This window comes from Triticum dicoccoides, chromosome 5A, assembly GCF_002162155.2.
Source record: "Triticum dicoccoides isolate Atlit2015 ecotype Zavitan chromosome 5A, WEW_v2.0, whole genome shotgun sequence".
Lineage (NCBI taxonomy): Eukaryota > Viridiplantae > Streptophyta > Magnoliopsida > Poales > Poaceae > Triticum > Triticum dicoccoides.
In genome coordinates this window covers 629,059,490-629,128,213 of record NC_041388.1, presented here as the reverse complement: position 1 = coordinate 629,128,213, position 68,724 = coordinate 629,059,490, and the positions used below count along the sequence as shown (strand labels likewise).

Below are 68,724 nucleotides of genomic sequence, written 5' to 3'. Positions count from 1 at the left end.
GTCGGGGGCGGTCCAGCGGGATCCGGCGAGGCAGCAGGGTGACGGTGGTGGTGCTCCGGTGAGGGGCGTCGAGGCGATGGGGTCGGGGTTCGGCTCCCCTCCTCGTTCCAGATCGGATCGGGGGGGTGGGGGCTGACGAGGGGGAGTGGGGGGGAGTGAGGTGGATCGTGGGTTAGGGTTTCCCCCTGGTGGGGATATGGAGAGAGTGGAGGGGCCAGCTGGGCCAAATGGGTCAGCCAGCTGGGCCTTCTGGCCCAGTTGGCCAGGGGGCCTTTTCTTCTTTCTTTTTTTTGTTCTGTTTTCTTTTCCTTCTTTTTTTCTATTACTTTTCTGTTTTCTTTTATTTTAGTTTTATAAAATATATTATTAGTTTTACTAATTACACCATGACCACAAAAGTTAAACCCCAATTAAAATAGTTTATTATTTATAACTAATGAAGGGCATTTATTTAATTGTTCAAGTTGTTGTTTACAATTTTATCCTAGCCTCTGATTTATCTACTATTTATTGAACATTTTAGTTTAATATTTTGAAAACTTTTGTCGTTTAACTTATTTAGGATTTAAATTTGAAACGGTTTCGAATTAACCCAAGATTAACTACAGTGACAGAGGTGACGTGTCACCATTAACGTGAGATTACTCTAGCGTGATTATCCGGGCGTTACAGAGCATGTGCTCAGAATGTCTGGGTACTTCCATCACTTGAATCAAGTGGGAGTTAATCTTCCAGATAAGAGAGTGATTGACAAAAGTTCTCCAGTCACTATCACCAAGCTACTAGAGTTTCCTGATGAACTATAACATGCAAGGGAAAATAATCCCAGAGCTGTTCATCATGCTTAAGACCGTAAAGGTAGAAATCAAGAAGGGGCATCAAGTGTTGATGGTTAACAAGAGCACTAGTTTCAAAGAAGGGCAAGGACAAGAAGGGAAACTTCTTGAATGGCAAGCCAGTTGCCGCTCCAGTGAAGAAACCCAAGAACCCAAACCCGAGACAAAGTGCTTCTATTAGGGGAACGGTCACTGGTAGCGGAACTGCCTCAAATACTTGGTAGATAAGAAGGCTGTCAACTTCAACAAAAGTATATTTGATATATGTGTGTTATTGATGTGTACCTTACTAGTACTCCTAGTAGCACCTGGGTATTAGATACCTGTTCAGTTGCTAATATTGGTAACTCGAAACAAAAGCTACGGAATTAATGGAGACTAGCTAAGGGCGATGTCGGTGTCAAAACCGGCGGATCTCAGGTAGGGGGTCCCGAACTATGCGTCTAGGATCGATGGTAACAGGAGGCAGGGACACGATGTTTTACCCAGGTTCGGGCCCTCTTGATGGAGGTAAAACCCTACGTCCTGCTTGATTTATTCTTGATGATATGAGTATTACAAGAGTTGATCTACCACGAGATCGGAGAGGCTAAACCCTAGAAGCTAGCCTATGGTATGATGTATGTATCTTATCTATTGACTAGCCTGGCCTCGGTTTATATAATGCACCAGAGGCCTAGGATAACAAGATTCCTAGCCGAATACGCCGGTGGGGGAGGAGTCCTTGTCTTGATCACCAAGTCTTGTGGAATCTTCCTTGTATGCGGCAGCTGTCCGAACCGGCCCATGAGTATACGGCCATGGGGGTCCTCGGCCCAATCTAACAGATTGGGAGATGACGTGGTGAGTACCCCCTAGTCCAGGACACCGTCGGTAGCCCCCTGAACCAGTCTTCAAGTTAGGGACGCTCCTCGATTCTTCCAAACTATTCTTCATCTTCGGTTGTCGGTCTTGAAAACTGGTTCAACAAATCTTCTCATCTTCGATCTTGAGGATCGCCGAAATGCATTCGACAAGTTTATACGTCGGGTATCTGAGGAGCCCCTTTAAGTTTTCGGCCTTTATCAATGCCTTGTTATTTTTATGCCACACCTTGGGTAGGAAGTTGTTCCCGGGAGGCAGTGTCCTCTTGCGTCCGAGCTCCAATGCCGGACTGCATTCGAGGTATCTTTTGCAGCCGAGCACCAATGTCGGACTGCTTCTGAGCTCCAACGCCGGACTGTGTCCAAGCTCCAACGCCGGACTATATCCAAGATGTCATAGATCATCTTGGTCCAAAAAAGTTGAAGGAGTTTAGCCGAGCTTAATGCCGGAAATGCCCTCTATGGAGCCAACCACTAGCGCCCGAGCTTTATGCCGGACTGCTTCCGAAGTGGTGCACCACCCCGACTGTGGGCCGATTTTTTGTCAATATTTTTTATTGGTGCAAGTTATTCTCTGCCGAGATATACAACCAGTAGCCCTCAAGGTGTGTATCGTTCTAAAACCCGAGATGCACCTGAAGGATGACATAAGACCACTGATCCCAGTAGCCGCTGAGACTCAGGTTGATTTGCAAAATCGGCCTGAGGATCAAGTCCTAGCTCGGCAGAATACTTCGGGACACAAAAGCGGCGTGCTCAGTCCTCGAGACTCAGGTTGGGTGCGGCCGACCAACCTGAGGATCAAAATCTCCTCGGAAACTATATTGCACATAAAATTTTCTGCATTGGACAAGCAATGCAGTAGCCCCCGAGACACTGGTCGGGTGGCAACACCAGATCAGGGGATCGATGTGCCCCTTTAATATTTGTAAATAATAAGCCCAAAGCCCAGTAGCCCCCGAGCCTTAATGCAGGCACGGGTGGCCGAATTAAGGATCGATATCCATAGTAAAATCACAAATTATGTGTAATGACTATGTATCCAGGTACTTTACATCATTAATGCTCGGATCCGCATTGCACAAAACTTTGTTGACCGACCATCGGCTTCCACCTCCTCGGCTAGTAGCCGAGGAGTGTTTGTCCTACTTTATAAAGCCTTTATGAGGGCAAAGACTTATGACAAACAAGGCAATCTGGCCATACAGTTTTATAAACAAAGGTACGCAGAGAGATATGTTATATTACTGTTTAACATAAGAAATGTCTTCCAAAGAAAATAGTCCCGCTACCAGTTCCTTTCTTTGGGTTGTCATGCTAAGCATGATCATGAAACCTCAGCTCTAATGTAAGAGCAAAATATTGAGGATTTAGTTTGGGAGGCCAGTTAATAGCCGCCGGTAGTGTTCGGCGACACTCGAGGTCAAGCCGTAAGCACTTCAGCCATTGTTATGAATGGCCCGTCATTTAACACAATCATCGGATCACTGACCAGTTTACGCTTATTGTGACAGTCAGTTTTCGGCTTTCTCCACTAAGGTGCTTAACCATGTGAGCTGGAAGCACAATCGCAGTGGTTCTCCCTTTGTACGCCTAGCCGAACAAAGCGGAACGTAGGAAGCAAGTGCAGGAGCCGGGCAACCCAACTATTAACTGAAGACACAATTCGAAACCGATGCATATATAGCAATATCTGAGAATGTTTTTGCCGAATCTCTAAAGGTCTCCGGCGTTGCACTGCGAGACTTGTGCTGAAAACACACAAATAGTTTAAAAGTGCCAAAAGCTTGGAAAACCAAAAAACGTCAGTAAAAACTAGACGTCTGAACAAGATCAAGTGTTCGGTGCAAATCCGAAAATTGGTCTTTAGAAAAAAAGTGCTTCTGTCGTGCTTTAACATGACACATCCTATCTCAAGACTTCAAGCGGGTCAGCCTAGGGCTTCAACCTCCTATCCCGAAGGCGGAGTACTTCTCATTAAGCCAGTTTAGCAAACTAAACTCTAGCGGCTTTGAGAGAGAAATTAGGCTCCCCGGCTAGTGACCACACACTCGTGTCGAAAAAAAGGAGTGATGAATAATAATAGTAATAAAAACTTTGCAACAACTAAGAAGAAGAACACTTATTATAAAACGGCTCATATAAATTTAAGAGCCCCCAAGTGACTTGGGTACAAGAATTTTATGTATAATGACTGTATGTACCAAAGTACTAATATCATATCTTTGTTCACCCGAACTTTAAACACGTCTTAACCGACTGTTGGCTTCTCCCTCTTCGGTCAAGGACCGAAAAGTGTTATGTACTCCACCTATCAAGAATATTGATAGTGTTTCTGATAACTAGGCAACCAAGCCATAAGGCTGTAACAGACAAAGCACGCTCAGGGAACTTATGCTATATTACAGACGAAGTGTAAGAAGCATATTCGAAGAAAATAGTTCCCCCACCGATACCTTTCTTCGGTGCTCATTATTACTATGAGACTTGTGCAATACATTTTTTGTACTCATGAGTTCCGTTGTGTGCCGACCATGATTGAAAACAATAAGAGCGCTAGCTTTCGGCTTCACCCAGTCTGAGGTCAGAGCTCGGAGGCCCCGGTCGTGACAATCGCAGAGGTGCTCCCTTTACTCCCTAGCCGAACAATCGGGAACGTAGGGGTAAGCACAGGAGCCAGGCAACCCAGCCTGCAAATCGCTTAAGTCAATATAGTGCATATTGTGACGTAATACACGAACAAGGAACGAAGCCGTACAAGTGTAATCATATGCAAGAGGAAAACTTCATAAAGGAAGCCCCCAAATAAACGGGGTATTTGAATTTGTGCGTCACAAACAAAGTTTGGACAAGGAAAATTTTTACAAGCAACTTTTTTCCAAAAAAGTATAATGCTTGGTCGAACCGAACACAAGTTAAAAATTTAAAACTTTGAGCATGAAGGCAACTTAGCTGGTTAATGTGTTCGGTATTGATGACGCGGTCCGAGCTTGATGCGGGACAAGGTTCCATCCCCCAAGCTGGTCCCGAGGTGGCGGAGCAAAGGGCTCGGCACTCCGAAGTGGTGACATAGCACGGTCAATGCAGGCCGGCACAGTGATGCCTAAGTCCCTGGCATGGGGTAATGAAGTGTTGACGAAGCCCCCCGTCTAGCCGAGGTGTCGTGGTATGTCAGTACGCCGAGTTGACGATACTGCTCAACTCGGATCATTTTCCTATGCACAAAAAATAGTGCAAACCGGAGATAATAGTAATGATAAAAAATGTTGCATAATAAATAATTTATGCAAAGTGAGTAATAAAAGAAATATGGCCTAGCGCGGAAGTCAATGTCGATGCAGGGCATCGGCATGATGCAGTAAAGGTGTGGCAAAGCCTGAATTCACAGGTCGGTCCGAGTTCCGGATGCGGTGTTCGCTGGACTATGTACGGAAACTGACCGAACCACCATGTGATCGTCGTTAGTGCGGACATCATTCGATAGACCTGTGTACAGGAACAAACCAGAGTAATAATTTCTTGGGAAAAATAAACCCCAACAAGCAAAAATTACTAGGATTAATAGCACCTGATTTATTTGTTGTAGCAATCCGAAGAAAGGTGACTCCCAAAATTGGGACTCGATCCGCACACCCATTGCCTGATGGGCGATAAAGCGACGGTATGGCGATGCTGGCAAAGGTTGGCTCGCCAAGGCAAAGCCCTCGGTCCAGCTAACGTGACGGAGCTGGTCGGCTAGTGACGCCGAAGTCTCTGGAGTAGGTTGATGAGGAGATGGCGAAGCCCCCGGTCTAGCCGAGATGTCGAAGCCTCGATGTCAGCCGATGAGTCGAAGTAGGTCGGCGTGATGGACACCAGCTTGAAGAAGCAATAGTGCGGCCCTGCCGATGAAGATCGTGACATGGTCGATGCCGGCTTGATGAAGTGACCGTGCGGCGATGCCGGTATGCCCGCTCCGTGTAATCCGTGGAGCGGCGATGTTGGTGATGATTTATCCTTCGCGATGTCGGACTCTTGTTCGGCTTGCCGAGATGATGATCCGAAGAAGTTGAGCTCGGCTCAACAAAGTGACGACATGTCTAGCGCAGGTCGGCAGCCTTGGAGCAACATTGCCGGACTGGTTTGACACCAGCATGATGATGAAGATGACCTCAGGGGAGGCTTAAAACTTTACGGTCACGTGTTTGAAAACAACGTACAATACCCTAGAAGAGAATTCCTCTAAAAAGGCTGTCCAATATCACGTTCATAAAGAAACATGAATTCGGGTCGGATTCGTATTAGCGCAGAAAACGGATCCGAAAATTGGTCCACTCATCGGAAGGTTCCCGGAGTTTGAACGGTCGGATTGAGCTGAAATTTTTAGGGGTGGTAGATATAGGAATTCCGCAGCAGATCAGCGGTTGGATCTTCCAAAGGACGTCCGAGCTAGAAGCCGAACACCACGCCCGAAACTCGTCCAGATTTGACAAGGCTCCGGTATATTGTAGATTGTCAGAGATTCCTCCATCAGAACTCGATGAAATTTTGCGTGGTTGTTGTAGACTTAATTCCACACAATTTCATCAAAGGGATCGTCAAAGTGATGCTCAAAGAGGTGGTGGCAACGAATACAAGTTCGCTGTTCGGAAAAACAGCACGGTCGCCCAAGGGCAATGTTGACGTTGAGCCCCTGAGCTCCATGGATGATTCCTCCATGATCTTGATAGAGATTGGAGTTGATGTTCATGAAGGCCCCCATCCAAACATGATGATCGGAGATGAAGCACGGTCCTCGGTCGAGCCAAGGTAACCAATCGAGCCGGCGACGAAGATGTCGGCGTCGCAGTTGACCTGCGGGCGAGCCATTGATCCTTTTGTCGATCACACAGCGGAACTCTCAATGAAAGCACCAATGTCGGTGTCAAAACCGGCGGATCTCGGGTAGGGGGTCCCGAACTGTGCTTCTAGGATCGATGGTAACAGGAGGCAGGGGACACGATGTTTTACCCAGGTTTGGGGCCTCTTGATGGAGGTAAAACCCTACGTCCTGCTTGATTTATTCTTGATGATATGAGTATTACAAGAGTTGATCTACCACGAGATCGGAGAGGCTAACCCCTAGAAGCTAGCCTATAGTATGATGTATGTATCTTATATATCGACTAGCATGGCCTCGGTTTATATAATGCACCAGAGGCCTAGGATAACAAGAGTCCTAGCCGAATACGCCGGTGGGCGAGGAGTCCTTGTCTTGATCACCAAGTCTTGTGGAATCTTCCTTGTATGCGGCAGTTGTCCGAACTGGCCCATGAGTATACGACCATGGGGGTCCTCGGCCCAATCTAACAGATCGGGAGATGACGTGGTGAGTACCCCCTAGTTCAGGACACCGTCAGGCGAGGTGACGATGTGTGTTGGAAGTGTTTCCAAGGTTGATGTGATCACCATCGCACGCTCCCTCTACCTTCGGGATTAGTGTTGAACCTACATAAATGTTGTTTGCATTGGTGTCTGCGTTGAGCATGAACATGATTAGATCATGTTTATTTCAATAGGGTTATTCATTTAAGTCAGGGAATAATGGTTATTTTGTTTACATGAATAATACCTTCTATGGTCATTCACCCAATGTGAATGGTTTATTGAATCCCGGTCGTAGTTATACACATGTTCATAACATTGATGCCAAAAGATGTAAAGCTGATAATGATAATACCACTTTCATGTGGCACTGCCGCTTAGGTCATATTGGTGTAAAGCGCATGAAAGAACCTCCATGCTAATGGACTTTTGAAGTCACTTAATTTTGAATCACTTACACATGCGAACCATGCCTCTGTGGCAAGATGACTAAAACCCCGTTCTTTGGAACAATGGAACAGGCAAGTGACTTGTTGGAAATCATACATGCTGATGTGTGCGGTCCGATGAGTGTTAACGCATGCGGTGGATATTGTTATTTTCTCACCTTCACCGGTGAATTGAGTAGATATGGGTATATTTACTCAATGAAGCATAAGTCTGAATGTTTGAAAAGTTCAAGCAATTTCATAGTTAAGTTGAGAATCATCGTAACAAGAAGATCAAGGTCCTTCTATCTGATCAAAGGGAAAGTATCTGAGTTACGAGTTTGGCAATCACTAAAGACAAGGTGGAATCGTTTCATAGTTGACGCCGCCTGGAACATCATAGCATGATGGTGTGTCCGAACGTCGTAATTGAACCTTATTAGATATGGTGTATGATGTCTCTTACCAATCTACCGCTATTTTTGGGGGTTGTGCATTAAAGACAATTACATTCACTTTAAATAGGGCACCATATAAGTCTGTGGAGACGACACCGCATGAACTATGGTTTGGCAAGAAACCAAAGTTGTTGTTTCTTAAGGTTTGGGGCTACGATGCTTATGTCGATAGGCTTCGGTCAGAAAAGCTCAAACCCAAAGCGGAAAATTGTATCTTCATAGAATACCCAAAAAAGACGATTGGGTATACCTTCTATCTCAGATCTGAGGGTAAAGCTTTGTCGCTAAGAACAGGTCCTTTCTCGAGAAAGAGTTTCTCTCGAAAGAATTGAGTGGGAGGAAGATAGAACTTGATGAGGTTGTTGAACCTTCACTTCAACCAGAGAGTAGCGCAACACAGAAATATGTTTCTGTGGCAACTACGTCAGTTGAAGAGAAAGCTAATGATGCTGATCATGAAGCTTCAGATCAAATTACTATCGAACCTCGTAGGTCGACAAGGGTGTGTACAACTTCTCAGTGGTAACCCTGTCTTAAAGGTCATGTTGTTGGACAACGATGAACCTATGAGCTATGAAGAAGCGATGGTGGGCCCGGATTCCAACAAATGGCTAGAAGCCATGAAATCCGAGATAGGATCCATGTATGAGAACAAAGTATGGACTTTGGTGGACTTGCCCGATGAACGACAAGCCATTGAGAATAAATGGATCTTTAAGAAGAAGACAGACGCTGATGGTAATGTCACCATTTGTGAAGCTCGACTTGTCTCAAAGAAGTTTCTGACAAGTTCAAGGAGTTGACTATGATGAGACTCACTCAATCATAGCGATGCTAAAGTCTGTTAGAACTATGTTAGCAGTTGTTGCACTTTCATTTACGAAATCAGGCAGATGGATGTCAAAAAACAAAGTTTCCTTGACGGTTTCCGTGATGAAAGGTTGTATGTGATACAACCAAAAGGTTTTTGTCAATCCTAAGGATGCTAAAAGGTATGCAAACTCCAGCGATCCTTCTATGGACTGGAGCAAGCATCTCGGAGTTGGAACATACGCTTTGATGAGGCTATCAAAGCATTTGGGTTTATACAAAGTTTGCAAGAAACTTGTATTTGCAAGAAAGTGAGTGGGAGCACTACAACATTTCTGATAGGTATATATGGATGACATATTGTTGATCGAAAATGATGTAGAATTTCTAGAAAGCATAAAGGGTTCAAGATGGATCCTTCAAAGAAGGGGTTCTTTCTTGAGTTATGAGGTGTGAAGTTAAGACTTGAAGCTCGACCACGGCAGAAGAAAGAGAAAGGACGAAAGTCATCCCCCATGCCCTAGCCATAGGCTCTATACGATATGCCATGCTGTGTACCGCGATGTGCCTTGCCACATGTCTGGCAATGGGGTACAAGGGTGATCCAGGAGTGGATCATTGGACAGCGGTCAAAATTGTCCTTAGGAATAAGGAAATGTTTCTCGAGGTGATAAAGAGTTCGGCGTAAAGGGTTACATCGATGCAATCTTTAACACCTATCCGGATGACTCTGAGTACCAAACCGGATACGTATAGTGGAGCAACCATTTGGAATAGCTCCAAGTGGAGCATAGTAGCAACATCTACAATATGAAATCGAGATTTGCGAAGAACACACGGATCTGAATGTTGCAGACCCGTTGACTAAAACTTCTCTCGTAAGCATAACATGATCAAACCCTAGAACTCATTGAGTGTTAATCACATGGTGATGTGAACTAGATTATTGACTCTAGTAAACTCTTGGGTGTTAATCACATGGCGATGTGAACTAGATTATTGTCTCTAGTAAACTCTTCGGGTGTTAGTCACATGGCGATGTGAACTATGAGTGTTAATCACATAACGATGTGAACTAGATTATTGACTCTAGTGCAAGTGGGAGACTGTTGGAAATATGCCCTAGAGGCAATAATAAAATGGTTATTATTATATTTCCTTGTTCATGATAATTGTCTATTGTTCATGCTATAATTGTATTAACCGGAAACCGTAATACATGTGTGAATACATAGAGCACAACATGTCCCTAGTAAGCCTCTAGTTGACTAGCTCGTTGATCAATAGATGGTTATGGTTTCCTGACCATGGACATTGGATGTCATTGATAACGGGATCACATCATTAGGAGAATGATGTGATGGACAAGACCCAATCTTAAGCGTAGCACGAGATCGTGAAGTTCGTTCACTAAAGATTTTCTAATGTCAAGTATCATTTCCTTAGACCATGAGATTGTGCAACTCCCGGATACCGTAGGAATGCTTTGGGTGTACCAAACATCACAACGTAACTGGATGGCTATAAAGGTGCGTTATAGGTATCTCCGAAAATGTCTATTGGGTTGGCACGAATCGAGACTGGGATTTGTCACTCCGTATGACGGAGAGGTATCTCTAGGCCCACTCGGTAATGCATCATCATAATGAGCTCAATGTGACTAAGGAGTTGGTCACGGGATCATGTGTTATGGAACGAGTAAAGAGACTTGTCGGTAACGAGATTGAACGAGGTATGGGGATACCGACGATCGAATCTCGGGCAAGTAACATACCGATTGACAAAGGGAATTGTATACGGGATTGATTGAATCCCCGACATCGTGGTTCATCCGATGAGATCATCGTGGAACATGTGGGAGCCAATATGGGTATCCTGATCCCGCTATTGGTTATTGGCCGGAGAGATGTCTCGGTCATGTCTGCATGGTTCCCGAACCCATAGGGTCTACACACTTAAGGTTCGGTGACGCTAGAGTTGTTATGGGAAATAGTATGTGGTTACCGAAGGTTGTTCGGAGTCCCGGATGAGATCCCGGACATGACAAGGAGTTCCGGAATGGTCCGGAGGTGAAGATCGATATATTGGACGAAGGGTATTGGAGTCCGGAATTGTTCCGGGGGTACCGGGTGACGAACAACGTGTCCGAAAGGGGTTTCGGAGGCCCCGGCAAGCGTTGGGGGGCCTTATGGGCCAAGGGGAGGGGGCAGATCAGCCCACTAAGGGGCTGAGCGCCCCTCCCACCCCATCTCACGTAACTTGGAGAGGTGGGGGCGCCTCCCCTAGGGCAGCCACCCTTCCTGGCTTGGGGGCCAAGTTTCCTAGGGGTGGGGGCGCCCAAACCCATCTAGGGTTTCCCCTGTGGCCGCCGCCCCTCCCCTAGGGAACCCTAGGGCACCTCCTCCACCCCCTTTCCCCTATATATAGTGAGGGAGAGAGAGAGGGCAGCTGCACCCTTCCCCTGGTGCAGCCCCTCCCCTCTCCTACACTTCCTCCTCCTCCTCTATAGCGCTTGGCGAAGTCCTGCCGGAGAACCACGAGCTCCATCACCACCACGTTGTCGTGCTGTCGGAGTTCTCCCTCAACTTCTCCTCTCCCCTTGCTGGATCAAGAAGGAGGAGACGTCCCCGGGCTGTACGTGTGTTGAACGTGGAGGCGCCGTTGTTCGGCACTTAAATCGGAATCGACCGCGATCTAAATCGCTGCGTGTACGACTCCACCAACCGCGTTCTTGCAACGCTTCCGCTTAGAGATCTTCAAGGGTATGAAGATGCACTCCCTCTCTCTTGTTGCTAGCATCTCCTAGATTGATCTTGGTGACACGTAGGAATTTTTTTTGAATTATTGCTACGTTCCCCAACACTGAGTCTGGCCACTGGCCTATACGCACTAACCAACTACGCGGGAACAGTTATGGGCACTCGACATCGTGGTATCAGCCGAAGCCTTCGTGACGTCAGCGACTGAGCGGCGCGCGCCGGGTTGGACCGCCTAACGCAACTTCCTTTGTAATGGAGGTTGCTAGGTCTGCTCACTGGCCACGTACGCTACGTGCAGGTGTGCAATGGGCGATGGGCCCAGACCCTTGCGCGCATAGGAGTTAGACCGGCGTGTTGACCTCTCTGTTGTGCCCAGGTAGGGCTGCGACGTGTTGATCTTCCGAGGCCGGACATGACCCAGAAAAGTGTGTCCGGCCAAATGGGATCGAGCATGTTGGGAAATGTGGTGCACCCCTGCAGGGAAGTTTATCTATTCGAATAGTTTTGTCCCTCGGTAAAAGGACGACCCGGAGTTGTACCTTGACCTTATGACAACTAGAACCGGATACTTAATAAAATACACCCTTCCAAGTGCCAGATACAACCCGATGATCGCGCTCTCACAGGGCGACGAGGGGAGGATCCCCGGGTAGGATTATGCTATGCGATGATACTTGGTGAACTTACCATCTACTCTCTTCTACATGCTTCAAGATGGAGGCTGCCAGAAGCGTAGTCTTTGACAGGACTAGCTATCCCCCTCTTATTCTGGCATTCTGCAGTTCAGTCCACAGATACTACCCATTTCATTGATACCAATGCATAAGTAGTGTAGATCCTTGCTTGCGAGTACTTTGGATGAGTACTCATGGTTGCTTTGCTCCCCCCTTTTCCCCTTTCTATACCCGGTTGTTGCGACCAAAGTTGGAGTCCAGGAGCCAGACGCCATCGTCGACGACGACTCCTACTACACTGGAGGTGCCTACTACTACGTGCAGGCCGCTGACGACGACCAGGAGTAGTTTAGGAGGATCCCAGGCAGGAGGCCTGCGCCTCTTTCGATATGTATCCCAGTTTGTGCTAGCCATCTTATGGCAACTTGTTTACTTATGTCTGTACTCAGATATTATTGCTTCCACTGACTCTTGTGTATTTGAGCTTATGTATTCGAGCCCTCGAGGCCCCTGGCTTGTAATATAAAGCTTGTATTATTTTAATTTGTGTCTAGAGTTGTGTTGTGATATCTTCTCGTGAGTCCTTGATCTTGATCGTACACATTTGCGTGTATGACTAGTGTACGGTCAAATCGGGGGCGTCACACCTGGTTGGCAGGGCCCATTTGGCCAGCTATAATACGAGCCTTGTTGCGAAGGCCGACGATGCGTCACCCAATTTTAGAGTGAAAAAGGGAGCGAACTTCGTTGCGATAGAACAGGGAGCGAACCACCTCCTTTTTGCTGACGATAGCCTGTTGCTTTTCAAGTCAAGTGCTGAGGGGGCTGCGAGGGTTTCAGTTTTATTGGAGACATATTGTAATGCTTCAGGTCAGAGGATAAACAATGAAAAATCTTCAATATTTTTCAGTAAGAGATGCCCACAAACGGTGAAAGATGAGGTCAAACAGATTTTGAATGTGACAAACGAGTCTTCGAGTGAAAGGTACTTGGGGATGCCCAGGGAAGTTGGTCAATCTAAAATGGGTACCTTCAAATACTTGAGGGACAGAATTTGGGATAAGGTAAGAGGATGGATGGAGAAACTTCTTTCAGTTGGAGGAAAAGAAGTGCTCATCAAATCAGTGGCGCAAGCCATTCCGGTTTACTCAATGGCATGCTTCCGATTACCAAGAGGTCTGTGTGAAAACACCGCTTCCATAATCCGGCAGTTCTGGTGGGGGAGTAAACAAGGAAAGAGGAAGCTAGCCTAGGTATCTTGGGATGTTATGACAAAGCCAAAGTTTCTTGGTGGCATGGGCTTTAGGGTCATGGAGATATTTAATCTTGCGTTGTTGGCTCGCCAGGCATGGAGGTTGTTGAACGAACCAAGCTCTCTCAGTGCAAGAATCTTAAAATCGGCATACTTCCTAGATACAGACTTCCTCGAAGCAGAACTAGGCAATCATCCATCACAAATATGGAGGGTTGTTCTAGATGGGAGACATTTTAAGACAAGGCATTGTTAGACGGATTGGCAACGGGCAAACAACAGATATTTGGAGAGACAACTGGTTGCAGAGGCAAGGACCTTTAAGACCGATAACTTCTCTCACCCCCAATCCACCCCAGTTCGTGTCTGAGCTCATAGACACGACCACAACACCATGGCAGGAGGAGCTAATCCGTACTACCTTTGTGCCGTTTGATGCTGAAGCCATTCTGTCCATACCTATATGCACTAGGGTTGTGGAAGATTTTTGGGCCTGGTCAGCCGAGAGGAATGACAGGTTTTCAGTGAGCTCTGCATACCAGATGATTATGACCAAAAAGGAGGACCGAGGGAACTGGCACAACCTTGGGGGCTCGACACTGAGTTCGAACCGCGGGGATTGGACGATGCTATGGCATATCAAGGTACCTTCTAAACTCAGGGTTTTTCTATGGCGGTTGGCGAGGCACTCCATGCCGATGGCGGACCTATTACACTATCGGCACATGTCAGAATCTCATCTGTGCTCGTTGTGCGGGAGGGAAGACTCATGGAGGCATGCTCTCCTAGAATGTATTATGTCAAGATGCATATGGGCGCTCTCGGAAGATGAGGTGGTACAACAGTTAAGTATGAACACGAATCCTAACGCAAAAAACTGGCTAATGGAGATGCATGACCAACTATCCCAAGAGCATTTTGTCCGGATGGTGGTGACACTTTGGGCTACATGGAGAGCTCGGCGCAAGGCTACCTACGAGGGAGTTTTTCAGAGCCCCCAAGGAACGAATCAATTCATTGAAGCCTATATAGCAGACCTGCAGATCATTGCAGGTGTGGGGAGCTGCCAGGTAAAACAGCAACCAGTGAGACCTCATCACTGGATAGCGCCACCCAACCGATGTGCTAAGATCAACGTAGATGCGGCGGTCAGAGCCAACCAAGGACGTGGAGTTGCTGCTGCAATATGTCGTGATCAAGCTGGCACTTTTCAGGGAGCTTCTGCTCTTGTTGTCGGGGGAATTAAGGAACCAGCAATGCTCGAAGCATTAGCAGTCAGGGAGGCTTTAGCGCTTGCTGAAGATCTCAACATACGCAGGATTCACGTTGCCTCTGACTGTAAAGTTGTAGTGGACGACATCAAAAGCAAAATGCCAGCTACATATGGAGCTATTCTACATGAAATCATAGAGCACAGTTCCTCGTCTATTTCTTGCATTTTTGTGCATGAGTTTAGGAGCTCGAATGTCGAGGCTCACAATCTAGCGAAGCATAGTTTAAAATTGGGGGTTGGCCGCCATGTGTGGTTAAGCAACCCTGGTAATCTCTCTTTTGTACCTTTGAACATTGGCACAAGTTAATAAAGCTTCGCGTGATTGTCTAAAAAAAAGGTAGGGTGAATGTGTGATGAAGCTTGAAACCGGAGGTTAAGGTGTCAACTGAACTCAAATGAAGCGCGATCGTGAAATATTTGTTTAAGCTGATCTGAGCTGCCCGAGCACAGTCATTAAGTTAAGCTCCATCCATAAACAAATGCATTACAATGTCGCCTTCGGCCTTGCTCTTCCTGCTCGCCGCCCACCTCGCCGCCGGCGAGGCCACGGCCACCTCCACCACGACCCTCACAGCCACCCCGGCGACGCTGACCAAACCAGACCACCACGCAGTGACCCTGCAATGGTCCAACCTCCCCAACCCGGGCCCGCTCGACTACGTGGCCGTCTACTCCCCGCCGACCTCCGGCGACCTCGATTACCTCGGCTTCCTCCTCCTCAACTCCTCCGCCTCCTGGGCCACGGGCGCCGGCAGCCTTGCGCTCCCGCGCCTGCCCGACCTGCGCGCCCCCTACCAGTTCCGCCTCTTCCGGGGCTCGCCGGGCCAGAACCCGCGCGTTGACCAGGACGGCGACCCGCTCCCGGACGCCAGCCGCCGCGCCGCCGTCTCGGGCGACGTGGCCCGCGAGGGATCCGGTGCCCGGCCCGCCCAGCTGCACCTGGCGTTCACCGACGAGGCGGACGAGATGAGGGTGCTGTTCGTGTGCGGCGACGGCGGGAGGAGGTCCGTCAGGTACGGGCCCGCCGGCCGGCGCGAGGAGGAGTGGGAGGAGGCGCCGGCGGTGGCGAGCACGTACGAGCGGCGCCACATGTGCGGCCACCCGGCGAACCACAGCGTCGGGTGGCGCCACCCCGGGTTCGTCTTCGACGGCGTCATGAAGGCGCTGCGGCCTGGGACACGGTACTCCTACAAGGTAGTGACATGGTGAACTGTGCCTACTCATACTAATTTTGTGCTGACATTGTTATCTAAGAGTTTGATTTCCGGATAAACAGGGCTCATTGTCAGAAATCCAAGTTTATGATGCGCAAAATCATTTTCCATTTTAGATGGGATCATCTCAAAGTTGTGTAAAGTTTAGTCTTAGAACACTAACTTCAGTTTGATATACAGTCTAGTTTTTGTGATGCAATCATGGAATAGATATCTTTCATAGCTCATGGTTTCAAGTTCCAACAACACAATGAGCATCCAACATCATCAGCATTTAGTATAATTAAACACTCATTCTACGCCACATTCACCTAATCTTTTGAAGTTTGGACTGTCATTTGATAGGTTGGCAACGATTCAGGGGGTTGGAGTGAGACACACAGCTTCATCTCACGCGACGCCGAGGCCAACGAGACCATCGCATTCCTCTTCGGCGATCTGGGCACCTACGTCCCTTACAACACCTACTTCCGAACACCTCAAGAAAGTCTGTCAACCGTGAAATGGATCCTCCGCGATCTCCAAGTTCTCAACGACAAACCGGCAATCATTTCCCACATCGGCGACATCAGCTACGCCAAAGGTTACGCATGGTTATGGGATCATTTCTTCGAGCAGATCGAGCCCATCGCTGCCAGCACACCATACCATGTCTGCATTGGAAACCACGAGTATGACTGGCCTTCCCAGCCCTGGAAACCCTCCTGGGCAGCAAACGTGTACAACGGGAAGGACGGCGGCGGCGAATGCGGAGTGCCATACAGCATCAAGTTCAGAATGCCCGGGAATTCATCCCTCCCTACCGGCACCGGCGCCCCCGACACCCGGAACCTCTACTACTCCATTGATGCAGGTGTTGTGCATTTCGTCTACATGTCTACCGAAACAGATTTTACCCGTGGCAGTGATCAGTACAACTACATAAAGGCTGACCTCGAGCGCGTGAACCGGAGCCGAACGCCGTTCGTCGTGTTCCAGGGCCACCGGCCGATGTACACCTCGAGCAATGAGACGAAGGACACGGTTCACAGGGAGCAGATGATCCAGCACCTGGAGCCCCTCTTTGTGGATCACGGCGTGACGCTCGCTCTGTGGGGGCACATTCACAGGTATGAGAGGTTCTGCCCCATGAAGAAGTATCAGTGCCTCAACACGTCGTCGAGCTTCGTGTACCCTGGTGCCCCTGTGCATGTCGTGATCGGGATGGCCGGGCAGGACTTCCAGCCGAGCTGGGAGCCGAGGCCTGACCACCCTGACGTCCCCATATTCCCTCAGCCGCAGCGGTCCATGTACCGTGGCAGCGAGTTCGGGTACGCGAAGCTTGTGGCCACAAGGGAGAGGTTGACACTGATGTACGTTGGGAACCATGATGGGCAAGTCCATGATATGGTCGAAATACTGTCGCCGCAAGTCGGTACCCCCGGCGGTGCGCCTGGTAAGTTGGTCGGTGCGATGCCGGAGAAGATGAGGTACTTGGGAGTTGCCGGCGGCGTGGTGCTTGCGATGCTGCTCGGTTTCATGGCTGGCTTTGCTGTTAGAAAGAAGAAGAAGGCGGAGTCTGCAGGATGGAGTCGTGTCCAAGAAGAGGAGTCCTAGTTACTTCACTCTGCTTGCTCGTTTGTGTTGGTAATTGCTCTTCCTTTTTCACTGTAACATATCTAGACACCAATTGAATGTCTAGACACGACAGCAACTAAATACAGTACTTGGTCTTCAGATTCACTGGCATCAGTGTGTCTGAATGAAGTAATACGATCTCGACACGCGGTTGATGTATTACCGATGAGTGGTTCCCAGCGCTTACTGATGTACAGTACTACGATGGTTGATGTATTGCTGATGAATTCATCCATGTAATATTTGTTCATCTTGTTCATTGTGGTGTGTTGATTGTCGATGTGATTCTTCTAGTCCAGTGCTCATGTGTCTTGAGCTGAATACAAGCCAGTAGGTTTCCCTACCTTTCTTGTCGAAGCACGTTGTTGGTGCGTACCATGCTTGTAAAAGAATATATTTGGTGTGAGAATCATTTGAACATTTGATTATTACCATGTCAATATATTACTGCTGCCCAAAGGCACAAAGGTTGGAGATTTTCTTCGCATTCAGAGAAATTTATGACAATTGGATCAATCTCATAATAAATCCATAGTACTGTACTTCATATAGTCTCCGAAAAATAATAATAACAACAAACTCACACCAAGAGCAGGAGTCGACAAAGTGGCTATAACTGCTATACCACACACAACACGGTGAACAATTTAACCAGAATGTAGTATTCTGTGGCAAATGTATGCATCAGTTGGGGTTTGCACCAACCTGTCCACTTGTGTTGTCGCCAGTTGCTTGTTTCCGGTACCTCTGCCGTGGTCGCACAGCGGGCACAAGAGCAGCGTATCATGCTATGATGGTCAGCTGCTCTGGTACTCAGACGCACTCAGGTACTCGCCGTTCTCCTCAAAGTACTCCACCAAGCGTTTCAGGAATCTGTCGCTGCTTACGGTCTCGGCATCGCACACTATGCAGCACTGCCGCCTGGCTCGTGTCACGGCGACGTTCATCCGCCTATGGTCGCTCAAGAACCCGACCTGAGGAAGCAAATGAATATAGGTTTTAGTTTTACAACTAGACAAGAGCTCGCTCGAGCATCCAAGCTGCCCGCATAGTGGACATGAATCTCCACCTTTTATGTCCAAACATAATCAAGAACAAAACAGATTTTCTGTTCATCGCACATACTTAGGGCCGCAGACACCCAATATTTGCAGATCAGTCATGCCATATATAAAATGCTCACTCTTTTTTTTTATTAGATAGACATTTAATCGTATGGAACTTCCCCTCTCCTTTTTTCTATCAACTATGCAATGCAAAATCAACATCAATGCCTAGAGGATAATTTTCAACCTAGGAAGATCACACAAGGAAGCTTACCTCTTTCTTTGGGTTGGATCTGACCATTGTAATGATTATGGCCTCTTTCTCCCTACCCTGAAATCCATCAACCGTTGATATTTCCAAGTCCTTCAATTTAGCATCTTTATTTCTCAGCATTTTCAGGCAGGTTACCTGTTGCACCATCCAAGGAACCAAAAATCAATTTCTAACAGATAAATGAATTGCAAGCCAAAAGCTATAACGATGAAATGTAACAGAAAGAGAAGAACAGAGTCTTTCAAACAACGCACAACCAACCAATATGTGCAGACTCGAGCAGAACAGCAAAAAGAACATGCAGCAACGTGATACTCCCTCCATTCCTAAATATAAGTCTTTTTAGAGATTTCAATATGGACTATATACGGATGTATATAGACATATTTTGGAGTGTAGATTCACTCACTTTGCTCCGTATGTAGTCCATATTGAAATCTCTAAAAAGACTTATACTCCCTCCGTCCCATAATATAAGAGCGTTTTTGACAGTAGTGAGTATTTAGGAACAGAGGGAGTACTAAACATGATACTACTGAATACATACGTATGAAGACAACTAGCGAGTGTAAACAACTAAACATGATACTACTGAATACATAGGCATGAAGAACGCATGGCTAATAATTATCTACTACCTATAAATTTTGATGAATACAGAGAGCATATGATAAAAAAAAACCTGTGCAGAATATGGAGTAATAATGCCAATATCAATTGCACGGACACCACTCTCAACAAGTAACTTGGCATGGGCAATGGATACTGCAGCCTCGCCCTCATTCATGGTGCTCTCCTCTTCATCTTTCACTTCTTCCATATCACACCTAAAAAGTACTTCAGACATGTTAGAAGTACTTTACATATCATTTTAAGAACATTATTATAAAAGACACATTTAAAAAACATTCATATTGTTCATCATTCAGAAAATATAAATGTTTTTAGTATCAGTCAAAGGATGGTCTACACTTGAAATAATAATCGAACCTGTCAAATTATTGTATTAGCATATGGAATATCTCTCTTCAGTCAAGCCACCAGCTAGTGCTACTTTTGTACAAGAGTATCTTAACTACAACTCGAGGCAGAGAGTGGGAAAACATAAAAATAGCCAAGGTTTCACTGCATGCACACAGTTTGCTACTCCCTGCGACCCAAATTCTTGTCTTAGATTTGTCTACATACAGATGTATCTAGTTGGGACGAAAATATGTGTGAGTACTCCAACAAGCCACTGAGGGGGAAGCACCAGAGAATACAGACCCTGTAGTGTCAACAAGTATAATAGTTGGTTCTGTTGAAGAAGATTTATTCACTCCTTCAAGATCATAGAGCATATGCCCAGCAACACTAGAATGCGCTTTGATCTGAGAATACAAAAGGAAAAACAACATGAGAAAATAGTAGCGTAAAGAGAAAGAGAGATTGAAATACAAGTAGCACAATAATGTAAGAGAAAGCACACCTTATTATTGTAAAGTTCTTTTGATGACCAGTTCATAATTAGCTCGTGCATCCTGTACTGGATAGTGAGCATGCATGTGATTTCCTCTCCATAACCTTCAGTAAGGCGTTCAAAGAGTGTCTTTCCCATACCCTTCTTCTCAGCCTCAACACTTTGGATCGTTGGAGGAAGTTGAAGATGGTCTCCAGCAAGCACGCACCTTTGACCCTGAATACGACAAGAATATAGAACTGATAAACACATAAATGAGAAGCTCCATAACACAAATGCTACCTTAACAAGAACATAAGAGTAACCATTTATCCAAATCATTATGCATGCCAATCATGTCAAACAGAGAAACAACTGCATTGCTAATGGCATAGTCAGCTAAGACCATTTGAAAATCCCGAAACTAATCAACCACCAGAAGCAGGGTGCCTTGACTGTAAAGCCAAAAACTATATTCCCAACGATCTGTCTACCGGTGACACTTATGCAAATTACAGCAGATTAACATTACATCCTTACAGAGTTTTATCATATATTCATACCGATGTGCCACAATTTACACCAATACAAAAACCAGCCTCAAACATACACAGACCTATTTAACTGTTAACAATTTATCCTCTTTTGGAAGACAAGTTGCTATCTCAACTTGTATTGTAACTGTAAGTTACAACTTACCTTCAGTAAGGCTATCCAACAGGCCACCTCGAGTGCCTGAGCAGCCTCATCAATAATTACCAGATCAAATGTAATGCCAGCTATCTTTTTGGAAGATGCACCTGTCAAAGTTGACAGCACAACATCTGCATTTTTTATGACATCAGCGACTGCAAGCTGCTGCCGTTTTCGCTCCTCTTTGGCAAGGGTTTTAAGCTCTTTCCTGATGTCCCTTTTCGTGTTTCTATCTTTAGCTTTCAGCAATTTGCTATTAAGCACCTGACAGAAGAACAGAACATATCAACAAATATCAAACTACGTCAGCCAAAGAGGACTGAGAAGGTATGCCATACTAATAGACTGGGCAAGAAAAGCAAGGCACACGAATGAAAATGCAACCATTGGTACTATCTAAATAGGACATCTTCCACACTAGACCGCTCCTTAATAGTTGTGGATAGACATGCTGTCCTAGAATTACAAAAAAGTTAGGAATTTGGAAATTAATGGTTACCTTCATTTCCTTGCGAATGTCTCCGGCCAAGCTGCTATTATCTGCTCGCAGTACCTGGTCCCAGAAGGTTAATCAGGCCAACTATCATCAGGTTAACAGGGACACATTAAGGCATCACAGATAATACATCTGCCAAATATAGCCCACCCATTTTAAATTGAATGGGACATACAAACTAATCAATTAAGTTGCTTAAGTCAATAAGTAATAACAAAAACATAGTAGAATTTCTTATGTTAGAAAAAAAGGCATAAGCAAATAGGAAAAACTATCCAACCAAAATCTTTATTTGAATCATAAGTTGCATGTATGGTAGAGTGAAATAAAACATAACATGAATTCCCATAAAATCTCATATGAAGGCAAAGGTGGGTACACTTAACCATGTAGTGGATGCGTATTGAAGTTAAATGTGATCGAAAGCATAACTTATGAGCTAAAAAGGAATGTATCTTCATGGTTCCCCAGTACAAAAGCAAATTTTACAACTTAAACAGGGGTTTCACCTGTGCATCAAGAGCACTGTCCAACACTTGCGGTAGTAAACGGGCAGGATGCCCTAACCTCACCAATTTTGTTCTACAGAAAGAAATAATAAGGATATTTAAGTAACTTAGGGTTCAGATGATTAGGTCACTAGAATCCACTTTTTGTAAGGGCTACATATATGATTATAACATTTTCCCCACAGAAACTATGGGAAGAATGATGGAAGCAAAAAATATATGTTACACTTTTTTTTAGCAACCTGTACTGTGAGAGTCGCTCAACAATGTTATCGACAGCAATGTTGGAAGCAGCACAAGCAAGAATTTTCGCTCCACGCTTGACCTCCTGCAATATTATCTCAATGATGGTTGTTGTCTTCCCAGTTCCAGGAGGTCCATGAAGCAAAAAAGCATCCCTTGATCTGAGGGCCTTCAAGATAGCATCTTTCTACACAAGAAATATGTTACATTTCTCTATATTTCATAGAACAATTGACTTTGCATGCCTACAGTTGTAAATTTATAACAGATGTTTAATTTTATAATGCTTGCTGACACTGGTACATGAAGACAAGTGTAAAAAAATCAAAGGCATGTCATAAAAAGCAAAAAACATTCATTGCAATATTTTTGATTTAGTGTTAAACAAACGTGCCTACCCCAACTTGTTTGGGACTAAAGGCCCTGTTGTTGTTGTAGTGTTAAACAAATGTAACTACAGATCCAAACAAGGATGTTGAAAAAATTATATACTAGAACTAGATTGACCTGTGCGCTGCTTCAAGAGCACAAACAAACTATGTAAGAGAACCTATCAAGATGAGTTATCCAGTTTGCCCATCAGGAGGCATCAGCTACTTTAGTTCTCAAGTATAGCATAGATGTACAATAGTATTTCAATACTCCAACAATCAATTCACTAAAAGCTTTCTCTCTGGCACTCCTACAAGGCAGGTACCAAAGCCTAACAGCATTCTTTGTGGTGTTATGATGTGGAACATTACGAAATGCATCCCAGAGTTGCAAGTTGGGTCCCATTTGGGTGTGGGTCAGTTTGCAGCTTTCACCACAAGATTGATTATACAAAAAAACAGATTCCCTTCTTTATAATGATAAGGAACCAAATCATTGCCTCATATATGATTTACTTCATGTAATGCAATTAAGCATATGATAGCAACATTAGCAAATTAGATGTTAAACCTAACTGTTCTAGACTTCTCATGAACACCAGTAGGTCCTAATAGCATATTCTTTTTTATCTACTCAAATTGGGTGGACCAGAACTGAAATGGAACATAGGCAGCAACACAGAAGATTTTTTTTTTAAAGTCTAACCTGCGAGTCGTCCAAATTCTTATTAAATGGACTGAACTTCACGGCATCCTTGGAACGCATAGGTGAGTTCTCTCCAAATAACACAGGAACAAGGTTTGCGGAAGGTCCTGCTTGGATGCCCTTGCTAAGTTGAATTAATGCATCCTTCATCCTGCGGTAAGTAACCTACAAGAGGGATTAATAAACGGTATGATAATGCTGGTGTGCAAGTAAAAAATAATGGATCATGGATTAAAAAACAAAGAGGTGCTAGGTGAAAAATATGCTGTGCTTGTGAAATTCTAGACAGAAACCATGCGGATTTTTTTTTGGAGTACCTCATCCGCAAGCTTCTCAAGACGGAGAGGGCTATTTAATCCATCTTCAGGAATATCATCAAAAACGACGGTAATGGAAGAATCCTGTTTGTTCAGACACAACACTGCAATCAGTATGCCTACTACAATGCAAAGACTTAGATAGCCAACAACCCTTGGTTCAGAGCAAGATACCTTCAAGCGATAAACTACACCTTGCCCAAGTGCAGGGGATCCAGCATCTGCTTTGTTTGGCTTGAGGGCAACCACGTCGTGCGTCCCAAACTAGAACAGCGGAGGGGAGGGGACATAAACAAGCAAGATCAGTGCAGCTAGCAAAAGAAACAGAGTGCTAACCCCAAAAAAGTCCCGGAGATGTGATTCGTAATGAACTTGACAAGTGCAACTATGCAAGTATTTGATTAGACATTTCAGCGATTAATAACATTGCATGCTCATGCATAGATAGATTACACTACTCAAGTGGCATAATAAAGGCATATAAGAGACGATTTGCACAGCATATGTACGACGGTAAGCGATCCAGACCACATTTTCAGCAATAGTTTCTAACCAGAGTTGCAGAAATCGTACCCTCGCAAGCAGCCAAACTGAGAAGAGGGGAAAGTACAAGCAAGCTCACCTTGTGAGGTGGAAGCACGTCGCCCTTGTTGGGCTGGAACTCCAGGAGCGTCTTCCCCATCAGCCCCGTCTACTCTACCCACGAAAGGTAACACAGAGCAAGCAAGATTAGCGCCAACCAAACCTGCGCACCACTCGAGTCAGCAATGGAGCCAGCCAAATTAACCTCCGACCTACCTGGGCGTCGGTGCACTTGAGGTTGGGCATGACGGACCCCCGCCTCTCCTTCCTCTTGGAGCTCGCCTCCGACTCCGCCGATATCTCCGCCGCCTGCGCACCAAGCCGCAGCAGCAGCTCATCATCGCAGCCCATTCCAACATCGAAACAACATGGAGGGGAAGGGCCGGAGCCGGGGAGCAAACCTTCTCCAGGTCGATGAGGGGCGCCATGGAGGAGACGAACTCGTTGAGCGACATCATCTTCCCCGCCGCCGGCCCCTTGCCGGAGCCCCGGCCCCCGCCGCCTCCTCCTCTCCGCTCCTCCATGGCCGCCGCTCCTCGGATGACTTCGCCCAGGCCTAGCCGCCTCCGGTCCCACAGCAGGAGGAAAAGAGAGAGAAGCGACGGCACGTGGGCTCGGCCCACTTACACCAGCCCGGCCCGTCAGAAAAACTTACGCGCACCAGGCCCATGCGGGCCCACCGCAGCAGCAGCGCAGGAGCCAAGCAACAACCCTAGCTAAAACCCCCTCGGCCCCCTCCGCCGCGCCTCCGCTTTGCTCTGCACTCCGCAATCCCATCCGTGTCTCCCCCTCCCCCTCGGCGAAACCCTAGCACCCGGCGCGGCATGGCGGACGGCGAGGGCGGCGCCGACGGCCTGGCGGAGAGGCTCGCGGGGGCGGAGATCGCCGCGGACGGTGGCGGCGGCGAGGAGCCGAGGGTCTCGAAGAAGTGCGCCCCCTTCCTCGCTTCTTCTTATTATCCTCCGTTTCGCGCGCGTCGTCGTCTGCTCTTGCTTGCTTGTTTGTTGTGCTCCGGCTCTTGATTGTTGGCTGTTGTTGTTGGCTTGCAGCGCCCAGAAGAAAGAGGAGAAGAGGAGGAAGCAGGAGGAGCAGCGCCGGCTCAAGGAGGAAGAGAAGAAGAACAAGGTGTGATGCTGACCCTTTTTTCTCTCGTGCTACTTTTCTGATGCAGTTCTGCGGCTGGGCTCTGAGAGAGAGCTCCCTTCTTGTTTGCTGAAACACTAATATCTCCGTGTGTTGTGTCTTTTAATTGTTGTAGGCGGCTGCTGCGGCGGCGGCCGGTGGAGCGCCCCAGCAGGCGGCTGCGGCAGCCGATGATGAGGACATGGATCCTACTGTATGTCATACCGGTGCCGCTTTCTTGCTGGCGTACTATTAGCTGAATTGCGTTCTTTCCCTTTGCGGGAAGTTCTGACCAATGTGTTTCTTGCTGCAGCAATATTACGAGAACAGGCTCAGGACCCTTGATGCACTCAAGGCCGGGGGTGCCAACCCCTATCCGCATAAGTTCCTAGCTAGCATCTCTGTGCCTGGATATATTGAGAAATACAAGGGCCTTAATGAGGGGGAGAAGCTTGCTGATGTTACAGAGTGTCTAGCAGGTATATATTGTTCCATTGCCCTGGGGAGTATTATTTGAGATTAGACATGGTTTTGATCTGTGGCTTTTGTTTTTCAAAGGGAGGATCATGAACAAGAGAACATCATCTTCTAAGCTCTTATTTTATGATCTTTATGGTGATGGCGTGAAGGTTCAAGTAATGGCTGATGCCAGGTAAACTTTATGGTGTCTGTTTGGACGGCTTGCCACTTTTCAGCCTGTCTATTTTGCTATCAGTACCGATCTCATGAAATGTATAGACTTCCATTCTCACATTTTTACCCATTAATAGGACCTCGGAGTTGGAAGATACTGAATTCTCTAGTTTCCATTCTGGTGTGAAGCGAGGGGATATTGTTGGTATATGTGGAATTCCAGGTATGTTAGCTTTGCTTGCAACTTAATTGATTATAACATCCACATCCAAATTTTAACTTTGAAAGAACCATACCAGTTCTTGGCTTTTGAGTTTTCATGGTTGCTACTTAATCAGCTACTTAAACACGTTGCTGCATCGCCAGTTCAGTCATTTGTGTTTGCAGTCCGATTTCATACTTGGTTGGACAAACCTTGTTTTATCAGACAGAGTGGTTTTAATTTATTTTTCTTTATAAAATAGTAAATAAGTGTGTATTTTTTATGATTGATAGTTTTTTTTTGTAATTTGTATATATAGCTTATATCTATAGCTGGTTTGTTTAACTTTTTCTTTAACAAAATTATACATGTAGGTTGTTTCTTTTTGCTGTTGAACTGTGTCTGATGACTTGGAATTCTCACTTGTTAATCATCAGGAAAAAGCAATAGAGGGGAGCTCAGTGTATTCCCACGGAAATTTGTTGTGCTCTCTCCTTGTCTTCATATGATGCCCCGGCAGGTACAAAGCAGAATCTGTTCCAAAGTTGGTTCTTGAAATTACTGTTTTTCCATCCATGCATTACTTATTTTTCAGTCTGCAGTCTTTCCTCTGGTTTCTTAAGTCTTAGTTGGGTTGTTAGCTTAATTGAACTATTTACATAAGTAGTATATATTTTACAGAAGAGTGAAGGAAGTGCGGTGCCTACGCAATGGGCCCCAGGAATGTGTAGGAATATCGAAAAGTATGTTTTGAGGGACCAGGTTTGTTCTCATTCTGACTCTTACTTTTCTTGCACTAAATTCTTTCTGCGATGTGGAGTAGCGGTCAAGCAAGTAGTAACTGTTAGGGATATTGCATACGGTGTTATATGCATATTTTCCTTCTTATTTACATGTAGGGAACTTGGCCTTTTGGCCCATGGAATAGATTAAGGTCCATTTCTAACTTGGTGTCATAAGCTTAGGCTTTCGTCTCCCAACTCAAGAGACCCTGGGAAACCCAACATCGACCAACCATCACCATAGATTAAGGCCCATTCCCAATAGTAACATTGTTTTTTGTAGCATAGAATTTTGTATATTTAATCTTCCTTGTTGGTTTATCTCCTTCTGTGCGTGGTCTGTAATCAGTTTTAGCACATTTTTGCAGTTTACTTTCACATGTAACATAATCTTAGGCAGTAAAATGCTTGCCATTGAGGACATAAATATATAACAAATCACTAGGCAGGTCTTTGAAGGCTTTATGAGCACCCTTAGGCATGTGATATTATAAGGAATAGATCTTATGTCCACTTCCTCTTTGCTAAATCTCACCCATTTGTTTGCATTGTTGTGGGTGTGGAGGATAGTACAATGCCAGTTTCTTTACCAACTTAATTTGCTGAGTCGCTCCTGGTATTTCTAATTTGCATGACCAAGTTATAGTGTTGATGGATGTGACTTTCAGTTATCTCTTTGTGTCAACGGGCTGTCAATTCTGCAAAATCCAGCATGCCACCTTTGGCCACATGTTCAAATGTTAATCATTTCCATTGGTGGTGCTTTGATTCTTGAACTGCTTGTTTTGTGATACCAGGAAACTCGTTATCGTCAACGATACCTTGATCTTATGGTAAACCATGAAGTGAGACATATCTTCAAGACCCGATCCAAGATTGTCTCGTTTATTCGAAGGTTTCTTGATGGACTTGATTTTTTGGAGGTAGGATTCTTCAAATATATTTTCTTGTACTTCTGATGATGCTCGGATGTTTGAACTATCTACATGTCTCTAGGTGGAGACTCCAATGATGAACATGATTGCCGGTGGAGCCGCTGCAAGGCCTTTTGTCACACACCATAATGATCTAAACATGAAGCTTTATATGCGTATTGCACCTGAGCTTTATCTGAAGGAATTGGTTGTTGGTGGATTGGACCGTGTCTATGAAATTGGGAAGCAGTTCAGGAATGAAGGGATTGATTTAACACATAATCCTGAATTCACAACAGTCGAGTTTTATATGGCGTATGCAGATTACAATGACTTGATGGAGCTTACTGAAGCCATGATATCTGGTGAGAATCTATGTCATCCATATTTTCCTTCTTCCTTTGTAACTTTCTTCTTTTTCTGTCAATAATTTTTATTTTGATGTTGACAGGTATGGTTAAGGAGCTGACAGGTGGGTATAAGATAAAATATCATGCCAATGGAGTTGATAATCCACCGATAGAGATTGATTTCACGCCTCCCTTTAGGTAATAAGTAGGCATAATTAAGATGTACTCCCTCTGTCCCAAAAAAGCTTGTCTTACACTTGTCTAGATATAGATGTATCTAGACACGTTTTATTGTTAGATACATCCCTATCTAGATAAATCTAAGACAAGCCTTTTGGGACGGAGGTAATATTTGGTTAGTAGCATTTAAATTGCTTTTTGTGCTTTTTAACTGATCACCCAATTTATTGCCTTATTGCAGAAGGATAGACATGATTGAAGGACTGGAGGCTATGGCCAAACTGGAGATACCAAAAGATATATCCAGTGATGAAACAAACAAGTATCTGATAGATGCATGTGCCAAGTATGATGTTAAATGTCCACCTCCCCAGACAACAACACGGCTGCTTGACAAGGTTTTACTTTTGACTTTTGGGGACTGCATCTGATGCTGTGTCTTCATTCTTTTTGTTGGGTAGTTTTGGCCATACTTTTTAGCTTATATGACAAGTGCTTGGTGAAGAAAGTTGCATTCCCATAGAACCTCTTATTTGCGGTCATATTTTGCAACTTGCATTGTGTTATGAAAACTAAACTCACAATCTCAGTGGTATTATTTGTTGTCATGATCTAAATTACCGTTGGGTTTGTGCCTTTGTGCTTAAGTTTCTTGATGATTTGTTAGCTAATTTTACAAGCCATGTTCTTTTAACAGCTAGTGGGCCATTTCTTGGAGGAAACATGTGTGAACCCAACATTTATTATCAACCACCCAGAGATAATGAGTCCATTGGCAAAGTGGCATAGGTCCCGACCTGGGTTGACAGAAAGGTTTGAGCTCTTTGTTAACAAACACGAGGTATGTCCTATTCTTCATATAGGTTCTTTGATACCTGATCTCATTTATTCTGGCTTACACTCTGATCTGCAAATGTCTTCTAGGTGTGCAATGCCTACACTGAGTTGAACGATCCTGTTGTGCAAAGGCAACGGTTTGAGGAACAATTAAAGGTACGTGTTTGAATCTGCCTGAGAGCTAAATATAACCTTGTGAATTGTAATTCTTGCTGTAACCACCTCAGTCTGTATGCTTTGAACTTGGCGAACGCCCAAGTAACCTCATTATATTTTTTCATGTTGATAATTAGACTATGTATGCTGGGAAACTTGAATGTTGTGCATATATTTTGTGTGAACTTATAAGAACAGTGAAGCTATGGAAGGGGGTACACTTATGGGATACTAATGGAGCCCGCATTGCTCTACTTCCATGAGTTGCTTGTTGAGAAGTTAAATATTTTTATGGTCTTACAATATTCCAGGATCGTCAATCTGGTGATGATGAAGCTATGGCTTTGGACGAAACATTCTGCACTGCCCTCGAGTATGGACTGCCTCCGACTGGTGGTTGGGGTTTGGGAATTGATCGCCTTACAATGATGCTGACAGATTCCCAGAACATCAAGGTTAGGTTATTTCCATTATTTGTGTTCTTTCATGCAGTGCAACACTTTTTGACTTGCATTACGGAACTCATCTTTCTGATGCATTTTCAGGAAGTTCTCCTGTTCCCGGCCATGAAGCCCCAAGAGTAGCTGTTTGCAAACCCATCAACAGGTCTGTGAACACACTACTTTATCTAGTACTTCCTCTTTAAAAAAATATATAAGAGCGTTTAGATCACTCTTTAGTGATCTAAACGCTCTTATATTTCTTTACAGAGGGGATAACTCTTTGTGTGCGACATCAAAATGCAAACCCGCTGGGTTTATGAAAGATGGGAAGTTGGCTTTATCTCCATCTTAGTTACTTGTCTAATCTTGCATAACCTAGTCTTGCGGATCATGAAGTGTCTTGGGTGTTGACAAAACGAAAGAGAAATAGTGCTCAGATTTCTTGTTGCACCTGAAAAATGCAATAGCAGTATTTTGATCTGTTATACCATGGATCAGTTTGTCGATCTGACTTGGTGCGTCTATGCTGTTTCTGCAGAAGTAATTTTGTTTGCTGTGCTGAGGTTGGAGGATTATGACATGACAATACAAGGAGGTTTAGGTATAAGCTACTTTTGCGTGGAAGGGTTGTTGAAAATTTGAACTCCGGTTAGGAGGAGCAGTGAGGCATATGAAGCAAGAGTCAGGAGGAGCCAAAGCGTGCTACATGTTTGCTTGTTTTCTTTTTGATGAAAAATCAAAATTTAGTGCTTGGTATTGTTATACACTTTGTTGGATCTCCGTGTAACACTTGCCTTGCGTCTTATTTGTATGGACCGCTAGAGCTAGAGGTGCCCTTTCCTCTTATGCTTGTAGCCAGGGTATTTGTTTTGAAAGATGGGTAGGGTGAAAGGTCCCGGAAGTTGGCATTCGAATCAAATTTTCTACAATACCGACTAGAGGACCCTAAAGAAAACTAAAATTAACTAAATACAAGATGCCATGGCCCATACAAGTGATGATGGAGAAGCCAGCTTGCTTTTACCTCTCTCTCCCGATAAAAGGATGCCCTTCCCAGTCCCCGCCGACGTGGCTACGTGTGGGGCCCAACGTTACGCGCCGTCCACACGTGACGTCTTCTCGGCCGTCGCCGCGCGGTCTGCTGCCCTCCGCCTGCGGCTAACTTTGGCGTCGGCCCTCTGGCAGCCTCCACCGGTCGCGTCGAAGAAGGCGGCCCGGCCCAGATCTGGGTTTTCATCTTCTTCTCTTCCTTTTTGCATTCTCCTTCTCCGTATGCTACTAAAGTTGAAATTTGGGGAGTCCGGAGTCGAAAGCAGATCGGTTCTAACTTTCTTAGATCAAATATTTCAGTTGAAAGCTGGGTTCTCGGTCGATTCTTCATCCGAATCTGGCTGAAAGTTGACAAAGCATTAATCTTCTTGGGAGTAGCAATAAGTGGGCGTGCGGACTTTTGTGTGCAGACTCCACATCACCAAAAGCTTGTGTCCAATCAGTTGAATCCCATAGCTCTATCTACCGTTAGCCCAAAACTACGGACTAGTCAGTAGTACCAGACTGAAGAAAGAGCAGAGTATCTGGACGAGGATCACTAGCACGAGCACTAGCAAGCACACACACTCACCTACTAGCCAGGAGACACGGTGGCACCACTAGTGGAAGCTGAATGATTTGCTTCTCAACTGGCTTGTTACAATCCAAGGACCTGGGGTCCTTTCATAGGGCTGGATGTGCACAGCTCACACACACACAATGCACAGCACCTTCCAAGAAACTGCTGCTTACTTGCATGCTTGCACTGGTCTACTTCCGGTCAACTTGCTTACCACCTAAGCTTTCCTTCCATTGCTTGGAGACAGGGGTGAAGCCCACATCTGCCACTCCAACCAAAACGGCTGCTCTGCTTGCAGGAGAGAAAGAGAGAGAGAGGATGAAGATGAAATGGCCTGTCAAAACGGCTGATCTGAGCTACAACGTGGCTGAGATCAGTGGCGTGCTGTCGACGGAACATTTTGCAAACCTAGTGAGCTTAGAATATCTTGACCTTTCACACAACTCTCTGACATTGGATCTAAACGGTAACTGGGTTCCACCGTTTAGACTGGATACAGGATACTTCAGATCATGTAACTTGGGCCCTCGATTCCCGACGTGGCTGAGATGGCAAGCTGGCATAACTCAGCTTGATATTTCCAACGCAAGCATAAGTGATGTCTTGCCTGAATGGTTCTGGACTGTTTCTTCTCATGCTTCAGTGTTGTACTTACTTGTCAAGGAATGAACTGAGTGGGGCCTTTCCAGCACAGTTGGATCTACCATCGATTCAATTAATGGATCTCTCAAAACATTCCCTGTCAGGGAAGCTCCCAGCAAATCTCACAGCTCCGGTACTCGTTCAGTTGCATCTTTCGAGCAATCATATCGAAGGTACCATCCCACCATATGTGTGTCAATTGAATCATTTGTTGGAACTGGATCTGTCGAGCAATCAACTGACAGGGGATTTTCCAAGATGCCCAGAAAATATTACATGGAGTCCCGATTTCACATATTGTGTTCAATTCGGTTGTTCCTTGTCGATTCTAGACTTGAAGAATAACAAGTTGTCAGGCAAATTCCCAGACTTCCTCCAAAATGCCTCATGGTTAAGTTTTCTTGACCTTTCGCGCAATGTATTCGCTGGTAGTTTGCCAACATGGATAGATGAGAAAATGCCAAGCCTAGAAGTGTTGGTTCTACGATCAAACATGTTCTCTGGACACCTTCCTAGGCAGTTTGCAAATCTGCCCAGTCTTCACTACTTGGATGTGGCACATAACAACATATCAGGAAGGATGCCTTCTTCTCTTGGGAGACTGAAAGCTATGACAGGTGAATCCGAAGGAAGCAAAAATAATTACAGCCACGACAGCATAATGACTGTCACGAAAGACCAGGAGCGTCAATACACCCTTGATTTCGCAAACCCCATTGTGCTGATTGACCTGTCATGTAACAGTCTAACTGGACATATTCCGGAGGAACTATCTTTTCTCAAGGGACTTCAGACGCTGAATCTCTCCGGCAACCAACTAGATGGAAGAATCGTGGATGGTATCGGCGCCTTAAGGAAATTGGAATCTCTGGACCTATCCTACAACAGTTTGGCCGGCGAAATCCCGTCAGGTTTATCTGACCTCACATTTCTGAGCTGGCTAAACTTGTCCTACAATGATCTATCAGGAAGAATCCCCTCGGGGAGGCAGCTACAGACACTCAATGATCCATGTATATACGTCGGCAACCATGGGCTCTGTGGGCCTCCTCTCGCCAACAATTGTTCAAATGGAGCAAACCCAAGTGCCCATGAAGAACATGAAGGTGCACCTAATGATACAACATATTTGTTCCTTGGCATAAGCACCTAATGATACATATTTGGTAAGAAACATCGAACACCAGGCATTGTGTCAAGGTTTTCTTACACTGCACAACCCCTGGATACATGGTCTTGTGTTCTTAAGTGTTCTCTTGTGTGTACTAATATGATCAATAGAGAAGTTGTTTAATGCGCATGTATCTTTCAACATGGTTTATTCCACAGTCAATTACTTGAGCATTCCATGGCTGCATTCACCAGCTGTATATAATCTCATACAGAGCCGAGCAGAGCACTGGTAGGGGTTCTTCCTCTGCCAGTATCACTCTTACAGAAAAGAGGACTCAAATTCTGTTGTCGCCGCCTGTCCTGCCCGATCCAGCAGGTAGCATAGCATAGACCGCACCGTTTGCCTGGATAGCTATATGGTACTCGATCTCATGATGACAAGAAAAGCCATGGCTGAAGCTATCACCGTGGCCCCATCATCTCCATCACGCACGCACGCACGCACTCACACCCGGCGTCCCAGCCGCAGTTTCTCATCGCGTGTTGTCGCCAAGCTCTGGCAAGAGGATTCGAGGCCTGGCCTGGCTAGAGCGCGCCAGCGCGGCCGAGCAGGGACGCATGCAGCGCCGGCAGACGATCCACCGTGCACTGTTACCAATGTAATTACGCGCTCGCCACGGAGCTCTGTCATGGGGGGCCGTTGGCCGACACGGGAGCACACGCACGCACGCGCGGACGTATCCCACGGACAGAAATGGGGGGCAAGGCACGGCACTGTTTGCCGGTGCCTTGGCTCTGTCAAGGCACTGGATCTCAATCCGACGTGGTCGCCGTACGTGCGCCCGCGAGGCTGATGGTGCGCGGTGGGTGCCGGCAACGTCGCGGCCCGACAAGGCCAGTAAAGACGACGTACGTGGGCATGCATGCACACGCCCCAACTAGCCAGAGCTGTACGCCCGTGCGATCGACGTGAATGTCTGGCCACCTGCGTGCTATACTACTCCCAGCGCCGGTCCTGGAGTTTCGGAGGCCTCGGGGCGAACTCAAATGAATTGGCCCAGCGAAGACATTGGAGGAAAATTTTGATTCCATATATTGATAAAAATCGTGAAAAGCTATAATAAAATCATTGATAGCACCCTTCTGCAGTCCAACGAACTCATCTGTTCGTTTCCTCTTTCTTCTTTTTTGGGAACCAGATAAATGTTTTTTGGGCAACATGTTTGCAAGAAAAGGAACAAAGGTACCTGAAGGTTGCTGTTCAAATTAGTGAGAATCTGTGTTCTTCGGCTATCAAAATCTAATCATCAAAGAAACTAGAAGTCGAGAAGCAAGTCGGCAAACACATGAACTCCACTCCAAATCTCCAACGCCGCTGTACTGTTGTAAATGGAAGAATATTATTAATCACTAGCTAGATTAAGATTGAGGTCAAAGAAAAGAGAAATTTCTCTAGATACTTACCTTTCTTTCCTGCAAGCATCCGGCGGTGGCCCGATCTGCGAGGCGAACGAGAAAACAAACCAGCGTGGAGACACGAGGAATCGCCGCCTCGCCCCTGTGCGCACGTACCTTCTTCAGGCCTCTTGGCAATTGGACTTCTGTTGGAAGTTGGATGATGGGCCTCTCAGGCTACAGACTTTTTCTTTTTTATTTTCATTTTACGAATTCATCAGGGCCTATATCATCTACTATACACACATTGCAGCACAGGTCGGGGCCCCTAGTTTGGCTGGGCCCCGGGCCGTCGCCCCTGCTGCCCTGGCCCATGGCCGGCCGTGACTGCTCCCACCGTTCCGAAATACTACTATTTGTCTAGAGATTTCAATAAATGACTACATACGAAACAAAATAAATGAATTTACACTCTAAAATATATCTATATACATGCATATATGGTAGTCCAAATCATCCCTAACCCTGTTGACTGCTTGTATAGGATCGACGTGAATATCTGCCCACCTGCATAGTACGTGTACGTGTACGTATGTAACTATAAGCATGTCCGAGAATAGATTGTTTTCCTCCTGGTAGCAAAACCTAGCCGCCACCATCATGAGAGCCGTTCCTTCCCGCGCCGTCTTTCGGCGGCTCTCCTCCGCTGGCAACCTTCTGGTCGTCGATGATGAGAGGGGTCGCCGGATCCCATGCGCATGGATCGTTTTAACTTTAGGTTTTAGGGTCCAAAAAGCTTATGTTTTGAATCATTCGACGTCTTGGCTTCGGCGGCGACGATGGCATTGCTGAATAAAGAAGCTCCAGATTCTTCTCCGGCAAGGCAATCGTTTCTATGTCGGTAAAAGATCTGAGAACCAGACTGTTCAAGTGGGGATGTCATGGCGGCGGCATCCTTGTGGTGGACATGTGTCCTCGGGCTTCGCCGTTGCGACGGCGTCTTCTTCAACGCCCGCGCGGAGCTTGGGAGGTGGTCGAGGAGCGGAGGCAGATTGTGGTCTGCATCGACAACATCTGAAAGATAGAACATGTGTTGTGCTCGTGGATTGGGGATGGCAGGTATGGTTTCCTCCTCCGACTTCTTAGTCATGTGGGGGTGCTAGATCTGGAGTTCGATGGCGTGTCCGGTGTGTTGCCCCGGTCTAAAGCTGCATATCAGCGATAGAGCCGCGTCGAGCTCGGATGAGAAGGTGATCCATCACTTTTTTTCTTTCTTTCGGTAGCTGATGTGGTGGTGTCGAAGTCAGGTGACGGGCGTTGGTGTCAAGCTTAAAGACATTCTGTTGTCTTTGTAGTTGTGTCATGTCATTCTTTATATAATTTAAACTTAATCTTTATGATACGAATGAGACATTAAAAAAAAGACCACCATGTATGTACGTGTGCGTGGGCTTCATGCCCATGGAATTAGTCGCGGCCGATGCACGACACGCACACTGCGACTACATACATCACCATCGTAGTGGTACATGGAGAATTTTTGTGGTGTGTCGTCCGTACGGCGCAGGAATTGACATGGTTGTGCCTCGCGATCGGCACAAGTGTGCGTGTGTGTGGATGCTGTTTGTTTCTCTGCCACGCTTTCTTAGACCAGTAGTACTAGTCTCCACTTGCGATCAATTTCTTCGCCACGTGTTTTTAGCATGTCACCCTGGTTAGGACTAAGGGCATCTCCAGTCGCGCCCCAAGAAGGCCCCTCAGATGTCTTTTCGTTCGTCGGCGCCAAAAAATCGGCCCAGTCGCGCCCTCAAGAGCTCAGTTTTCGCCGGCTCGGGCCGAAATTGACGCCGGCGGACCCAACCCGAACCCGGCGCGTTGGGGGTCGCTCGTGGGCGCCGGGCGAATCGTTTTTGGCGCGAAGAGCCGCGGGCCCGCTGCGTCAGCGACTCTACCCTCTTCTCGCCCCTTCGTCGTCCACATCGCCTCGTTTCCCGCGGCGAATCAATGCCAAAACTGCCACGCGCTGCCGCGCCGGTCAGCCTCCATTGATGCCTCATGGGCGGCGCAGTGAAGGCTGGGTGGCGTGTCCCTCGACCGCCACGCAATCACGCCACGCGTAACGCGCCGTCCAAGCCTACCACGCGGCGCCTCCGCCTATAAAAGCCGACTGCAAGCGCGCCGGAGAGACTCACCCCGATCATCCACCGACGACGCGCTCATTTCTCCCCCTTTCCTCCTCTCGCCGTCACCAGTTGAGAAAGCATGGCCGAGCGTTTCCCAGGCGATGGCGCGGCGGCGAACGGATTCGGGCGTCGTCATCTGCATGAGGACGAGGCTCGCCTCCTTTTCGAGGCCGAGTACCTGGTCCCGCCGGACATGCGGGTGCCCGGGGCTTGGAGGATCAGCGTCGGCGGCGTGCCGGTGCCGCCACCACCCATCGGGGTGACGCGGCGTGCGGAGATCGCACGCATCCGCGCATCCCTGCCGCGGGCGGCGAGGGAGGGGCCACGGTACGTCCCCGACAGCCCGCTCTGGGAGCCCTACTTCCGCCGCCGTCACGCCGAGCAGCTCGAGGCCACCAACGGCGTCGTGCCCTCCGGCAGGCTCAACTCCGATGGCCGGCGCCGGTGGTGGGGCGTGCCCGGCCGCACGTTGGAGGCCGTCCTCGAGTACATCGAGGGCGGCAACACGCCGCGCCTCGAGTATCCCGCTCCCCCGTCCTTCTCACGCCGCCGAGGAAGCTCCTGGACGCCGAGGCGCATGGAGACCGGGGCGTCCTCCTCCTCGTCCGGCGGCTCTCCCTGCCTCCACCTCTGCCCCGTCAAGCCGGAGCCCCAGGACACGCCTGTCAGCGCATGTACCCGCAGCTCCGGGGGCTCTCCCTGCCTCCACCTCCGCCCCGTCAAGCCGGAGCCCCAGGACAAGCCTGTCAGCGCGCGTACCCGCAGCTCCGGCGCCCTCGTCGAGCCCAAGGTGGAGTCCAGCCTTCCCCCGGAGTACGAGGAGATAGCCCGGCGCGGCTTCTCCGACGAGGACGCCATGCGGTGGTCGCGCGACGACTACGTGCGCGAGGAGATGGTCCGGCAGCGCCGGGCCCTGGAGAAGATCGCCGCCTGCAAACGTGGGCGCGAGGACGGGGACGGTGTCATCGTCCTCAATAGCGACGACGACGACGCCCCGGACCGTCCAACCCGCCGCGCCAACCGGGGGAGGGATGCAGCAGGGACGGCGGAGGCGTAGGCGGGGGCGACGACGACGACGACGGCGGTGACTACACGCGGTTCTACAGCCTCCTCGGCATGTAGAACCGCGTGGGCGGGCGGCGAGGCGGGCGGCGAGGGAGACGGCGGGGGTAGCCCGCGGTAGTTTTTTTCTTTTGTTTGTAAAATATGTTTAAATTTGAACGAACTCGCCCGTGTTTGCGCCGAATTTGAACATTTTAAAAATCCGTGGGGGGCCGCGACTGGGGGGCATCACGCCCCCAGTGCGCGGTTTAGCGCCGGTGCGCCCCCAGGGGGCGATTTTTTGCCCCTCCTGGATGGGCCAACGCTGGAGATGCCCTAAGATGCTGACCATCGACTAACCATCAAAATGCGAACTGAGCCAAGCTTAGATGGTTAGGTTCACCCACCAGGATGTTAAATGAGGGAGTAGTATATGTTTGATGTTTCACTCACAGCCTAGTGAGCAATGACTCATCGAGACCTTATCTCCCCCTTCACCGCCCTTCGTCAACCTCCGTTGCCTTCCTGATCTCTGCTCGGCTGTCGTCCGACATCTGTCTGAGCCTTCAGCTCGCCGGGATCGGATCGGAAGTCAATGAAACATCCGCGGTGGCGGGGAGCCCCATGGCTAGAGCTCTCTGACAGTGGTTTGACGCATACAGGGACAAATCGAGGCAGTGAAGGGCCGGATCAGAGTTGCAGTTGTGGCGCGTAGTGTTGTGCTCACGAGAGGGGAGGTGAGAGCTAAAACTTCTTGGCGCAAAGAAAAAAAGAATGATAGAGGGGTCTTTATATTTCGACCTTCCTTTTCCCTAAAAAAGGCAAGTGGATGTTTTTAGACTGATCTTTACAAGATAGAGGGCCAATCAGGAAATTTGTTGGAGTGGGTACAAACTTTAAGCTGGTAGTTTCTAAAGGATGAAGGGGTTTTAAGAAGTCTGTTAAAACCACTCTTGCTTGTTCTATTACCATCAGTCTTGTTTACATCCATGATAAATACATATGGACGTCAATGGCGTAGGCGGTTGCGAATTTCAGAAGTTCAGTTGATTTGCCCTACAGATGCTCCACCAATAAATTGTGGTTAATAAGTGAGTCTCGCAGACTTGGTTAAGGGAGTGGATGTACAAACTAGCTTCCCAAATTCCAAAAAGTGGTTGAAACTTCACCTATGTGGCTGAAACTTCAACATGTGTTCGGAATTTCACATATAGTAATCGAAACACAATTAAATGAAGAAAAACAAACTGAACCTTGAAAAAATAGGTGTGCGTGTGTGTGTGTGTGTTTTTTAGTAATTCAGATATACAAACACATGCCTGGCTACGCGGGGGATCTTTCCGCTCTCGTAAAGCGACTAGGGCAAAAATTTCCTCCCTCGATCTCCTTTGAAGAGACGGTAGATTTGCCTCACCTCTGCCAGCTCACTACTAGAAAAAGGCATGCTAGTGGCGCACCAGTTTTGCCTACTAATGGCGCACTACTGGTGCGCCACTTGCACCATGCTATTAGAATTAAATACTAATGGCGCACTACTGGTGCGCCATTAGTATCTGGTGTACTAATGGCGCACCATGCAGTGCGCCATTAGAATGCCTCCCAGGGGACCATATGTATCCATATGCTTTGGCATACTAATGGCGCACTAGTGGGTGATGCGCCATTAGTGTCATTTTTACAGTGCGCCATTAGTGTCTTGAGTGGTGCGCCGCTAGTATGAACATTAGGGATTTTTTTTTCTTTTCTGATATTTTCACAGGTTACAAAATATATTATTGGACATAATTTAGACAACACCACACAACAATAGCAGATTCATCGAATACAATAGAAGATTAGTCTCCGGATACAAATCATCGTATTAGTCTCCGAATTCAAAAGACCGAACAAAGATAGAACATTACAAGTCTCGAGGCCGTGAGTAGCGAGTTTGTCGGAAGTAATACTAATCCTAACAAGTCCTACTAATCATCATCATACAACTTCTACTCGTTATTAATAACAAGTCATACGATCATCATCTTGATAGTCATCGAACCAACCATACTTAATTGTTTTTAGCACATGATCATCAGTACTAGGCAAGACCTAAATACCCTATTTAAGGTAAAATAGTATAAAACAATATAGACTCCGACTCTCCATTATGAAGAATGGAAATCATCATGTCTCCAATTCTTGCGCTTCGCTTCTTTTTGCTTCCAATAACCTCCTTACGACTGTCCATACATTTTTTCCATCCTTTGATTTTCATGTCTCCACTTCTTTTAGAAATCTCGTATGGACAGTTGAGATTCGTAGGATGACCTGGCTGTATGTTCAAAACATTAAGACTACCTTTCTAATACATCAAATGAGGCACACAATTCTCTAGGATTATCTGTTGAAAAACATAGTAATAACTTCATAGTTAGCAATGATGTACTAGTTTTAGAAGTATGCAAAATATGCACGGATGTCGTAATAGTAAAAAATCTTACCAGGGTATCTCCATGGTAGTTACCGTAGTTGAACACATGCACTAGTGGCACGTATTGACCATAATGTTGAGGAGTTTGATTGTAGATATTGTAATTCTCAATGTCAGTACAAAATCCGATCAGATGATTTTTCTCCTTGTAAGTTGTTAATTCAGAGCCATCGGTGTAGTGGGTTTTGTCTACCATCTTCCGCACATTCTTTGAACAATAAAAATAAGTTGTCAATGAAAATAAGCTGTCAACTATTTTGAAATAAACAATATAAATTAGTTAATAATTAACTATGTTTGAGAAACTCATATAGCGATAGAACTGGAGGCGTATCAACAAGGACCCAAATGTCCATATTGTCTTGGTTGATGTCAGGATCACCAAGATCCATGGTGACAAGTATACCCTCATCAAAACCATACATCTTACAAAATGCTTCCCAATTTTTGCAACCAAAATGGGTTACGCTCCCAGAATTATACAGATTTATTTCAAAATCCATATCGTGATGAGTCCTTAGGTGAATTTTCTTTGTTTCAGAAATTTCATGGTCTTCAAAATCCATCCTCTCCAAGACATAGCGTCTTGCATGGCATGGGATAAGCTATACTCGAATTGTAAAAGATAAAAATTACACATTGAAATATTTGAAGTCATGCTTAATTATGAAAATAACACTTGTCGTCGTTGTGTACCGTTTCAACTTCGAAGGTGTCCTCGAGCTTAATGCTGAAGCGCCGATCATCGTCCAGGTGAGGCATGTCGCACAGACCTCGATCGTCGTGGCACCAGCCGCACTCCCCCGGGAGACTTTTGTCGTCCGATGATGACATATCCTATGTTCATAATTCAAAACTACATCATCTCTTGCGTTGGGTCCAATAAGATAATTCACAGTATGGTGAAAACACGCCCTTCGAACTGGTTTGAGCTATTGGTGAATGGAGATGGTCTAAGATTTTCAGTAGTAAGAAGTGAAGTGGTAATTTTGAGAGCAAATGGTTAGGATGAGTGGTTCCTCTTTCCTGTTTAGCTTTACAATAGAATATTGTTAGTCATGCACACTTGTGCATTTTCAGTCAGGCCCAGTGGAGTTGGCCTAAAAACATTTCTTTCTTTAAGCCTGCTACATCCATCTCAAGTATTTATGGTCAAGGGTTAGCAGGGCCATCCAAATAGAATATGTATAACACAAGAGACAATTGATCCTACTTAATTAAGTACTAAGATACCCTGGCCCATGCATTAGTAGCAAGTACCCCATATGTCTGATTTTTAGCAAAGTCATGCTAAAATTCACGGAAAATTTCAGCATGACCTTTGCTGAAAATAGGACATATGGAGTACCCGAATTTGCCGGAATGGAAGTTAATCGACATTCCGGCAAACTCAAGGGCCTCTCGAGGTACCTGCAAAATCATCACGACATGATGGTCGTGTTGGGGAACGTTGCAGAAAACAAAAAATTTCCTACGGTTTCACCAAGATCCATCTATGAGTTCATCTAGCAACGAGTGATCGGATTGCTTCTACATACCTTTGTAGATCACGTGCGGAAGCGTTCAAAGAACGGGGATGAGGAAGTCGTACTCAACGTGATCCAAATCACCGGAGATCTTAGCGCCGAACGGATGGCACCTCCGCGTTCAACACACATACGGTCAGCGTGACGTCTCCTCCTTCTTGATCCAGCAAGGGGGAAGGAGAGGTTGAGGAACATGGCTCCAGCAGCAGCACAACGGCGTGGTGGTGGTGGAGCAGCAGTACTCCGGCAGGGCTTCGCCAATCTCGTGACGAAGGAGGAGATGTGTTGGGGAGGGGAGGGGCTGCGCCTTGGATGTGCTATGCAGCCCTCCCCTCACCCCTCTATTTATAGGGGAAGGGGGAAGGGGGCCGGCCCACTCTAGATGAGATCTAGAGGGGGGGCGGCGACCAAGGGGAGGGGGGCTTGCCCCCCAAGCAAGGGGGCGCCCCCCTTTAGGGTTTGCCCCCGACCCTAGGCGCATGGGCCCTAGGGGGAGTGACGCCCCAGCCCACTTTGGGCTGGATCCCTTCCTCATACAGCCCATAAGGCCCTCCGGGAGAGGTGGCCCCTCCCGGTGGACCCCCGAAACCCCTCCGGTGGCCCCGGTACAATACCGATATGCCCCCGAATCTTTCCGGTGACCGTATGACAACTTCCCATATATAATTCTTTACCTCTGGACTATTTCGGAACTCCTCGAGACGTCCGGGATCTCATTCGGGACTCTGAACAACTTTCGGGTTACTGCATATACATATCTCTACAACCCTAGCGTCACCGAACCTTAAGTGTGTAGACCCTACGGGTTCGGGAGACATGCAGACATGACTGAGACGACTCTCTGGTCAATAACCAACAGCGGGATCTGGATACCCATGTTGGCTCCCACATGCTCCTTGATGATCTCATCGGATGAACCACAATGTCGAGGACCTAATCAATCCCGTACTCAATTCCCTTTGTCAATCGGTACGTTACTTGCCCGAGACTCGATCGTCGGTATCCCAATACCTTGTTCAGTCTCGTTACCGGCAAGTCACTTTACTCGTACCGTAATGCATGATCCTGTGATCAACCACTTGATCACATTGAGCTCATTATGATGATGCATTACCGAGTGGGCCCAGAGATACCTCTCCGTCATACGGAGTGACAAATCCCAGTCTCGATTCGTGCCAACCCAACAGACACTTTCGGAGATACCTGTAATGTACCTTTATAGTCACCCAGTTACGTTGTGACGTTTGGCACACCCAAGGCACTCCTACGGTATCCGGGAGTTGCACAATCTCATGGTCTAAGGAAATGATACTTGACATCCAGAAAAGCTACAGCAAACGAACTACACGATCTTTGTGCTATGCTTAGGTTTGGGTCTTGTCCATCACATTATTCTCCTAATGATGTGATCCTGTTATCAATGACATCCCCATGTCCATAGCCAGGAAACCATGACTATCTGTTGATCAACGAGCTAGTCAACTAGAGGCTCACTAGGGACACATTATGGTCTATGTATTCACACATGTATTACGATTTCCGGACAATACAATTATAGCATGAATAATAGACAATTACCATGAACAAGGAAATATAATAATCATTTTATTATTGCCTCTAGGGCATATTTTCAACAGTCTCCCACTTGCACTAGAGTCAATCATCTAGTTACATTGTGATGAATTGAACACCCATGGAATTCTGGTGTTGATCATGTTTTGCTCTAGGGAGAGGTTTAGTCAAGGGATCTGCTACATTCAGGTCCGTATATACTTTACAAATATCTATGTCTCCATTTTGAACACTTTCACGAATGGAGTTGAAGTGACGCTTGATATGCCTGGTCTTCCTGTGAAACCTGGGCTCCTTGGCAAGGGCAATAGCTCCAGTGTTGTCACAGAAGAGAGTCATCGGGCCCGACGCATTGGGTATGACTCCTAGGTCGGTAATGAACTCCTTCACCCAGACTGCTTCGTGTGCTGCCTCCAAGGCTGCCATGTACTCCGCTTCACATGTAGATCCCACCACAACGCTTTGCTTGCAACTGCACCAGCTTACTGCCCCACCATTCAAAATATACACGTATCCGGTTTGTGACTTAGAGTCATCCAGATCTGTGTCGAAGCTAGCATCGACGTAACCCTTTACGACAAGCTCTTCGTCACCTCCATAAACGAGAAACGTTTCCTTAGTCCTTTTCAGGTACTTCAGGATATTTTTGACCGCTGTCCAGTGTTCCATGCCGGGATTACTTTGGTACCTTCCTACCAAACTCACGGCAAGGTTTACATCAGGTCTGGTACACAGCATAGCATACATGATAGACCCTATGGCCGAGGCATAGGGGACGACACTCATCTTTTCTCTATCTTCTGCCGTGGTCGGTCATTGAGCCAAGCTCAATCTCGTACCTTGCAATACAGGCAAGAACCCCTTCTTTGACTGATCCATTTTGAACTTCTTCAATATCTTGTCAAGGTACGTACTCTGTGAAAGACCAATGAGGCGTCTCGATCTATCTCTATAGATCTTGATGCCTAATATATAAGCAGCTTCTCCAAGGTCCTTCATTGAAAAACACTTGTTGAAATAGGCCTTTATGCTTTCCAAGAATTCTATATCATTTCCCATCAACAGTATGTCATCCACATACAATATGAGAAATGCTACAGAGCTCCCACTCACTTTCTTGTAAATGCAGGCTTCTCCATAAGTCTGCATAAACCCAAACGCTTTGATCATCTCATCAAAGCGAATGTTCCAACTCCGAGATGCTTGCACCAGCCCATAAATCGAGCGTTGGAGCTTGCACACCTTGTCAGCATTCTTAGGATCGACAAAACCTTCCAGTTGCATCATATACAATTCTTCCTTAAGGAAACCATTAAGGAATGCCGTTTTGACGTCCATTTGCCATATTTCATAATCATAGAATGCGGCAATTGCTAACATGATTCAGACGGACTTCAGCTTCGCTACGGGTGAGAAAGTCTCATCGTAGTCAACACCTTGAACTTGTCGATAACCCTTAGCGACAAGCCGTGCTTTATAGATGGTCACATTACCATCCGCGTCTGTCTTCTTCTTAAAGATCCATTTCTATGGCTCACCGATCAACGGGCAAGTCAGTCAAAGTCCATACTTCGTTTTCATACATGGATCCTATCTCGGATTTCATGGCTTCCAGCCATTTGTCGGAATCCGGGCCCGCCATCGCTTCTTCATAGTTCGAAGGTTCACCGTTGTCTAACAACATGATTTCCAAGACAGGGTTGACGAACCACTCTGGTGCGGAACGTGTCCTTGTGGACCTTCGAAGTTCAGTAGGAGCTTGATCAGAAGTATCTTGATCATCATCATTAACTTCCTCTCTAATTGGTGCAGGCACCACATGAACATTTTCCTGAGTTGCGCCACTTTCCGGTTCAAGAGGCAATACTTCATCAAGTTCTACTTTCCTCCCACTTACTTCTTTCGAGAGAAACTCCTTCTCTAGAAAGGATCCATTCTTGGCAACAAAGATCTTGCCTTCGGATCTGAGGTAGAAGGTATACCCAATAGTTTCTTTAGGGTATCCTATGAAGACGCATTTTTCCGACTTGGGTTCGAGCTTTTCAGGTTGAAGTTTCTTGACATAAGCATCGCATCCCCAAACTTTTAGAAACGACAGCTTAGGCTTCTTCCCAAACCATAATTCATACGGTGTTGTCTCAACGGATTTCGACGGAGCCCTATTTAAAGTGAATGCGGCAGTCTCTAAAGCATAGCCCCAAAATGACAGCGGTAAATCGGTAAGAGACATCATAGATCGCACCATATCTAATAGAGTGCGATTACGACGTTCGGACACACCATTACGCTGAGGTGTTCCAGGCGGCGTGAGTTGTGAAACTATTCCACATTTTCTTAAGTGTGTACCAAATTCGTGACTCAAGTATTCTCCTCCACGATCTGATCGCAAAAACTTGATTTTTCTGTCACGTTGATTCTCAACCTCACTCTGAAATTCCTTGAACTTTTCAAAGGTTTCAGACTTGTGTTTCATTAAGTAGATATACCCATATCTACTCAAGTCATCAGTGAGGGTGAGAACATAACGATAGCAACCACGAGCCTCAACACTCATTGGACCACACACATCAGTATGTATGATTTCCAATAGGTTGGTTGCTCGCTCCATTGTTCCTGAGAACGGAGTCTTGGTCATCTTACCCATGAGGCATGGTTCGCACGTGTCAAATGATTCGTAATCAAGAGACTCTAAAAGTCCATCTGTATGGAGCTTCTTCATGCGTTTGACACCTATGTGACCAAGGCGACAGTGCCACAAGTATGTGGGACTATCATTATCAACCTTACATCTTTTGGCATTCACACTATGAATATGTGTAGCATTACGCTCGAGATTCATTAAGAATAAACCATTCACCATAGGATCATGACCATAAAACATATCTCTCATATAAATAGAACAATCATTATTCTCGGATTTAAATGAGTAGCCATCTCGTATTAAACAAGATCCTGATACAATGTTCATGCTCAAACTTGGCACGAAATAACAATTATTGAGGTTCAAAACTAATCCCGTAGGTAAATGTAGAGGTAGCGTGCCGACGGCGATCACATCGACCTTGGAACCATTCCCGACGCGCATCGTCACCTCGTCCTTCGCCAATCTCCGCTTATTCCGCAGCTCCTGCTTTGAGTTACAAATGTGAGCAACTGCACCGATATCAAATACCCAGGAGCTACTACGAGTATTGGTAAGGTACACATCAATTACATGTATATCACATATACCTTTCGTTTTGCCGGCCTTCTTGTCCGCTAAGTATTTGGGGCAGTTCCGCTTCCAGTGACCACTTCCCTTGCAATAAAAACACTCAGTCTCGGGCTTGGGTCCATTCTTTGGCTTCTTCCCGGCAGCTTGCTTACCGGGCGCGGCAACTCCCTTTCCGTCCTTCTTGAAGTTCTTCTTACCCTTGCCTTTCTTGAACTTAGTGGTTTTATTCACCATCAACACTTGATGGTCCTTTTTGACTTCTACCTCTGCTGATTTCAGCATTGCAAATACTTCAGGAATGGTCTTTTCCATCCCCTGCATATTGAAGTTCATCACAAAGCTCTTGTAGCTTGGTGGAAGCGACTGGAGGATTCTGTCAATGACCGCGTCATCCGGAAGATTAACTCCCAGCTGAGTCAAGCGGTTATGTAACCCAAACATAGTGAGTATGTGCTCACTGACAGAACTATTTTCCTCCATCTTACAACTGAAGAACTTGTCGGAGACTTCATATCTCTCGACCCGGGCATGAGCTTGGAAAACCATTTTCAGCTCTTCGAACATCTCATATGCTCTGTGTCACTCAAAATGCTTTTGGAGCCCCGGTTCTAAGCTGTAAAGCATGCCGCACTGAACGAGGGAGTAATCATTAGCACGTGTCTGCCAAGCATTCATAACGTCTTGGTTCTGTGGGACGGGTGCGTCACCTAGCGGTGCTTCTAGAACATAATCTTTCTTGGCAGCTATGAGGATGATCCTCAGGTTCCGGACCCAGTCCGTATAGTTGCTGCCATCGTCTTTCAGCCTGGTTTTCTCTAGGAACGCGTTGAAGTTGAGGACAACGTTGGCCATTTGATCTACAAGACATATTGTAAAGATTTTAGACTAAGTTCATGTTGGGGAACGTTGCAGAAAACAAAAAATTTCCTACGGTTTCACCAAGATCCATCTAGGAGTTCATCTAGCAACGAGTGATCAAATTGCATCTACATACCTTTGTAGATCACGCACGGAAGCGTTCAAAGAACGGGGATGAGGAAGGCATACTCGACGTGATCCAAATCATCGGAGATCCTAGCGCCGAACGGGCGGCACCTCCGCGTTCAACACACGTACGGTCAGCGTGACGTCTCCTCCTTCTTGATCCAGCAAGGGGAAGGAGAGGTTGAGGAAGATGGCTCCAGCAGCAGCACGACGACGTGGTGGTGGTGGAGCTGCAGTACTCCGTCAGGGCTTCGCCAAGCTCTACGGAGGAGGAGGATGTGTTGGAGAGGGAGAGGGAGGCACCAAAGGCGTGGATTGAGAGGCCCTCCTTCCCCCACTATATATAGGGAGCCTAGGGGGGGCGGCGGCCAAGGGAGGAATCCCTCCTCCCCAAGGCACCTAGGAGGTGCCTTCCCCCTTTGGGACTCTTCCCTTCTTGATCTCTTGGCGCATGGGCCCCTTGGGGCTGGTGCCCTTGGCCCATACAGGCCAAGGCGCACCCCCTACAGCCCATGTGGCCCCCCGGGGCAGGTGGCCCCACCCGGTGGACCCCCGGGACCCTTCCGGTGGTCCCGGTACAATACCGGTGACCCCGAAACTTGTCCCGATGGCCGAAATAGCACTTCCTATATATAATTCTTTACCTCCGGACCATTCCGGAACTCCTCGTGACGTCCGGAATCTCATCTGGGACTCCGAACAACATTCGTGTTACTGCATATACATATCCCTACAACCCTAGCGTCACCGAACCTTAAGTGTGTAGACCCTACGGGTTCGGGAGACATGTAGACATGACCGAGATTGCTCTCCGGTCAATAACCAACAGCGGGATCTGGATACCCATGTTGGATCCCACATGCTCCTCGATGATCTCATCGGATGAACCACGATGTCGAGGATTCAAGCAACCCCGTATACAATTCCCTTCGTCAATCGGTATGTTACTTGCCCGAGATTCGATCGTCGGTATCCCAATACCTCGTTCAATCTCGTTATCGGCAAGTCACTTTACTCATACCGTAATGCATGATCCCGTGACTAGACACTTGGTCACTTTGAGCTCATTATGATGATGCATTACTGAGTGGGCCCAGTGATACCTCTCCGTCATACGGAGTGACAAATCCCAGTCTTGATCCGTGTCAACCCAACAGACACTTTCGGAGATACCCGTAGTATACCTTTATAGTCACCCAGTTACGTTGTGACGTTTGGTACACCCAAAGCACTCCTACGGTATCCAGGAGTTACACGATCTCATGGTCTAAGGAAAAGATACTTGACATTGGAAAACTCTTGCAAACGAACTATACGATCTTATGCTATGTTTAGGATTGGGTCTTGTCCATCACATCATTCTCCTAATGATGTGATCCCGTTATCAATGACATCCAATGTCCATAGTCAGGAAACCATGACTATCTGTTGATCAACGAGCTAGTCAACTAGAGGCTTACTAGGGACATGTTGGTGTCTAATATTCACACATGTATTACGATTTCCGGATAACACAATTATAGCATGAATAAAGACAATTATCATGAACAAGGAAATATAATAATAATGCTTTTATTATTGCCTCTAGGGCATATTTCCAACAGTCTCCCACTTGCACTAGAGTCAATAATCTAGTTACATTGTGATGAATCGAACACCCATGGAATTCTGGTGTTGATCATGTTTTGCTCTAGGGAGAGGTTTAGTCAACGGATCTGCTACATTCAGGTCCGTATGTACTTTACAAATATCTATGTCTCCATCTTGAACATTTTCACGAATGGAGTTGAAGCGACGCTTGATGTGCCTTGTCTTCTTGTGAAACCTGGGCTCCTTGGCAAGTGCAATAGCTCCAGTGTTGTCACAGAAGAGCTTGATCGGCCCCGACGCATTGGGTATGACTCCTAGGTCGGTGATGAACTCCTTCACCCAAATTGCTTCATGCGCTGCCTCCGAGGCTGCCATGTACTCCGCTTCACATGTAGATCCCGCCACGACGCTCTGCTTGCAACTACACCAGCTTACTGCCCCACCATTCAAAATATACACGTATCCGGTTTGTGACTTTGAGTCATCCAGATCTGTGTCGAAGCTAGCGTCGACGTAACCCTTTACGACGATCTCTTCGTCACCTCCATAGACGAGAAACATTTCCTTAGTCCTTTTCAGGTACTTCAGGATATTCTTGACCGCTGTCCAGTGTTCCTTGCCGGGATTACTTTGGTACCTTCCTACCAAACTTACGGCAAGGTTTACATCAGGTCTGGTACACAGCATGGCATACATAATAGAACCTATGGTTGAGGCATAGGGGATGACACTCATTTCTTCTATATCTTCTGTCGTGGTCGGACATTGAGCTAAGCTCAATTTCACACCTTGCAACACAGGCAAGAACCCCTTCTTAGACTGATCCATATTGAACTTCTTCAATATCTTATCAAGGTATGTGCTTTGTGAAAGACCCATGAGGCGTCTTGATCTATCTCTATAGATCTTGATGCCTAATATATATGCAGCTTCTCCAAGGTCCTTCATTGAAAAACTCTTATTCAAGTAGGCCTTAATGCTGTCCAAGAGTTCTATATCATTTCCCATCAAAAGTATGTCATCTACATATAATATGAGAAATGCTACAGAGCTCCCACTCACTTTCTTGTAAACACAGGCTTCTCCATAAGTCTGCGTAAACTCAAACGCTTTGATCATCTCATCAAAGCGAATGTTCCAACTCCGAGATGCTTGCACCAGCCCATAAATCGAGCGTTGGAGCTTGCATACCTTGTCAGCATTCTTAGGATCGACAAAACCTTCCGGCTGCATCATATACAATTCTTCCTTAAGGTAACCATTAAGGAATGCCGTTTTGACGTCCATTTGCCATATCTCATAATCATAGAATGCGGCAATTGCTAACATGATTCGGACGGACTTTAGCTTCGCTACCGGTGAGAAAGTCCCATCGTAGTCAACCCCTTAAACTTGTCGATAACCCTTAGCGACAAGCCGAGCTTTATAGATGGTCACATTACCATCCGCATCTGTCTTCTTCTTAAAGATCCATTTATTTTCTATGGCTCGCCGCTCAATGGGCAAGTCAGTCAAAGTTCATACTTCGTTTTCATACATGGATCCTATCTCGGATTTCATGGCTTCTAGCCATTTGTTGGAATCCGGGCCCGCCATCGCTTCTTCATAGTTCGAAGGTTCACCGTTGTCTAACAACATAATTTCCAAGACAGGGTTGCCGTACCACTCTGGTGCGGAACGTGTCCTTGTGGACCTTCGAATTTCAGTAGGAGCTTGATCAGAAGTATCTTGATCATCATCATTAACTTCCTCTCTAGTCGGTGCAGGCACCTCAGGAACATTACTTGAGCTGCGCCGTTTTCCGGTTCAAGAGGTAATACTTCATCAAGTTCTACTTTCCTCCCACTTACTTCTTTCGAGAGAAACTCCTTCTCTAGAAAGGATCCATTCTTGGCAACAAAAACCTTGCCTTCGGATCTGAGGTAGAAGGTATACCCAATAGTTTCCTTAGGGTATCCTATGAAGATGCATTTTTCCGACTTGGGTTCGAGCTTTTCAGGTTGAAGTTTCTTGACATAAGCATCGCATCCCCAAACTTTTAAAAACGACAGCTTAGGTTTCTTCCCAAACCATAATTCATACGGTGTCGTCTCAACGGATTTCGACGAAGCCCTATTTAAAGTGAATGCGGTAGTCTCTAAACCATAGCCCCAAAAAGATAGCGGTAAATCTGTAAGAGACATCATAGATCGCACCATATCTAATAGAGTGCGATTATGACGTTCGGACACACCATTACGCTGAGGTGTTCTAGGCGGCGTGAGTTGTGAAACTATTCCACATTTTCTTAAGTGTGTGCCAAACTCATGACTCAAGTATTCTCCTCCACGATCTGATCGCAGGAACTTGATTTTCCTGTCACGTTGATTCTCAACCTCACTCTGAAATTCCTTGAACTTTTCAAAGGTCTCAGACTTGTGTTTCATCAAATAGATATACCCATATCTACTCAAGTCATCAGTGAGGGTGAGAACATAACGATAGCCACCGCGAGCCTCAATACTCATTGGACCGCACACATCAGTATGTATGATTTCCAATAAGTTGGTTGCTCGCTCCATTGTTCCTGAGAACGGAGTCTTGGTCATTTTACCCATGAGGCATGGTTCGCACGTGTCAAATGATTCGTAATCAAGAGACTCTAAAAGTCCATCAGCATGGAGCTTCTTCATGCGTTTGACACCTATGTGACCAAGGCGGCAGTGCCACAAGTATGTGGGACTATCATTATCAATCTTACATCTTTTGGTACTCACACTATGAACATGTGTAGCATTACGCTCGAGATTCATTAAGAATAAACCATTCACCATCGGAGCATGACCATAAAACATATCTCTCATATAAATAGAACAACCATTATTCTCTGATTTAAATGAGTAGCCATCTCGTATAAAACGAGATCCTGATACAATGTTCATGCTCAAACTTGGCACTAAATAACAATTATTGAGGTTCAAAAGTAATCCCGTAGGTAAATATAGAGGTAGCGTGCCGACGGCGATCACATCGACCTTGGAACCATTCCCGATGCGCATCGTCACCTCGTCCTTCGCCAGTCTCCGCTTATTCCGCAGCTCCTGCTTTGAGTTACAAATGTGAGCAATTGCACCGGTATCAAATACCCAGGAGCTACTACGAGTACTGGTAAGGTACACATCAATTACATGTATATCACATATACCTTTCGTTTTGCCGGCCTTCTTGTCCGCTAAGTATTTGGGGCAGTTCTGCTTCTAGTGACCACTTTCCTTGCAATAAAAGCACTCAGTCTCGGGCTTGGGTCCATTCTTTGGCTTCTTCCTGGCAGCTTGCTTGCCGGGCGCGGCAACTCCCTTTCCGTCTTTCTTGAAGGTTTTCTTACCCTTGCCTTTCTTGAACTTAGTGGTTTTATTCACCATCAACACTTGATGTTCCTTTTTGACTTCTACCTCTGCTGATTTCAGCATTGCAAATACTTCAGGAATGGTCTTTTCCATCCCCTGCATATTGAAGTTCATCACAAAGCTCTTGTAGCTCGGTGGAAGCGACTGAAGGATTCTATCAATGACCGCGTCATCCGGGAGATTAACTCCCAGCTGAGTCAAGCGGTTATGTAACCCAGACATAGTGAGTATTTGCTCACTGACAGAACTGTTTTCCTCCATCTTACAGCTGAAGAACTTGTCGGAGACTTGATATCTCTCGACCCGGGCATGAGCTTGGAAAACCATTTTCAGCTCTTCGAACATCTCATATGCTCCGTGTCTCTCAAAACGCGTTTGGAGCCCCGGCTCTAAGCTGTAAAGCATGCCGCACTGAACGAGGGAGTAGTCATCGGTACGTGCCTGCCAAGCGTTCATAACGTCTTGTTCTGCAGGGAGAACAGGTGCGTCACCCAGCGGTGCTTGTAGGACATAATCTTTCTTGCAGCTATGAGGATGATCCTCAGGTTCCGGATCCAGTCCGTGTAGTTGCTGCCATCGTCTTTGAGCTTGGTTTTCTCTAGGAACGCGTTGAAGTTGAGGACTACGTTGGCCATTTGATCTACAAGACATATTGTAAATATTTTTTAGACTAAGTTCATGATAATTAAGTTTATATAATCAAATTATTGAATGAACTCCCACTTAGATAGACATCCCTCCTGTAATCTAAGTATAACATGATCCGAGTTAACTAGGCCGTGTCCGATCATCACGTGAGACGGACTAGTCAACATCGGTGAACATCTTCATGTTGATCGTATCTTCTATACGACTCATGCTCGACCTTTCGGTCTTCTGTGTACCGAGGCCATGTCTGTACATGCTAGGCTCGTCAAGTCAACCTAAGTGTTTGCATGTGTAAATCTGTCTTACACCCATTGTATGTGAACATTGGAATCTATCACACCCGATCATCACGTGGTGCTTCGAAACAACGAACTGTCGCAATGGTGCACAGTTAGGGGGAACACTTTCTTGAAATTATTATGAGGGATCATCTTATTTACTACCGCCGTTCTAAGCAAACAAGATGCAAAAACATGATAAACATCACATGCAATCAAATAATAATAGTGACATGATATGGCCAATATCACATAGCTCCTTTGATCTCCATTTTGGGGCTCCATGATCATTTTGTCACCGGCATGACACCATGATCTCCATCATCATGATCTCCATCATCGTGTCTCCATGAAGTTGCTCGCCAACTATTACTTCTACTACTAAGGCTAACGCGTTTAGCAATAAAGTAAAGTAATTTACATGGCGTTTCTCAATGACACACAGGTCATACAAAAATAAAGACAACTCCTATGGCTCCTGCCGGTTGTCATGCTCATCGACATGCAAGTCGTGATTCCTATTACAATAGCATGAACATCTCATACATCACATATATATCATTCATCATTCATCACAACTTTGGCCATATCATATCACAAAGCACTTGCTGCAAAAACAAGTTAGACGTCCTCTAATTGTTGTTGCATGTTTTACGTGGCTGAAGTAGGGTTCTAGCAAGAACGTTTTCTTACCTACGTGAAAGCCACAACGTGATTTGTCAACTTCTATTTACCCTTCATAAGGACCCTTTTCATCGAATCCGCTCCAACTAAAGTGGGAGAGACAGACACCCGCCAGCCACCTTATGCAACTAGTGCATGTTAGTCGGTGGAACCGGTCTCACGTAAGCGCACGTGTAAGGTTGGTCCGGGCCGCTTCATCCCACAATACCGTTGAAGCAAGATAAGACTAGTAGCGGCAAGAAAGTTGACAACATCAACGCCCACAACAAATTGTGTTCTACTCGTGCAAGAGAACTACGCATAGAGCTAGCTCATGATGCCACTGTTGTGGAACATTGCAGAAAACAAAAATTTTCCTACGGTTTCACCAAGATCCATCTAGGAGTTCATCTAGCAACGAGTGATCGGATTGCATCTACATACCTTTGTAGATAACGCGCGGAAGCGTTCAAAGAACGGGGATGAGGAAGGCGTACTCGACGTGATCCAAATCACCGGAGATCCTAGCGCCGAACAGACAGCACCTCCGCGTTCAACACACGTACGGTCAGCGTGACGTCTCCTCCTTCTTGATACAGCAAGGGGAAGGAGAGGTTGAGGAAGATGGCTCCAGCAGCAGCACGACGGCGTGGTGGTGGTGGAGCTGTAGTACTCCATCAGGGCTTCGCCAAGCTCTACGGAGGAGGAGGATGTGTTGGAGAGGGAGAGGGAGGCACCAAAGGCGTGGATTGAGAGGCCCTCCTTCCCCCACTATATATAGGGAGCCTAGGGGGGGCGCCGGCCCTAGGAGATCCAATCTCCTAGGGGGGCGGCGGCCAAGGGAGGAATCCCTCCTCCCCAAGGCACCTAGGAGGTGCCTTCCCCCTTTGGGACTCTTCCCTTCTTGATCTCTTGGCGCATGGGCCCCTTGGGGCTGGTGCCCTTGGCCCATACAGGCCAAGGCGCACCCCTACAGCCCATGTGGCCCCCCGGGGCAGGTGGCCCCACCCGGTGGACCCCCGGGACCCTTCCGGTGGTCCCGGTACAATACCGGTGACCCCGAAACTTGTCCCGATGGCCGAAATAGCACTTCCTATATATAATTCTTTACCTCCGGACCATTCCGGAACTCCTCGTGACGTCCGGGATCTCATTCGGGACTCCTAACAACACTCGGGTTACTGCATATACATATCCCTACAACCCTAGCATCACCGAACCTTAAGTGTGTAGACCCTACGGGTTCGGGAGACATGTAGACATGACCGAGATTGCTCTCCGGTCAATAACCAACAGCGGGATCTGGATACCCATGTTGGCTCCCACATGCTCCTCGATGATCTCATCGGATGAACCACGATGTCGAGGATTCAAGCAACCCCGTATACAATTCCCTTCGTCAATCGGTATGTTACTTGCCCGAGATTCGATCGTCGGTATCCCAATACCTCGTTCAATCTTGTTACCGGCAAGTCACTTTACTCGTACCGTAATGCATGATCCCGTGACTAGACACTTGGTCACTTTGAGCTCATTATGATGATGCATTACCGAGTGGGCCCAGTGATACCTCTCTGTCATACGGAGTGACAAATCCCAGTCTTGATCCGTGTCAACCCAACAGACACTTTCGGAGATACCCGTAGTATACCTTTATAGTCACCCATTTATGTTGTGACGTTTGGTACACCCAAAGCACTCCTACGGTATCCGGGAGTTACACGATCTCATGGTCTAAGGAAAAGATACTTGACATTGGAAAACTCTTGCAAATGAACTATACGATCTTATGCTATGTTTAGGATTGGGTCTTGTCCATCACATCATTCTCCTAATGATGTGATCCCGTTATCAATGACATCCAATGTCCATAGTCAGGAAACCATGACTATCTGTTGATCAACGACCTAGTCAACTAGAGGCTTACTAGGGACATGTTGGTGTCTAATATTCACACATGTATTACGATTTCCGGATAACACAATTATAGCATGAATAAAGACAATTATCATGAACAAGGAAATATAATAATAATGCTTTTATTATTGCCTCTAGGGCATATTTCCAACAGTTCATGATAATTAAGTTCATCTAATCAAATTATTCAATGAACTCCCACTTAGATAGACATTCCTCCAGTCATCTAAGTATAACATGATCCGAGTTGACTAGACCGTGTCCGATCATCACGTGAGACGGACTAGTCAACATCGGTGAACATCTTCATGTTGATCGTATCTTCTATACGACTCATGCTCGACCTTTCGGTCTTCTGTGTTCCGAGGCCATGTCTGTACATGCTAGGCTCGTCAAGTCAACCTAAGTGTATTGCATGTGTAAATCTGTCTTACACCCGTTGTATGTGAATGTTGGAATCTATCACACCCGATCATCACGTGGTGCTTCGAAACAACGAACTGTCGCAATGGCGCACAGTTAGGGGAACACTTTCTTGAAATTATTATGAGGGATCATCTTATTTACTACCGTCATTCTAAGTAAACAAGATGCAAAAACATGATAAACATCACATGCAATCAAATAATAATAGTGACATGATATGGCCAATATCACATAGCTCCTTTGATCTCCATCTTGGGGCTCCATGATCATCTTGTCACCGGCATGACACCATGATCTCCATCATCATGGTCTCCATCATCGTCTCCATGAAGTTGCTCGCCAACTATTACTTCTACTACTATGGCTAACACATTTAGCAATAAAGTAAAGTAATTTACATGGCGTTTCTCAATGACACGCAGGTCATACAAAAAATAAAGACAACTCCTATGGCTCCTACCGGTTGTCATACTCATCGACATGCAAGTCGTGATTCCTATTACAAGAACATGATCTCATACATCACATATATATCATTCATCATTCATCACAACTTTGGCCATATCACATCACAAATCACTTGCTGCAAAAACAAGTTAGACGTCCTCTAATTGTTGTTACAAGTTTTACGTGGCTGCAAAAGGGTTCTAGAAAGAACGTTTTCTTACCTACGTAATAGCCACAACGTGATTTGTCAACTTCTATTTACCCTTCATAAGGACTCTTTTCATCGAATCCGCTCCAACTAAAGTGGGAGAGACAGACACCCGCTAGCCACCTTATGCAACTAGTGCATGTCAGTCGGTGGAACCAATCTCACGTAAGCGTACGTGTAAGGTCGGTCCGGGCCGCTTCATCCCACAATACCGCTGAAGCAAGATAAGACTAGTAGCGGCAAGAAAGTTGACAACATCTACGCCCACAACAAATTGTGTTCTACTCATGCAAGGAGAACTACGCATAAACCTGGCTCTGATACCACTGTTGGGGAACGTTGCAGAAAACGAAAATTTTCCTACGGTTTCACCAAGATCCATCTATGAGTTCATCTAGCAACGAGTGATCGGATTGCTTCTACATACCTTTGTAGATCACGCGCGGAAGCGTTCAAAGAACGGGGATGAGGAAGTCGTACTCGACGTGATCCAAATCACCGGAGATCCTAGCGCCGAACGGACAGCACCTCCCCGTTCAACACACATACGGTCAGCGTGACGTCTCCTCCTTCTTGATCCAGCAAGGGGGAAGGAGAGGTTGAGGAAGATGGCTCCAGTAGCAGCACGATGGCGTGGTGGTGGTGGAGCAGCAGTACTCCGGCAGGGCTTCGCCAAGCTCGTGATGGAGGAGGACATGTGTTGGGGAGGGGAGGGGCTGCGCCTTGGATGTGCTATGCAGCCCTCCCCTCACCCCTCTATTTATAGGGGAAGGGGGAAGGGGGTCGGCCCCCTCTAGAAGAGATCTAGAGGGGGGGCGGCGGCCAAGGGGAGGGGGGCTTACCCCCCAAGCAAGGGGCACCCCCCTTTAGGGTTTCCCCCCAACCCTAGGCGCATGGGCCCTAGGGGGAGTGGCGCCCCAGCCCACTTTGGGCTGGATTCCTTCCTCATACAGCCCATAAGGCCCTCCGGGAGAGGTGGCCCCTCCCGGTGGACCCCCGGAACCCCTCCGATGGCCCCGGTACAATACCGATATGCCCCCGAACCTTTCCGGTGACCGTATGACAACTTCCCATATATAATTCTTTACCTCCGGACTATTCCGGAACTCCTCGTGACGTCCGCGATCTCATCCGGGACTCCGAACAACTTTTGGGTTACTGCATATACATATCTCTACAACCCTAGCGTCACCGAACCTTAAGTGTGTAGTCCCTACGGGTTCGGGAGACATGCAGACATGACCGAGACGACTCTCCGGTCAATAACCAACAGCGGGATCTGGATACCCATGTTGGCTCCCACATGCTCCTCGATGATCTCATCGGATGAACCACGATGTCGAGGACCTAATCAATCCCGTACTCAACTCCCTTTGTCAATCGGTACGTTACTTGCCCGAGACTCGATCGTCGGTATCCCAATACCTTGTTCAGTCTCGTTACCGGCAAGTTACTTTACTCCTACCGTAATGCATGATCCCGTGATCAACCACTTGATCACATTGAGCTCATTATGATGATGCATTACCGAGTGGGCCCAGAGATACCTCTCCGTCATGCGGAGTGACAAATCCCAGTCTCGATTCGTGCCAACCCAATAGACACTTTCGGAGATACCTGTAATGTACCTTTATAGTCACCCAGTTACATTGTGACGTTTGGCACACCCAAGGCACTCCTACGGTATCCGGGAGTTGCACAATCTCATGGTCTAAGGAAATGATACTTGACATCCAGAAAAGCTACAACAAACGAACTACACGATCTTTGTGCTATGCTTAGGTTTGGGTCTTGTCCATCACATCATTCTCCTAATGATGTGATCCCGTTATCAATGGCATCCCCATGTCCATAGCGGGGAAACCATGACTATATATTGATCAACGAGCTAGTCAACTAGAGGCTCACTAGGGACACATTATGGTCTATATATTCACACATGTATTACGATTTCCGGACAATACAATTATAGCATGAATAATAGACAATTATCATGAACAAGGAAATATAATAATCATTTTATTATTGCCTCTAGGGCATATTTCCAATAGGTCGGAGACAGAACCCAGCAAACTCAAGGGCCTCTACTTTCATATGGATGAAAAGGCCACAGACCATATGGTCCTCTGCTTTCATATGGACAAAAATCAGCTCAACTTATGTGAGCTTCCATTCCAGATCTAATAGGTCACCCAACAAAAAATCATCAATAGTTTTAGCTGGAAAAAAATCATGGATTGTTGTTAACTGAGAATTAGTGAAAGAAATTGTTGCTGATCATGGATTACTGTTAATTAAAAATAGAGCATCTGGCTTGTCTTATCATGTTCACTAAGTCCACAAAAATGAATAGAGCATTTGGCTGTCATCTACTCTGAATGATTTAATAATTAATACTGACAACTTCAGCATCTATAGACTTTGTGTTGTGGCAGCAGCTAAAAACCCTACATCTTGTCTCTCTGTTTATTAAAGCTGTTGTTTATGTGTCAAGTTTGACATCTACTTGACTGAATATCAACTTGATATATCAAAAGCTGATAGAAATTGACAGGTTTTGAGCATCAAGAGATCTGAATGCAGTTAACTTGTTTTGAAAATCACAGAAGGCTAACGTTGACAGATTGTGACCAGGGCCATACTAGTCTGATTTTACACTAGAACAAGCTCACTACACTACACTACACTACATTACACTACACATGCTTAAACTGTTGGGTTTCGTAGTAATTTCAAAAAATTTCCTACGCTCACGCAAGATCATGGTGATGCATAGCAACGAGAGGGGAGAGTATGATCTATGTACCCTTGTAGATCGACAACGAAAGCGTTTGGTTGATGTAGTCGTACGTCTTCACGGCCCGACCGATCAAGCACCGAAACTACGGCACCTCCGAGTTCTAGCACACGTTCAGATCAATGACGATCCCCGGACTCCGATCAGCAAAGTGCCAGGGAAGAGTTCCGTCAGCACGACGGCGTGGTGACGATCTTGATGCACTACTGCAGCAGGGCTTCGCCTAAGCACTGCTACAATATTATCGAGGACTATGGTGGAAGGGGGCACCGCACACGGCTAAGAATATGATCACGTGGATCAACTTGTGTCTCTCTGGGGTGCCCCTGCCTCCGTATATAAAGGCTCAATGGGGGGAGGCCGGCCGGCCATCATAGGGCGCGCCAGGAGGAGTTCTACTCCCTCCGGGAGTAGGACTTCTCCCCAATCCTAGTTGGAATAGGATTCGCGAGGTGGGAAAAGAGAGAGAGAGAGAGAAGGAGGGGGGCGCCGGCCCCTTCTCTCCTTGTCCTATTCGGACTAGGGGGGAGGGGCGCGCGGCCCAGCCCTGGCTGCCTCTCCTCTTCTTCCACTAAGGCCCATTAAGGCCCATGTACCTCCCGGGGAGTTCCGGTAACCTCCCGGTACTCCGGTAAAATCCCGATTTCACCCGGAACACTTCCGATATCCAAATATAGGCTTCCAATATATCAATCTTTATGTCTCAACCATTTCGAGACTCCTCGTCATGTCCGTGATCACATCCGGGACTCCGAACAAACTTCGGTACATCAAAATGCATAAACTCATAATATAACTGTCATCGTAACCTTAAGCGTGCGGACCCTACGGGTTCGAGAACAATGTAGACATGACCCGAGACACGTCTCCGGTCAATAACCAATAGCGGAACCTGGATGCTCATATTGGGTCCTACATATTCTACGAAGATCTTTATCGGTCAGACCGCATAACAACATACGTTGTTCCCTTTGTCATCGGTATGTTACTTGCCCGATATTCGATCGTCGGTATCCTATACCTAGTTCAATCTCGTTACCGGCAAGTCTCTTTACTCGTTCTGTAATACATCATCCCGCAACTAACTCATTAGTTGCAATGCTTGCAAGGCTTAAGTGATGTGCATTACCGAGAGGGCCCAGAGATACCTCTCCGACAATCGGAGTGACAAATCCTAATCTCGAAATACGCCAACCCAACATGTATCTTTGGAGACACCTGTAGAGCTCCTTTATAATCACCCAGTTACGTTGTGACGTTTGGTAGCACACAAAGTGTTCCTCTGGCAAACGGGAGTTGCATAATCTCATAGTCATACGAACATGTATAAGTCATGAAGAAAGCAATAGCAACATACTAAACGATCGGGTGCTAAGCTAATGGAATGGGTCATGTCAATCAGATCATTCAACTAATGATGTGATCCTGTTAATCAAATGACAACTCTTTGTCCATGGTTAGGAAACATAACCATCTTTGATTAACAAGCTAGTCTAGTAGAGGCATACCAGTGACACTCTGTTTGTCTATGTATTCACACATGTATTATGTTTCCGGTTAATACAATTCTAGCATGAATAATAAACTTTTATCATGATATAAGGAAATAAATAATAACTTTATTATTGCCTCTAGGGCATATTTCCTTCAGTCTCCCACTTGCACTAGAGTCAATAATCTAGATTACACAATAATGATTCTAACACCCATGGAGTCTTGGTGCTGATCATGTTTTGCTCGTGGAAGAGGCTTAGTCAACGGGTCTGCAACATTCAGATCCGTATGTATCTTGCAAATCTCTATGTCTCCCACCTGGACTAGATCCCGGATGGAATTGAAGCGTCTCTTGATGTGCTTGGTTCTCTTGTGAAATCCGGATTCCTTCGCCAAGGCAATTGCACTAGTATTGTCACAAAAGATTTTCATTGGACCCGATGCACTAGGTACGATACCTAGATCGGATATGAACTCCTTCATCCAGACTCCTTCATTTGCTGCTTCCGAAGCAGCTATGTATTCCGCTTCACACGTAGATCCCGCCACGACGCTTTGTTTAGAACTGCACCAACTAACAGCTCCACCGTTTAATGTAAACACGTATCCGGTTTGCGATTTAGAATCGTCCGGATCAGTGTCAAAGCTTGCATCAATGTAACCGTTTACGATGAGCTCTTTGTCATCTCCATATACGAGAAACATATCCTTAGTCCTTTTTAGGTACTTCAGGATGTTCTTGACGGCTGTCCAGTGATCCACTCCTGGATTACTTTGGTACCTCCCTGCTAGACTTATAGCAAGGCACACATCAGGTCTGGTACACAGCATTGCATACATGATAGAGCCTTTGGCTGAAGCATAGGGAACATCTTTCATCTTCTCTCTATCTTCTGCAGTGGTCGGGCATTGAGTCCGACTCAACTTCACACCTTGTAACACAGGCAAGAACCCTTTCTTTGCTTGATCCATTTTGAACTTCTTCAAAATCTTGTCAAGGTATGTGCTTTGTGAAAGTCCAATTAAACGTCTCGATCTATCTCTATAGATCTTTATGCCTAATATGTAAGCAGCTTCACCGAGGTCTTTCATTGAAAAACTCTTATTCAAGTATCCCTTTATGCTATCCAGAAATTCTATATCATTTCCAATCAGTAATATGTCATCCACATATAATATCAGAAATGCTACAGAGCTCCCACTCACTTTCTTGTAAATACAGGCTTCTCCAAAAGTCTGTATAAAACCAAATGCTTTGATCACACTATCAAAGCGTTTATTCCAACTCCGAGAGGCTTGCACCAGTCCATAAATGGATCGCTAGAGCTTGCACACTTTGTTAGCTCCCTTTGGATCGACAAAACCTTCCGGTTGCATCATATACAACTCTTCTTCCAGAAATCCATTCAGGAATGCAGTTTTGACATCCATCTGCCAAATTTCATAATCATAAAATGCGGCAATTGCTAACATGATTCGGACAGACTTAAGCATCGCTACGGGTGAGAAGGTCTCATCGTAGTCAATCACTTGAACTTGCCAAAACCCTTTTGCAACAAGTCGAGCTTTGTAGACAGTAATATTACCGTCGGCGTCAGTCTTCTTCTTGAAGATCCATTTATTCTCAATTGCTTGCCGATCATCGGGCAAGTCAACCAAAGTCCATACTTTGTTCTCATACATGGATCCCATCTCAGATTTCATGGCTTCAAGCCATCTTGCGGAATCTGGGCTCACCATCGCTTCTTCATAGTTCGTAGGTTCATCATGATCTAGTAGCATGACTTCCAGAACAGGATTACCGTACCACTCTGGTGCGGATCTTACTCTGGTTGATCTACGAGGTTCAGTAGTATCTTGTTCTGAAGTTTCATGATCATTATCATTAGCTTCCTCACTAATTGGTGTAGGTGTCACAGAAACAGTTTTCTGTGATGCACTACTTTCCAATAAGGGAGCAGGTACAGTTACCTCGTCAAGTTCTACTTTCCTCCCACTCACTTCTTTTGAGAGAAACTCCTTCTCTAGAAAGTTTCTGAACTTAGCAACAAAAGTCTTGCCTTCGGATCTGTGATAGAAGGTGTATCCAATAGTCTCCTTTGGATATCCTATGAAGACACATTTCTCCGATTTGGGTTCGAGCTTATCAGGTTGAAGCTTTTTCACATAAGCATCGCAGCCCCAAACTTTCAGAAACGACAACTTTGGTTTCTTGCCAAACCATAGTTCATAAGGCGTCGTCTCAACGGATTTTGATGGTGCCCTATTTAACGTGAATGCGGCCGTCTCCAAAGCATAACCCCAAAACGATAGCGGTAAATCAGTAAGAGACATCATAGATCGCACCATATCTAGTAAAGTGCGATTACGACGTTCGGACACACCATTACGCTGTGGTGTTCCGGGTGGCGTGAGTTGCGAAACTATTCCGCATTGTTTCAAATGTACACCAAACTCGTAACTCAAATATTCTCCTCCACGATCAGATCGTAGATACTTTATTTTCTTGTTACGATGATTTTCAACTTCACTCTGAAATTCTTTGAACTTTTCAAATGTCTCAGACTTATGTTTCATTAAGTAGATATACCCATATCTGCTTAAGTCATCTGTGAAGGTGAGAAAATAACAATATCCGCCACGAGCCTCAATATTCATCGGACCACATACATCTGTATGTATGATTTCCAACAAATTTGTTGCTCTCTCCATAGTACCGGAGAACGGTGTTTTAGTCATCTTGCCCATGAGGCACGGTTCACAAGTACCAAGTGATTCATAATCAAGTGGTTCCAAAAGTCCATCAGTATGGAGTTTCTTCATGCGCTTTACACCGATATGACCTAAACGGCAGTGCCACAAATATGTTGCACTATCATTATCACCTCTGCATCTTTTGGTTTCAACATTATGAATATGTGTGTTACTACTATCGAGATTTAATAAGAATAGACCACTCTTCAAGGGTGCATGACCATAAAAGATATTACTCATATAAATAGAACAACCATTATTCTCTGATTTAAATGAATAACCGTCTCGCATCAAACAAGATCCAGATATAATGTTCATGCTTAACGCTGGCACCAAATAACAATTATTTAGGTCTAATATTAATCTCGAAGGTAGATGTAAAGGTAGCGTGCCGACTGTGATCATATCGACTTTGGAACCGTTTCCCACGCGCATCGTCACCTCGTCCTTAGCCAATCTTCGCTTAATCCGTAGTCCCTGTTTCGAGTTGCAGATATTAGCAACAGAACCAGTATCAAATACCTAGGTACTACTGCGAGTATTAGTAAGGTACACATCAATAACATGTATATCACATATACCTGTGTTCACCTTGCCATCCTTCTTATCCGCCAAATACTTGGGGCAGTTCCGCTTCCAGTGACCAGTCTGCTTGCAGTAGAAGCACTCAGTTTCAGGCTTAGGTCCAGACTTGGTTTCTTCTCTTGAGCAGCAACTTGCTTGCTGTTCTTCTTGAAGTTCCCCTTCTTCTTCCCTTTGCCCTTTTTCTTAAAACTAGTGGTCTTGTTGACCATCAACACTTGATGCTCCTTTTTGATTTCTACCTCCACGGCTTTCAGCATTGCGAAGAGCTCGGGAATAGTCTTATTCATCCCTTGCATATTATAGTTCATCACGAAGCTCTTGTAGCTTGGTGGCAGTGATTGGAGAATTCTGTCAATGATGCAATCATCTGGAAGATTAACTCCCATTTGAATCAAGTGATTATTATACCTAGACATTTTGAGTATATGCTCACTGACAGAACTGTTCTCCTCCATCTTGCAGCTATAAAACTTATTGGAGACTTCATATCTCTCAATCCGGGCATTTGCTTGAAATATTAACTTCAACTCCTGGAACATCTCATATGCTCCATGATGTTCAAAACGTCATTGAAGTCCCGGTTCTAAGCCGTAAAGCATGGCACACTGAACTATCGAGTAGTCATCAGCTTTGCTTTGCCAGACATTCACAACATCTAGTGTTGCTCCAGCAGCAGGCCTAGCACCCAGCGGTGCTTCCAGGACGTAATTCTTCTGTGCAGCAATGAGGATAATCCTCAAGTTACGGACCCAGTCCGTGTAATTGCTACCATCATCTTTCAACTTTGCTTTCTCAAGGAACGCATTAAAATTCAATGGAACAACAGCACGGGCCATTTATCTACAATCATACATAAGCAAGATACTATTAGGTACTAAGTTCATGATAAATTTAGGTTCAATTAATCATATTACTTAAAGAACTCCCACTTAGATAGATATCCCTCTAATCCTCTAAGTGATTACGTGATCCAAATCAACTAAACCATGTCTGATCATCACGTGAGATGGAGTAGTTTCATTGGTGAACATCACTATGTTGATCATATCTACTATATGATTCACGCTCGACCTTTCGGTCTCCGTGTTCCGAGGCCATATTTGTATATGCTTGGCTCGTCAAGTATAACCTGATATTCCGCGCGTGCAACTGTTTTGCACCCGTTGTATTTGAACGTAGAGCCTATCACACCCGATCATCACGTGGTGTCTCAGCACGAAGAACTTTCGCAAAGGTGCATACTCAGGGAGAACACTTCTTGATAATTTAGTGAGAGATCATCTTATAATGCTACCGTCAATCAAAGCAAGATAAGATGCATAAAAGATAAACATCACATGCAATCAATATAAGTGATATGATATGGCCATCATCATCTTGTGCTTGTGATCTCCATCTCTGAAGCACCGTCATGATCATCTCATACAATAAAATTTAGCATCATGTCTTGACCATATCACATCACAACATGCCCTGCAAAAGCAAGTTAGACGTCCTCTACTTTGTTGTTGCATGTTTTACGTGGCTGCTACGGGCTTAATCAAGAACCAATCTTACCTACACATCAAAAACCACAACGATAGTTTGTCAAGTTGGTGCTGTTTTAACCTTTGCAAGGACCGGGCATAGCCACACTCAGATCTAATAGGTCACCCAACAAAAAATCATCAATAGTTTTAGCTGGAAAAAAATCATGGATTGCTGTTAACTAAGAATTAGTGAAAGAAATTGTTGCTGATCATGGATTACTGTTAATTAAAAATAGAGCATCTGGCTTGTCTTATCATGTTCACTAAGTCCACAAAAATGAATAGAGCATTTGGCTGTCATCTACTCTGAATGATTTGATAATTAATACTGACAACTTCAGCATCTATAGACTTTCTGTTGTGGCAGCAGCTAAAAACCCTACATCTTGTCTCTTTGCTTATTAAAGCTGTTGTTTATGTGTCAAGTTTGACATCTACTTGACTGAATATCAACTTGATATATCAAAAGCTGATAGAAATTGACAGGTTTTGAGCATCAAGAGATCTGAATGCAGTTAACTTGTTTTGAAAATCACAGAAGGCTAACGTTGACAGATTGTGACCAGGGCCATACTAGTCTGATTTTACACTAGAACAAGCTCACTACACTACACTACACTACATTACACTACACATGCTTAAACTGTTGGGTTTCGTAGTAATTTCAAAAAAAATCCTACGCTCACGCAAGATCATGGTGATGCATAGCAACGAGAGGGGAGAGTATGATCTACGTACCCTTGTAGATCGACAACGGAAGTGTTTGGTTGATGTAGTCGTACGTCTTCACGGCCCGACCGATCAAGCACCGAAACTACGGCACCTCCGAGTTCTAGCACACGTTCAGCTCGATGACGATCCCCGGACTCCGATCCAGCAAAGTGTCGGGGAAGAGTTCCGTCAGCACGACGGCGTGGTGACGATCTTGATGCACTACTGCAGCAGGGCTTCGCCTAAGCACTGTTACAATATTATCGAGGACTATGGTGGAAGGGGGCACCGCATACGGCTAAGAATATGATCACGTGGATCAACTTGTGTCTCTCTGGGGTGCCCCTGCCTCCGTATATAAAGGCTCAATGGGGGGAGGCCGGCCGGCCATCATAGGGCGCGCCAGGAGGAGTCCTACTCCCTCCGGGAGTAGGACTTCTCCCCCAATCCTAGTTGGAATAGGATTCGCGAGGTGGGAAAAGAGAGAGAGAGAAGGAGGGGGGGCGCCGGCCCCCTCTCTCCTTGTCCTATTCGGACTAGGGGGAGGGGCGCGCGGCCCAGCCCTGGCTGCCTCTCCTCTTCTTCCACTAAGGCCCATTAAGGCCCATGTACCTCCCGGGGGGTTCCGGTAACCTCCCGGTACTCTGGTAAAATCCTGATTTCACCCGGAACACTTCCGATATCCAAATATAGGCTTCCAATATATCAATCTTTATGTCACGACCATTTTGAGACTCCTCGTCATGTCCGTGATCACATCCGGGACTCCGAACAAACTTCGGTACATCAAAATGCATAAACTCATAATATAACTGTCATCGTAACCTTAAGCGTGCGGACCCTACGGGTTCGAGAACAATGTAGACATGACCGAGACACGCTCCGGTCAATAACCAATAGCGGAACCTGGATGCTCATATTGGCTCCTACATATTCTACGAAGATCTTTATCGGTCAGACCGCATAACAACATACGTTGTTCCCTTTGTCATTGGTATGTTACTTGCCCGAGATTCGATCGTCGGTATCCTATACCTAGTTCAATCTCGTTACTGGCAAGTCTCTTTACTCGTTCTGTAATACATCATCCCGCAACTAACTCATTTGTTGCAATGCTTGCAAGGCTTAAGTGATGTGCCGAGAGGGCCCAGAGATACCTCTCCGACAATCGGAGTGACAAATCCTAATCTCGAAATACGCCAACCCAACATGTACCTTTGGAGACACCTGTAGAGCTCCTTTATAATCACCCAGTTACGTTGTGACGTTTGGTAGCACACAAAGTGTTCCTCTGGCAAACGGGAGTTGCATAATCTCATAGTCATACGAACATGTATAAGTCATGAAGAAAGCAATAGCAACATACTAAACGATCGGGTGCTAAGCTAATGGAATGGGTCATGTCAATCAGATCATTCAACTAATGATGTGATCCTGTTAATCAAATGACAACTCTTTGTCCATGGTTGGGAAACATAACCATCTTTGATTAACAAGCTAGTCTAGTAGAGGCATACCAGTGACACTCTATTTGTCTATGTATTCACACATGTATTATGTTTCCGGTTAATACAATTCTAGCATGAATAATAAACTTTTATCATGATATAAGGAAATAAATAATAACTTTATTATTGCCTCTAGGGCATATTTCCTTCATAAACTCTGAACATAAACAAACACCAACAATGCAATATGTAAACAACCTCAGTTTCTAGGCA

At 46.0% G+C, this 68,724-nt stretch overlaps 3 protein-coding genes across 3 annotated transcripts; 2 read left to right on the top strand and 1 right to left on the bottom strand.

Annotated features, from left to right (window-relative positions):
- The first annotated feature begins 15,185 nt into the window (after nt 1–15,185).
- On the top strand, nt 15,186–17,626 carry LOC119303566 (probable inactive purple acid phosphatase 2). The gene is made up of 2 exons (XM_037580696.1): nt 15,186–15,890; nt 16,256–17,626. The coding sequence occupies exons 1-2, from the start codon at nt 15,186–15,188 to the stop codon at nt 17,504–17,506; spliced, it is 1,956 nt and encodes a 651-aa protein (XP_037436593.1). The 3' UTR covers nt 17,507–17,626.
- A 388-nt stretch (nt 17,627–18,014) lies between these two features.
- On the bottom strand, nt 18,015–24,745 carry LOC119303564 (DNA-binding protein SMUBP-2-like). The gene is made up of 15 exons (XM_037580695.1): nt 24,604–24,745; nt 24,419–24,511; nt 24,243–24,311; nt 23,795–23,884; nt 23,621–23,704; nt 23,304–23,468; nt 22,226–22,413; nt 21,984–22,056; nt 21,478–21,531; nt 20,985–21,242; nt 20,316–20,522; nt 20,114–20,217; nt 19,530–19,674; nt 18,848–18,982; nt 18,015–18,501 (listed from the first exon to the last, which is right to left on the bottom strand). Exons 1-15 carry the CDS (start codon nt 24,724–24,726, stop codon nt 18,325–18,327), a joined length of 1,965 nt encoding a protein of 654 aa, XP_037436592.1. The 5' UTR covers nt 24,727–24,745; the 3' UTR covers nt 18,015–18,324.
- Nucleotides 24,746–24,949: 204 nt separating this feature from the next.
- On the top strand, nt 24,950–30,712 carry LOC119303563 (lysine--tRNA ligase-like). Its single transcript, XM_037580694.1, has 17 exons — nt 24,950–25,130; nt 25,252–25,327; nt 25,461–25,538; nt 25,638–25,803; nt 25,883–25,976; nt 26,095–26,180; nt 26,597–26,679; nt 26,841–26,921; nt 27,739–27,864; nt 27,938–28,220; nt 28,307–28,403; nt 28,627–28,783; nt 29,083–29,226; nt 29,310–29,378; nt 29,690–29,833; nt 29,924–29,984; nt 30,360–30,712. Exons 1-16 carry the CDS (start codon nt 25,027–25,029, stop codon nt 29,960–29,962), a joined length of 1,827 nt encoding a protein of 608 aa, XP_037436591.1. The 5' UTR covers nt 24,950–25,026; the 3' UTR covers nt 29,963–29,984; nt 30,360–30,712.
- The last annotated feature ends 38,012 nt before the right edge of the window (nt 30,713–68,724 follow it).

Excerpts from the sequence above, each read along its gene's own strand:
- LOC119303564 (XM_037580695.1), bottom strand. The coding sequence starts at position 24,726 with ATGGAGGAGCGGAGAGGAGGAGGCGGCGGGGGCCGGGGCTCCGGCAAG. Across the intron at positions 24,312-24,418 it reads TCAAGTGCACCGACGCCCAG|ACGGGGCTGATGGGGAAGAC; the intron begins GTAGGTCGGAGG and ends TGGGTAGAGTAG. Across the intron at positions 21,532-21,983 it reads ACAGTGCTCTTGATGCACAG|GTACTGCGAGCAGATAATAG; the intron begins GTGAAACCCCTG and ends TTCTGGGACCAG.
- LOC119303563 (XM_037580694.1), top strand. The coding sequence starts at position 25,027 with ATGGCGGACGGCGAGGGCGGCGCCGACGGCCTGGCGGAGAGGCTCGCG. Across the intron at positions 25,804-25,882 it reads TGTTACAGAGTGTCTAGCAG|GGAGGATCATGAACAAGAGA; the intron begins GTATATATTGTT and ends TGTTTTTCAAAG. Across the intron at positions 28,784-29,082 it reads CAACACGGCTGCTTGACAAG|CTAGTGGGCCATTTCTTGGA; the intron begins GTTTTACTTTTG and ends TTCTTTTAACAG.
- LOC119303566 (XM_037580696.1), top strand. The coding sequence starts at position 15,186 with ATGTCGCCTTCGGCCTTGCTCTTCCTGCTCGCCGCCCACCTCGCCGCC. Across the intron at positions 15,891-16,255 it reads GGACACGGTACTCCTACAAG|GTTGGCAACGATTCAGGGGG; the intron begins GTAGTGACATGG and ends GTCATTTGATAG.